Source organism: Anomaloglossus baeobatrachus, chromosome 6 (assembly GCF_048569485.1).
Source record: "Anomaloglossus baeobatrachus isolate aAnoBae1 chromosome 6, aAnoBae1.hap1, whole genome shotgun sequence".
Classification (NCBI taxonomy): domain Eukaryota; kingdom Metazoa; phylum Chordata; class Amphibia; order Anura; family Aromobatidae; genus Anomaloglossus; species Anomaloglossus baeobatrachus.
The window spans coordinates 512,346,216-512,418,304 of NC_134358.1; the positions used below are offsets into that span (position 1 = coordinate 512,346,216).

The following is a 72,089-nucleotide window of genomic DNA, read 5'->3' on the forward strand; positions in this document are numbered from 1 at the left end:
AGTGCTTCATGCAAAGCATCTTTTTCATCTTGAAAATGGGGGTCAACTGATGCCAGTCAAGTTGGGGTGTGTGTGGCCCACTTAGTGGAAACAAGGGAGACTGTGGTTGGAGTCCCCTTGCTGTGTTTTACATGCTTTTAGAAGGGCATGACATGGCTTAGAGCTTGACTTTCAGCATCTGCAAACTGTTGGCTACCAAAATGCTTCCTTTCCAACCTTTTTAACCGAGGATTTTCGAGACCTTATGCCCATCGCAGTGCCCCAAGAGCCGATGCCCAGGCGCCACTCCTTCTCCAACAAAGGCGTGCACGCGCTACACCAGCATGTCGCACCAAACATCACCGCTTCTTTGAGAAACTGTGTGACAGGGTGCATTTCACCACAGATCAATCCTTCCTCTGTATGTAGAAGTTAATACACTGCTTCTGCCTCCTCAACCTTGTGTGGGTCCTTCACCTCGGCCCAAACCCTGTGTGGTCAGGGCACCCTTCCTTGTAACTGCGCACAAGGAAAACCACACACCTCCTTACTATGCTGGCAGCAGAGCTCAATGCCATCATGCGGTCAAATGTTTACTTTGAAATGTATGGGAAATGTGAGTCACACCGCTGAGAAGTTGTGGACGGTTAGCTCTGGAGACCAAGTTTCATCAATGTTTGTCTCCACTCAACCAGCAGCCAGGGAAGGCCGGGTGTGACAATGATGCAAACATGGGTGCGGCCCTTCGCCGTGACAATGTGACATACGTGCCTTGTGCGGCTCACGTGTTGAATCTAATTCTCCAGCAATTTTTAAAACACCATCCCGGCCTACATGGCCTTGTGCAGCGGGTACGCTCGCTATGTGCTCACTTCCATCGTTCGCACACAGCAGCTCAACAACTTTCGTCGCTCCAGAAGTCTTTAGGTCTGGTGGTTAAACGCCTGAAATGTGATGTGCCGACACGCAGGAATTTGAATCTGCACATGTTGCAGCGTTTGTGGCAGCACCGCCGAACCCTGCTGCAATACGTTATGACATATAGCCTGGCCTAACTTGATCCAGAGGTGGTGCAGATCACGCTGCTGGAGTGGTGTCAGATCAAGGACCTATGCACCCTTCTACACAGTTTACAAATGTCAACGAAGATGTTTAGCACTGGCAATGCCATTCTCAGCGTGACAATTCTGGTCATCTACATGATGGAGCACACTGTAAGCATTATTCGGAGTCAGGTGTTGGGACAAGAGGAAGGGGAGGAAGTACAGGAGGAGTCATATGCGGAAGGGATAACAAGATCTACGAGGTCCAGATGGTCAGCGGCACCTAGGCGGCAGTCATGGTGGGGGAGAGGGATTAACAAGGGCGCATAGTATCAGCAAAAAGTGTTGAGGAAGGTGCAGGAGCCCATGAAGAAATGGAGGATGAACTGGCGATGGGCATGGAAGACTCAGCAGATGAGTGAGAGCTTGCTCACATTTCGGTTGTGCGAGGTTGGGGGGAGAGGGCAGAGGAAGGAGGCACGATTCTCACCTCTCTGCCACCAACACACCAAGGACTTGGTCCTCCTGGATGCACAAGACACATGAGAACCTTCTTGCTGCACTACCTACAACATGACCCTCGGATTGTACGAATTCGAAGTAATGCTAACTACTGGGTTGCCACACTGTTAGATCCCCGGTACAAGACAAAATTTGGCGAAATAATTCCTGCCATAGAAAGGGATGCACGTATACAGGAGTATCTGCAGAAGGTGGTACGCAATCTTAGATCTGCTTTTCCACTAAACACCAGTGCTGCACAGAGTGAATCTCAACGCTTTGTCATGGATACAAAGTGAGTCGAAAAAGGACAGATGCTGGTGGAAAGGGGAACAGGTGTGTTGGAAAGGGGAAAAAAGTATTTGTCCGTGGGTTTGGTGGTTAAGCAAAAGTAACATTTGCTGAAGAAACACCATCTGTTACGGTGGGACTGGCAGATTTGGATAAGGTGGTATATACTATGTTACCGCTATATAACGAAAATTAATAAGAAAAGGAAGAGAAAGGTATATATCCCCATCAGCAGTCAGTGTCCACCGTGCTCCCAGATGGAAAAGGAGAGGTTGGCAACTGGAAGGTTAGGTGGAGCTGCTCTAGACGGGGATCCCGAGAGCGGTGACAGGGAGCAGCTTTGTTGTTAGTTCTCCCCTCCGTGGGTAGGGGGTTGGTTGTCCCGGGGCCCGGTGATAGGGTAGGGATGGATGGCAGGCGGGTTACAGGGCCTGGTGAGGTGCAGGGTCGCGGGGGCAGCGCTGTGCCGCACGGCACGGTGGTACTCACTCAGCCAATGATGAGGACACAGTTCTCGGTAAAACACACGGCTGGATGGACGGGTCCCACAGACGGCTGCGGTGTTGTTTCTCCCGGCAGGTTGATGGTGACTGCCTTTCCCTGCACCTATGTACGGTAGATGGTTCCAATGGGTTCCCACCTGTAACCCGCTCCCCAGCTTGGATATGGGCTGGAGGATCCCCTTTTGCCCGAAGGCTCTGGCCCTGGGAAACGGTTGCCTTGGCGGTGGCGGTGTCTCCCTCTCTTGGTTGGACTGTTGCCTTCTGTCGGGACTTGGCTGTTGGGAAACCCAGGAGGTTCCCTTCACTAACGAATTCGGCAAATTCACGGCGACTCCTAGCCTTGCCGGGGTCCGTAAGCCCCTGCCAGATGGTGCTGGCTTCTCTTTGCGTACCGGTCCGGTACCGCCGGGCCACCGTCCGTCCACGGTCTTTACGGTAAGCTCTGATGGGCCACTCCTGCAGACGGTCACCACCGTCTGCCAACCTTGCTGATCCGTCCGGGCCACACACCCGGACCAACTTTTGTCTGCTCACTTGCCACTTTCCTTTCTTCCACTTTCACTTCCCTAGCTAGACTATTTACTTTTCCCGCCTCCAGGACTGTGAACTCCTCGGTGGGCGGGGCCAACCACCTGGCCCACCCCCTGGTGTGGACATCAGCCCCTGGAGGAAGGCAACAAGGGTTTTGTGTCTGACTTCGGTGTGCCTGACCGGGAGTGAGGGGTGTGTGGGTGTTGTGCTCTGTGGCCCCTGGCTTGTCCAGGGCGCCACACAAGCCATTTGGGAGTGGCCTGGCCACATCGTCAGGACACCTGATGCCCTGTGGTCTATATGGGCCCCCCACATCAGGGGCAGGGCCAAAGAGTTCATTACCGGACCTAGTCTCTGATGCAGTAAGTGCCTGAGCATGCTCAGTAGCATGAAATACAGTCTCTGAAAAAAGACTATCAGCTTTAGCATGGTGTCTAGGCACAACACAGGACTTAGACCCGGCACGGAGTGCAAGTACCTGTGCAAAGAGGCTTTTCGCACTAAGTGTGGGAGCATGCGCTGTATCCCGAAATGAAGACTTAGCCTCAGGAATGGCACAGTCAGGCTGAGCATACTCACTAGGCAAAACACTGTAGTTAGGCTGCGGCTGGGGTAAATCAGCACACGCATGCGCACTAGCTGCCTCTCCACACTTAGACGTGGAGGAGAAATTGCTCTTCGGGTGTGGACTTCGAGATGCTGTCTATGAACAGAAGGAAAAGTTAAAGGTGTGTGTTACAGCAAGGAGCCACCGCGGAAACACTTCGTTCAATTGTGAGGGGAGTCATTTTGGAGTTTGGTGAGGAGTACCGTAACGCCAATGAGCAGCATCCTGTGCCACAGACCAACATTCTTACGGTGCTGTCTATACTGCTTACCGTGAGAGAAGCGTAAAGTCTGTATTTCTGGCAACTGGACATCACAGTACCCGGGTACGGTAGGCTGTGCCCAGACAATAATGCAGGCACATAACACATATCTGTTCTGGGTAGGCCGACTATTTATAGACAATAAGACTTGCTGCCTCTGCACTGTCAAATTGTCACGTACAGTTTAAATCATAGAGGGACAGCGACACATGTTTGCATTGACTGTTGCTTTTCAAGATTTCCATGACTGTGTTGCAGAGCTGTGTGGTTTGCATTCACACTGTTATCATCTGCCTTATCTGTGAGGCTTCAGCTAACAAGGGTATTCAGGGGGGGTAATGTGTTTTGTCTATGTTTAGGTAGATAACTGGGAAGCTCTTGAGATGCGCCACTGGTAAGTCGTGTTCGCACACACACACACACACACACGCACAAACACACAATTACTGCTACGCAGAGGGATTAGCAGGTAGTAGGCAACAGAATAGATTGTTCAATTATTTAAATTGTATGCATGGTTCTTATTGTTTGTTTTGGAAAAGTTAAACAATCATTTATCAACCCAACTGACTAGAGTCCTTTTCCTGTTGCCTGGTTTTGCTGCATACTGGGGAGCCCACCCTGTACACGACTTAAAATGAAGCATAATTCGCAATGTGAATTTCACTGTGCTACAATGCGGCCTAGCGTGCCTGTGCAACCACCGATTGCCCCATCAAGTGCATCTGCGTGCTCTTCATCCTCTGTGACTGTGGGGACAGCAGTCTCACATGGTTTTTCAAACTGAACTTCCACCCCTTTACACGCAACAGGGAGTGTGATTGGCAGGTCATCACTTGTTTTGGAAGTGGAAACAGAAGGTATTGTTGAGCTGTCAGACATCGAGAGAACCATCATTGGATGCAGGCTACATTATATCCACGCCTGCACCTTCGTCACAGATTGGCTGGACTATCTGCAGTTAATAATTGCATTCCAGAAATGGAAAGGAGTGTAGAATGCACATGTGTTGTACCTTGCTTGGCAGCAAAGGAACACTAACTTAGTATTACAGACAATTTTAGGAAGGCAGAAAAAGAGTCAGCTCTTTGGGCAAATTAAATAGCGTGGCAAAAGTGGACAGGTGGGCACAGTGGCCATGTTCTGTGGGTACCAGGACAGTAAAGGAAGCCTCACTTTCTATCCCTCCTAATGATCAAATGCAGCAAGGAATTCCCTGAGTTTGCTATAAAATTAGCATAGCAAAATGTGCATGAGGGTGTCATGCAGAGGTGCTGCAAATAGCTTTTCACCAGTGGGGCACTAATGGAAGTCCAACAGCCACATCTTGTATGCCACTAAATGGCAGCATTTTTTGCTATTATTATAGCTTATTAAAAACAGAGCAGGAGGGTGTCATGCAGAGGTGCTAGAAATAGCTTTGCACCAGTGGGACAATAATGAAGTCCAACAGCCACTTTAAGTATGCCACTAAGTTTACTCAGTGTTTGCTAGTATAATGGCTTAGTAACAATGAGTTTGAGTGTGCAATGCAGAGGTGCTGCAAATAGCTTAGCACCAGTGGGACACTAATGGAAGTCCAACAGCCACTTTTAGGATGCCACTAAGTTTACTCAGTGTCTGCTAGTATAATGGCTTAGTAACAATGAGTTTGAGTGTGCAATGCAGAGGTGCTGCACATAGGTTTGCACCAGTGGGACACTAATGGAAGTCCAACAGCCACTTTTAGGATGCCACTAAGTTTACTCAGTGTTTGCTAGTATAATGGCTTAGTAACAATGAGTTTGAGTGTGCAAAGGGCAGGAGGGTACAGTGGCAGGGTTGTGGGTCTCTGGGTAGAGGAAAGGAAGCCTCCCTTTCTATCCCTCCTAATGGGGAAATGCAGTGAGGAAATCCCTGACCTTAGCTACACAGACGCTGTCATCTTGTGTAGCTGTTAAAATCTGTTTTCACGGACCTGACTGTCACCTATGGCTCTGACCCTGCCGGTATTAGCCCTTACAAGGACTAACAGAAACTTCTATCCCTATTCTGTATAGCGCTGTGTATAGAGCGTACACAGCAGTATCGGAGACAGGAGCTATGCCAGCGGTGACTGACACCAAACCGCAGAAGGCAGATAATGGCGTGCTGGAGGAAAATGTCCGTTTTTATAATGCATGGACATGTGACATGGACATCCTATCACACATGCCGTTGCTTCTCTGGCTAAAAGTCCACTTAGCTGTGTGTGTGTCTGGGATTGGCTGACATGCTGGCCCGCCCCACTACACGCGCGCGCTTAGGGAAGGAAGACAAGGAAAAAAAAAAAATGGTGATCACCATTATCCAAACAGCAGTGATCTGAATGCGCTGTTCCCGCACACTATACACTGAAATTTCATAATAGTGTGAGTCACTTACACTATTACAGCGGAAAGCCAGCTAGGAATTAGCTTGTCTTTTTGCTGCTAGAACCGTTCTCGAACGTATCTAGAACTATCGAGCTTTAGCAAAAAGCTTGAGTTCTAGTTCGATCTAGAACAGCCCCCAAAATCACTCGAACCGCGAACTGGAGAACCACGAACCGCGCTCAACTCTACTCTGCATTAAACCTTCATGCACATTTTGCTACGCTATTTTTATAGCAAAAAGTGCTGAACATAAGTAGCATCCAAACAGTGGCTGCTATACTAATTTTGTGTCCCACCGGTGCCAAGCATTTTCCAGCACCTCTGCATTAAACCCTCATGCACATTTTGCTACGCTTTTTTTATAGCAAACAGTGCTGAACATAAGTGGCATCCAAACAGTGGCTGCTATACTAATTTTGTGTCCCACCGGTGCCAAGCAGTTTCCTGCACCTCTGCATTAAACCCTCATGCACATTTTGCTACGCTATTTTTATAGCAAACAGTGCTGAACATAAGTGGCATCCAAACAGTGGCTGCTATACTAATTTTGTGTCCCACCAGTGCCAAGCATTTTCCAGCACCTCTGCATTAAACCCTCATGCACATTTTGCTACGCTATTTTTATAGCAAACAGTGCTGAATATAAGTGAATATAAGTGGCATCCAAACAGTGGCATGAAGGCAATACCATGTCTACGCCTGCACTTTCCTCACAAACCTGCATTTTTCCAGGGTCACCCTACTCACCACCGTCTACACACAGCAGCCAGATCTCTGTCCCTCAGATGTGGACAAATAAAAGGCCATTTCCTCCGACCCATGACAAAGCTAAGAGGTTGACTTTATCCCTCTGTAAGCTCTTGGCTACCAAAATGCTGCTTTTCCGCCTGGTGGACACAGAGGATTTTCGAGACCTTATGTCCGTCGCAGTTCCCCAGTACCAGATGCCCAGTCGCCACTACTTCTCCAAGAAAAGTGTGCCTTCTGTACACCAGCATGTCGCACACAACATCACCGCTTCCTTGAGAAACTCTGTGCGTGAACGGGTGCATTTCACCACCGATACTTGGACCAGTAAGCATGGACAGGGGCGTTACATGTCGCTGACTGGGCACTGGGTAACTATGGTGATAGATGGTGAAGGGTCTGCAAGTCTTGCTGTCCACATGACTTGTGCGTCAATCCTCTGTATGTATAAGTTCCTCCAACGCTTCTGCCTCCTCAACCTCGTCTGGGTCCTCCACCTCCGCCCCAAGCCTGCCTGGTCAGGCCACCAGCGTTGTAACTGCGCACAAGGAATCACGCACCCCTCATTACTATGCTGGCAGCAGAGCGCAATGGCATCAGGCGGTCTTTAGCTTGAAATGTCTTGGAAATAAGAGTCACACAACGGCTGAGTTGTGGGCAGCTCTGCTGTCCGAGTTTCATAAATGGTTGTCTCCACTCAACCTGCAGCCAGGTAAGGTCGTGTGCGACAATGCTGCAAACCTGGGTGCGGCCCTTCGCCTGGGCAAGGTGACACACGTGCCTTGTATGGCTCACGTGTTGAACCTTCTTGTCCAGCAATTTTTAACACACTATCCTGGCCTAGATGGCCTTCTGCACAGGGGACGAGAACTGTCTGCTCACTTCCGCCGTTCAAGCGCCACAGCTGAGCGACTTGCATCGCTCCAGAAGTCTTTCGGCCTGCCGGTTCATCGCCTGAAATGCAATGTGCCGACACGCTGGAATTCGACTCTCCACATGTTCCAACGACTGTGGCAGCACCGCCGAGCACTGGTGCAATATGTCATGATGTATAGCCTCGGCCAACGAGATGCAGAGGTGGGGCAGATCACCGTGATGGAGTGGTCTCAGATCAAGGACCTATGCACCCTTCTGCACAGTTTCGACATGGCGACGATTATGTTTAGCGCTGACAATGCCATTATCAGCATGACAATTCCAGTCATTTTCATGCTGCAGCACACGCTAAACACTATTCGGAGTGAGGGGGTGGTTCAACAGGAAGGGGAGGAAGTACATGAGGATTCACATGCGCAAGGGATAACAACATCACCAAGGTCCAGACGTTCATCATCACCAAGGCGGCAGGCATGGAACGGTGGGGGAGAGAGATTAACAAGAGCGCATGGTAGCAGGCAAAATGTTGAGGAAGTTGCAGGAGAACATGAAGAAATGGAGGACGAACTGTCCATGGACATGGAAGACTCAGCAGATGAGGGAGACACATTTCAGTTGAAAAAGGTTGGGGGAAGATGTCAGAGGAAGAAAGAACGGTTAGCACCTCTATGCCACAAACACAGCAAGGACTTGGTCCGCATGGATGTGCAAGACACATGAGCCCCTTCTTGCTTCACTACCTACAACATGACCCTCGGATTGTCAAAATTAGAAGTGATGATGACTACTGGGTTGCCACACTATTAGATCCCCGGTACAAGTCCAAATTTTGTGAAATAATTCCAGTCATAGAAAGGGACGCACGTATGCAGGAGTATCAGCAGAAGCCGTTACTCAATCTTAGCTCAGCTTTTCCACCAAACCCCAGTGGTGCACGGAGTGAATCTCCCAGTTGACAAACATGGGCCGGTCTCGACATCAACAGTCTAACTGTACCAGCAGCACCGTATCTGGTGCTGGTAACAGCAATTTTATTGAATCTTTTCATAATTTTTTTTAGACCATCCAATGCAAGGCCAACAGAGACGAGAAGTCTGACACATAGTCAACGGCTAGAGAGGATGATACAGGAGTATCTCCAAATGAGCATTGATGCCATGACTTTGCAAATGGAGCCTTGCTCCTTTTGGGCTTCAAATCTTGAAAAATGGCCTGAGCTCGCCACTTACGCCTTGGAGATTTTGTCGTGTCCAGCTGCCAGCGTTGTCTCTGAACGTGTCTTCAGTGCTGCTGGGTGTGTGCTGACAGATAAGCGCACGCGTCTGTCCAGTGACAATGTGGACAGACTGACGTTCATCAAAATGAACAAGTCATGGATCCGCAAGGACTTTACTACCCCTGTGTCATCCTGGGGAGAGTAAATGCTTGTGGATTTGGAATGTGCTTGATGCAAATGTACCTGTCAAGTTTGCAACTGGGGCACAAGTGCTGCCACTGAAGGGGTGTCTGTGGGGCCCAATTTTTGGAAAAAAGGGAGACTCTGGTTGGAGTAACCCTTGCGGTGTTTTAAAAATGAGCCAAGATGAACAGATCTGGGATCAGCAAAGACTTTGCTAGACCTTCCCCGGTGTCATCCGGGCGACAGCTAAGGCTGGTGTATTTTGGAATGTGCTTGATGCAAATCAAAACATCCTGTTTGCAACTAGGGCACAAGTCTTGCCACTGAAGTGGTGTCTGTGGAGCCCAATTTTTGGAAAAAAGGGAGACTCCGCTTGGAGTAACCCTTGCGGTGTTTTTAAAAATGAGCCAAGATGACAACTGGGGCACAAGTGCTGCCACTAAAGGGGTGTCTGTGTGGCCCAATTTTTGGAAAAAAGGGAGACTCTGCTTGGAGTAACTCTTGCGGTGTTTTTAAAAATGAGCCAAGATGAACAAGTCATGGTTCAGCAAAGACTTTGCTACCCACCCCGGTGTCATACTGGGGACAGTTAAGGCTGGCGTATTTTTGAATGTGTTTGATGCAAATCAAACTGTCCAGTTTGCAACTGGGGCACAAGTGCTGCCACTAAAGGGGTGTCTGTGGGGCCCAATTTTTGGAAAAAGGGAGAGTCTGCTTGGAGTCACCTTGCGGTGTTTTACATAATTTTAAAAGGGCATGCCATGCCTATATCTGTGTCTCCTCCTCTTTTTCCTCGTCCATCTGTTTAGTTTTCACATGAGTATTTGTCCTTCTCACTTTCCCATGTGTTTGTGTTGTCTTGGGAGTTGTTTGGCACCTTTTGGACAACTTTGAGGGTGTTTACCAGGTGTTTTTATGTGTTTGTGATTGCCTCCCATTGCTTCCTATGGGGTTCGAGAGTTCGACGAACGGTTCGTCGGGGTACCGTTCGGCGAACCGAACCGAACTCGAATTCTGAGGGGGTGGCTCATCTCTACCCAGGAGTCCACTTGCTGGATGTCTCTCCCCACACCCACCGTGACACATGTTTAGTGAAAAAAAGCTTCAGGGGAGAGCTTCATTAATAGCAGAGATGGCGCTAATATTCTCTTGTTTGGGACTCCAGCAATCAAACATGTATGATATATAGTATTTATATCCCATAAATTTCACTAATATTCAATTAAATACAAAGCAACATTAATCAATTTGATCTTTTTTTTTATTTTAGGGGCCTTCATCTTCTGCAGCTGTTTCTTGCTGGTCAGAAGCTTATTATTATGCTGATTTATATAGCAGTATGTCTTTGGAGTGTGGGAGGAAACCGGAGAACCCGGAGGAAACCCACGCAAACACGGGGAGAACATACAAACTCCTTGCAGAAGTTGTCCTTGGTGGGATTTAATTCCAGGACCCCAATACTGCAAAGCCACAGTGTTAACCACTGAGCCGCCGTGCTGCCCATATACCGCCTTGATGGCGGACTTGCTGTTCTTCATTCAGGGCACTGATTCTCTGTCTTTGAGATGTCTAAAGTGCCCCGGTGATTAAGTGAAAAAAGCCAGCTTTCTCTGATGGAGTGAGCAGCCCTAGATAATCCACGCCGGGCGGATGATATCATCCGACGGAAGATAGAACCTATAAGAAGAGATGTAAAACTAATGTAAGTAATGGACTCTACATGAGAGGATGCTGCTGTGGTGTTATTGTGGCAGGACGGTAGAGGAATCATCTACACACAGGTACAGGGATCATTGTCAGTCATTATACATGTGACAATCCCACCGCTGACATCACATCTGCTCCACATGAAATATTCTCACTGACCGGCATCAGACAACATGGAGCTTATTGTCACACTTACGTCTTCTAGGTTCTCGCTCTTCTACTGTTTCTGTTTTTTGCTTTTTTCTCAGGTTTAATGCAAATCTTCTTTTCTTCTCACCTGGAAATTCTTATCAGAAAATAAGAAACAAATATCAATAATAAACTCCTATAAGATTAAGTTTATATCTTTATATAGTAGAATTATTTTATTCTGGTACCCTATAGTCTTGGTAATCTGGCATTGCACGATAATCAAGCAGAATATGCCATATACACATAACAGTACCTGAGGGTCTTGAGCATTAGATGTACTGCAAACTGATTAATACAGACCTGTAGCTTTTCCATGTGCCACCATGTAACTATGTCCCCTTACTAATGTGGTATTAGTTGCAGCGTGCCACAGTGTTATTATATAATACATTACATAAAACCTCAGTGTAAAATTAAGGTCATAATAGGGTCAGTTTGGGGCCTGATCGAGCCATGGGCCCAGTGTTCAGGATCAGTATCGCGCACAGGACCGTATAGCCCCTTATAACTTTAATGTCAATCATGAAAGATTGAGAAGATTACACACTGAAGTGTTGGACTGTTCATCATTTTAAAGGCAGCGATATTCTGAGCCTTCATGTCCACATTCACATTACACTTTCTGATCATAGGCTATCACAAAATGTCTTATAGACCGGCACATACCTGACGATGTGGGTGAGGATGACTTGTTATCAGCAGTCAAACACTGATTGTTATCATCAGTTGCAGAAGGAGAAGATTCTTCCTGCCTGTTTAGTAGAAGAAAAAACAAAAAAAAAAAAATTACAAATCAAAATTCAAGAATCTCCGTCTATAAGACAATTAGGACATTTCGTCAACATGGAGGGGATACTTTGCACAGGACCCCCTTCAATCAGTGAGAATGAAACATCATTAGTAATATACGACTTTAATAAACTGGAAATTAATGGCTGGTCACAATGATAAGCTGTTATCACAAGCCAGACCCCCAGTGATCAGCAATCAGGGTGGTGGGTGCTGGATTTAGTCTTGTGTTGCATGAGTATTGTATTTGGTATGCTGAACACATATCAGTACTAAACCCCATAATAATAAGAAGACCGGATTCTCACAAATGATTGGCAGCGTGTCTTGGATTACGCACACCAATACAAGTCTATAGGCCCCTTTACACACTAAGACTTTCAGCGATCCCACCAGTGATCCCAACCTGGCGGGGATCGCTACAAAGTCTCTGGTGAGTCTCTGGTGAGCTGTCAAAAAGGCAAACCTGGCCAACGACGCAACAGCGATCCGGACCTGCAGAACGACCTAGCTAGTCAAACACTGGAAACGAGTGATGTGTCACAATATCTGTCAATCACTATTCTCTGTCAGTCGGTCTCTCCCTCTCGGTCTCTATTCTCTCTCTGTCCGTCCGTCACTATCTCTGTCCCTCTCTCACAGTCTGTCGGTCATTTTCCCCTCCTCTCTCATACTCACCGATCCCCGATCCCCGGCGCAGCGCTGCACGGCATTCACACTGCTCCGGCGGCTTTTACTATTTTGAAAAAGCCGGCCGCTCATTAAACAATTTCGTATTCCCTACTTTCCCTGCCCACAGGCGCCTATGATTGGTTGCAGTGAGACACGCCCCCACGCTGAGTGACAGGTGTCTCACTGCACCCAATCACAGCAGCCGGTGGGCGGGTCTATACTGTGCAGTGAAATAAATAATTAAATAATTTAAAAAAACGGCGTGCGGTCCCCCCCAATTTTAATACCAGCCAGATAAAGCCATACGGCTGAAGGCTGGTATTCTCAGGATGGGGAGCTCCACGTTATGGGGAGCCCCCCAGCCTAACAATATCAGTCAGCAGCCGCCCAGAATTGCCGCATACATTATATGCGACAGTTCTGGGACTGTACCCGGCTCTTCCCGATTTGCCCTGGTGCGTTGGCAAATCGGGGTAATAAGGAGTTATTGGCAGCCCATAGCTGCCAATAAGTCCTAGATTAATCATGTCAGGCGTCTCCCCGAGATACCTTGCATGATTAATCTGTAAATTACAGTAAATAAACACACACAACTGAAAAATCCTTTATTAGAAATAAAAAACAGAAACAAATTCCCTCATCACCAATTTAATCAGCCCCAAAAAGCCCTCCATGTCCGGCGTAATCCACGGACCTCCAGCGTCGCATCCAGCTCTGCTGCATGCAGGTGACAGGAGCAGCAGAAGACACCGCCGCTCCTGTCACCTCCACGCAGCTAATGAAGACAGCCGCGCGATCAGCTGAGCTGTCACTGAGGTTACCCGCTGTCACTGGATCCAGCGGTGGATCCAGCGGTGGATGCAGCGGTGGCCGCGGGTAACCTCAGTGACAGCTCAGCTGATCGCGCTACTCACCGCCGCTCCTGTCAGCTCCACGCAGCAACTGAGGTGAGTAGCGCGATCAGCTGAGCTGTCACTGAGGTTACCCGCGGCCACCGCTGCATCCACCGCTAGATCCAGGTAACCTCAGTGACAGCTCAGCCGATCGCGCTATTACCTTCATGGAGGTGACAGGAGCGGCGGTGTCTTCTGCTGCTCCTGTCACCTGCATGCAGCAGAGCTGGATGCGACGCTGGAGGTCCGTGGATTACGCCGGACATGGAGGGCTTTTTGGGGCTTATTAAATTGTTAATGAGGGAATTTGTTTGTGTTTTTTATTTCTAATAAAGGATTTTTCAGGTGTGTGTGTGTTTATTTACTGTAATTTACAGATTAATCATGGAAGGTTTCTCGGGGAGACGCCTCACATGATTAATCTAGGACTTATTGGCAGTTATGGGCTGCCAATAACTCCTTATTACCCCGATTTGCCAACGCACCAGGGCAAATCGGGAAGAGCCAGGTACAGTCCCAGAACTGTCGCATATAATGTATGCAGCAATTCTGGGCGGCTGCTGACTGATATTGTTAGGCTGGAGGGCTCCCCATAACGTGGAGCTCCCCATCCTTAGAATACCAGCCTTCAGCCGTATGGCTTTATCTGGCTGGTATTAAAATTGGGGGGGACCGCACGCCGGTTTTTTTAATTATTTAATTATTTATTTCACTGCACAGTATAGACCCGCCCACCGGCTGCTGTGATTGGGTGCAGTGAGACACCTGTCACTCAGCGTGGGGGCATGTCTCACTGCAACCAATCATAGGCGCCTGTGGGCGGGGAAAGTAGGGAATACAAAATTGTTTAATGAGCGGCCGGCTTTTTCAAAATAGTAAAAGCCGCCGCAGCAGTGTGAATGCCGTGCAGCGCTGCGCCGGGGATCGAGGATCGGTGAGTATGAGAGAGGAGGGGAAAATGACCGACAGACTGTGAGAGAGGGACAGAGATAGTGACGGACGGACAGAGAGAGAATAGAGACCGAGAGGGAGAGACCGACTGACAGAGAATAGTGATTGACAGATATTGTGACACATCACTCGTTTCCAGTGTTTTAAGTCCCCTTTACACACTGAGACTTTGCTGCACAGCGGGAAACAAAGGACCAAAGAATGGTCCTGAACGATTTGTAGCGATCAGCAACCTCACAGCAGGGGCCAGGTCGCTGATGTGTTTCACACACTGCAATGTCGCTGGGGAGGTCGCTATTACGTCACAAAATCGGTGACGTTACAGCGATGTCGTTTGCGATGTTGCAGTGTGTAAAGCCACCTTATGGGTGGGTGTGAAACATCAGACTGTACTTGGATGACATCTGTGTGGAGTCCAATATACGCAAAGAGGCTAATGGAGAATATGTAAAAATTACTCTCTCCTTCTCCTCACCAGTACTCCGATTCTCGCTTGGAGCACAGTGAATGACTCTCGGATCACCCTCGTAGAAGAGTCTGAGCCGAGTGTCATTAGCAAAAAACATCCAATTCTCTGATATCAGATGCTATATGCTCCTGTGACCCCCCCCCCCCATACTTATAATAATAATTTACTTACACGTCTGAGTGTTTTCTGCTGGTCTCTAGAGAACAATCTGGAGATGACTTGTAGTCTCCGTTGATCATACCTGACGGTGTGGGTGATGATGACTTGTTATCAGCAGTCAAACACTGATTGTCATCATCAGTTGCAGAAGGAGAAGATTCTTTCTGCCTGTTTGGTAGAAGAAAAACAAAAAAAAATAAATTACAAATGAAAATTCAAGAATCTTCGTCTATGAGACCAATTAGGACATTTGGTCAACATGGAGGGGATACTTTGCACAGGACCCCCTTCAATCAGTGAGAATTAAACATCATTAGTAAAATACGACTTTAATAAACTGGAAATTAATGGCTGGTCCCAGTGATAAGCTGTTATCATAAGCCAGACCCCCAGTGATCAGCAATCAGGGTGGTGGGTGCTGGATTTAGTCTTGTGTTGCATGAGTATTGTATTTGGTATGCTGAACACATATCAGTACTAAACCCCATAATAATAAGAAGACCGGATTCTCACAAATGATTGGCAGCGTGTCTTGGATTACGCACACCAATACAGGTCTATGGGTGGGTGTGAAACATCAGACTGCGCTTGGATGACATCTGTGTGGAGTCCAGTATACGCAAAGACAGCTAATGGAGAAGATGTAAAAATTAATCTCTCCTTCTCCTCACCAGTACTCCGATTCTCGCTTGGAGCACAGTGAATGACTCTCGGATCACCCTCGTAGAAGAGTCTGAGCCGAGTGTCATTAGCAAAAAACATCCAATTCTCTGATATCAGATGCTATATGCTCCTGTGATCCCCCCCCATACTTATAATAATAATTTACTTACACGTCTGAGTGTTTTCTGCTGGTCTCTAGAGTACAATCTGGAGATGACTTGTGGTCTCCGTTGATCATACCTGACGATGTGGGTGATGATGACTTGTTATCAGCAGTCAAACACTGATTGTCATCATCAGTTGCAGAAGAAGATTCTTCCTGCCTGTTTGGTAGAAGAAAAACAAAAAAAAATAAATTACAAATGAAAATTCAAGAATCTCCGTCTATAAGACCAATTAGGACATTTGGTCAACATGGAGGGGATACTTTGCACAGGACCCCCTTCATTCAGTAAGAATGAAACATCATTAGTAATACACGACTCTAATTAACTGGAAATGAATGGCTGGTCACAATGATAAGCTGTTATCACAAGCTAGACCCCCAGTGATCAGCAATCAGGGTTGGTGGGTGCTGGATTTAAGCGGGCTTTACACGCTGCAATCTCGCTAGCGAGATCGCAAGCGATCATACCCGCCCCCGTCGGTGGTGCGACACGGGCAAATAGCTGCCCGTCGCGCACAACCTCGCTTACCCCCGTCACACGGACTTACCTGTCCTGCGACGTCGCTCTGGCCGGCAAACCACCTCCTTTCTAAGGGGGCGGTACATGTGGCGTCACAGCGACATCACACGGCAGGCGTCCAATAGAAGCGGAGGGACAGAGATGAGCGGGACGTAAACATCCCGCCCACCTCCTTCCTTCCACATAGCCAGTGGAGGCAGGTAAGGAGATGTTCCTCGCTCCTGCGGTGTCATACATAGCGATGTGTGCTGCCACAGGAACGAGTAACAACATCGCTAATTAAAAGAAAACGATTTTTTGTTTTAGGACGACCCCTCCGCGGCAAAAGATTTTTGGCACTTTTGCAATCGTTTTAGGTCGGACATAAGTGTCATACACTGCAATATTGTTAATGACGCCGGATGTGCATCACAAACAACGTGACCCTGACGATAATTCATTAACGATATCGTAGCGTGTAAAGCCCGCTTTAATCTTGTCTTGCATGAGTATTGTATTTGGTATGCTGAACACATATCAGTACTAAACCCCATAATAATAAAAAGACCGGATTCTCACAAATGATTGGCAGCGTGTCTCGGATTATGCACACCAATACAAGTATATGGGTGGGTGTGAAACATCAGACTGCGCTTGGATCACATGTGTGGAGTCCAATATACGCAAAGAGGCTAATGGAGATGATGTAAAAATTAATCTCTCCTTCTCCTCACCAGTACTCCGATTCTCGCTTGGAGCACAATGAATGACTCTCGGATCACCCTCGTAGAAGAGTCTGAGCCGAGTGTCATTAGCAAAAAACATCCAATTCTCTGATATCAGATGCTATATGCTCCTGTGACCCCCCCCATACTTATAATAATAATTACTTACACGTCTGAGTGTTTTCTGCTGGTCTCTAGAGAACAATCTGGAGATAACTTGTGGTCTCCGTTGATCATACCTGACGATGTGGGTGAGGATGACTTGTTAACAGCAGTCAAACACTGATTGTCATCATCAGTTGCAGAAGGAGAAGATTCTTCCTGCCTGTTTGGTAGAAGAAAAACAAAAAAAAATAAATTACAAATGAAAATTCAAGAATCTCCGTCTATAAGACCAATTAGGACATTTGATCAACATGGAGGGGATACTTTGCACAGGACCCCCTTCAATCAGTGAGAATGAAACATCATTAGTAATATACGACTCTAATAAACTGGAAATGAATGGCTGGTCACAATGATAAGCTGTTATCACAAGCTAGACCCCCAGTGATCAGCAATCAGGGTTGGTGGGTGCTGGATTTAAGCGGGCTTTACACGCTGCCATCTCGCTAGCGAGATCGCAAGCCATCGTACCCACCCCCGTCGGTGGTGCGACACGGGCAAATCGCTGCCCGTCGCGCACAACCTCGCTTACCCCCGTCACACGGACTTACCTGTCCTGCGACGTCGCTCTGGCCGGCAAACCACCTCCTTTCTAAGGGGGCGGGTCGTGCGGCGTCACAGCGACGTTACACGGCAGGCGTCCAATAGAAGCGGAGGGACAGAGATGAGCGGGACGTAAACATCCCGCCCATCTCCTTCCTTCCACATAGCCGGTGGAGGCAGGTAAGGAGATGTTCCTCACTCCTGCGGTGTCATACATAGCGATGTGTGCTGCCACAGGAACGAGGAACAACATCGCTAATTAAAAGAAAACGATTTTTGTTTTAGGACGACCCCTCCGCGGCAAACGATTTTTGGCGCTTTTGCAATCGTTTTAGGTCGGACATAAGTGTCATACACTGCAATATAGTTAATGATGCCGGATGTGCGTCACAAACAAAGTGACCCTGACGATAATTCATTAACGATATCGTAGCGTGTAAAGCCCGCTTTAGTCTTGTCTTGCATGAGTATTGTATTTGGTATGCTGAACACATATCAGTACTAAACCCCATAATAATAAGAAGACCGGATTATCACAAATGATTGGCAGCGTGTCTTGGATTACGCACACCAATACAAGTCTATGGGTGGGTGTGAAACATCAGACTGTACTTGGATGACATGTGTGGAGTCCAATATACGCAAAGAGGCTAATGGAGAATATGTAAAAATGAATCTCTCCTTCTCCTCACCAGTACTCCGATTCTCGCTTGGAGCACAGTGAATGACTCTCGGATCACCCTCGTAGAAGAGTCTGAGCCGAGTGTCATTAGCAAAAAGCATCCAATTCTCTGATATCAGATGCTATATGCTCCTGTGACCCCCCCCCCCCATACTTATAATAATAATTACTTACACGTCTGAGTGTTTTCTGCTGGTCTCTAGAGAACAATCTGGAGATGACTTGTGGTCTCTGTTGATCATAATCCTAGTATTGATGGGATATAGCTAAACAAAAAAAAAATGAAATGTAAAATATATATATATTCCCTTTTTATTATAGGTTTTATGTATTGATAAGTCACATTCTTACCTTAGAAAGCCTTTGAGAAGATGACACAAAGTTTAGGCTTTCTGGCCAGTCAATGTCCTCACCATCGTCACTCTCTTCTGAATCCAAATGTTCGCCTGGCTTGGCGCGAACTACAAAGGAGAAATATTATTGGAGATTATTACTATAATCACAGGCATTCACCAAAATGTTGCTAATAAGGATCAGAACAGATAGTCACATAAAATGAACGACAAGACAAATATAAGCTGGATCCAAATTATGTCTCCATTCTACTTACTTTCACAGTAGTCGGTGTCCAGCTCGGACTCAAGATAAGGAATATAAGGTGACTGCTGACTATGAAGGTTCTCAAAGTCTAAGTCACTCAAGAATGGATGACTCTTGATCTCATTCGCTCCTCCTGGAAAAGGAAGATAGGAAAAAGTGATAAAAAAAAAGTCAGAATTACTTCTCCATATCTGCATAGTTTATGTTCATCTGAACTGATGACGTAGCGCTGCTGACGTGAAGGAAATATACTGAAAGTCATAGCATGAAGTATGGGGAAGAGTCAAGAAGGTGAAGAACCTCAGTGCTGATCTTCATGGACATGATCTTGTTGTCCAGTCACAGATGTGTAATAAGTCAATATTAATACTAATTTATACATTACCTGTCCCAAGTCTTTCTGCTGGATTTTTTATGAGCAATTTATTGATCATGTCCCTAGCATCGCGAGGAGGAACAGAATGATAATAATCCCAAGAAATTTCACCTGTGATAGAAAAATTATATATTACAGAAGTAAAAACTCTTCATTTACTTTGATTGAAAAAAACAAAAAAATCTGTATAAAACCAGTAACTAAACCAAATAATTGACTGAACATCCAAACCAAACATCTCCCATCACATAGCATTAGGATAATTTTACTTACTCCTTAGGATTTTGTAGATAAATTCATCTTTGGAAAATCCAGTAAATGGTTCAGTCCCTACAAGAAATTTATGCAGGATGATCCCTACTGCCCACCAGTCAATAGGCCTTCCATAGCCTTTCTGTAAAATGACTTCCGGGGCTATATAACAAGGGGTGCCATAGACCTGGAAACCAACAGGACAATGAGAATAATGATCAAAGAATATAGTTTTAACAAATAATATCAGTGGAAATGTTTTCTAGATGAGAAAACATCATAGAAATAGATATCTGTAAAGTACAAGTTTCTGTAAGTAGAACTGACCTCAACATCTCTGAACTCTTGGGTGATGTCCTCAATCGGAGCCTTGTAGATGTCGGACGTTGGCCTCATAAGGCCGAGTTTTGAAAGCCCAAAATCGGTCACTTTAATATGACCAGTTGGTGATATCAGGAGGCTGTAAAAGAAAAGATGGTGTCAGTCCCAAGTAATAATCCACAGACTGTATAACTAACTATACATTTCCTTCCCTTAATTATACTACAGGGGTCACTTACTTTTCAGGCTTCAAGTCTCTGTGCACAACACCAAAGCTATGCAGATATTCAACAGCAAGAACTGTTTCTGCAAGGTATACACGGGCCACGGGAAGAGGTAAAGGACCATTGTACTTTATCAAGTTGCCACAGTCTCCTCCTAAATTAAAAAGCAATTATAATAGGTGAGGTTTTGTTACAATGTGAATCACAGATGATGAGTGTGAATAAGAAATAGGCTGAGACATTGGGTAGGATGTCATACATAGAGGTATAGTGTGTAATGTAGAGCATATACTGTATATGACCATATATTAAAAGACAAAGCTGAGCTCTGCCCCTGGTAACCGCTTAGATCCCATTGTGAGTTTCTAAGAGTAATAGTGGCATTTGCATAGCATGAGTCCCTTAAAGAGGACCAACCACCAGGATTTTCCTATAGAAACTAAGCCCAGTGCTATACTGGCACTACCATGCTGATTCTAAACATACCTTTAATTGTGAGATCGGGTGTATAGTTTCTGAAATACAGGGAAGTAAAGTTTGTGAAATTCACTGTTGCTTGATTGATAGGTGCTGCAGAATATCTAATAGGTGGTTCAGGTTTGGCTAGTTATTCCTGCCCCTGTCTTCTGCCTGTCCTTCCTCCCCTTGTAATAACAGAGACAGGGGAGGAAGGACAAGCAGGCAGACAGGGGCAGCAATAACTAGCAAAACATGACCCACCTATAAGATATTCTGCAGCACCTATCAATTAAGTAACACTGAATTTCACAAACTTTACTTGCCTGTATTTCAGAAACTATACATCCGATCTCACAACTAAAGGTATATATAGAATCAGCTTCATAGCCCCTGCATTGTCCTGGCTTTAGTTTATATAGGAAAATCCTGGTGGCTGATACTCTTTAACTTGCCCAGTGCACCTGGAAGAAGAACAAGGAATGCAATTTGCACATCTAGGTATACAGCGTGGATGTGTAGCACATGTGCAGTGAAATGGTGAAGCCAGTGCCATTAGTAGGGCACCGTAGTATGCAGGAGCAAGGACAGTGGTGATCTACATAGGCACTCCAGTTTCTTTTTGGTGCATGACATCACAGATATTTTTCATTTTCACTCAAACGTGGGACACTAAGCATAAAAATACCTTCAGGGGCAAAGTTTCATATAATGTGAAAATTTGATGAGCGTGATAAAGCTCTTAACATCTCCTTTGCCTGTTTCAAAAATTAGGGCTTTCTCTAGATTCAGGCAAATCAGAGTGAAGAGTGGGTTAATGCCGCGCATCAGCCAAAATGAAGATGTAGCACGTTGATGTTATAAACGTATTCTTTTATTCCATCGGTCTACGCGTTTCGAGGATATACCTCTTCTTCAGGACCAGTGCATCAACATATACTATGTTGATGCACTGGTCCTGAAGAGGTATATCCTCGAAACGCATAGACCGATGGAATAAAAGAATACGTTTATAACATCAACGTGCTACATTTTCATTTTGGCTGATGTACGGCATTAACCCCCTCTTCACTCTGATTTGTATGCACATCCACGTGGGGCTGCAGCAGACGCCATCATCCTATGCTTTATCAGTGGTTGTGACTATCACAACCTTTTCAGGTGAGTGTATTTTTCCTGATCTACCTCACTGATCTGTTGGTATTACACTATCAGCGCTCCTTATTTTTCAGTTTCTAGATTCAGGCAACATATAGTTAATAAATTTACCACGGCATTTATCTTTCACTGACCTACATGCTGATATGAATGCTTTAGGGTGGCAGATTCCCTTTACGCGGAACATGGGCTGGATATAGATACAATGGATATGTCGTACCTGCTGCAAACTCCATGACCATACACAGATGATGATTGGTGGCAAAGGAGCAGAACATGGAGATCACAAAGGGACAATCTGAGAATATTGAGATGTCCCTTTCTAGATAGGTCAGTTGTAAACTTTGGTCATCAAGATCTCTCCTGGCCAGTTTCTTCATAGCGAATATCTTTTCTGTGTCTTTATGGCGAACTAATTCAACAGTCCTGGTGAGAAGAAAAATCTAAGTTATAATGAATTCTTACTAACAGTCTGTCTATAGAGGTCATCAAATGATCTTCTGTACTGAAAGCTAATACTATATGTATGGTCATCAGTAGAAATCCTTGTCATCAAGTAACACTACATAAATGACCAGTTATGGAAGCTTCTCATCCATGTCAGATCCTAACTGACCTAAATAGTGACAATTATACTGGTAGGGGCAGGACTCCTAGATGGAGACATCATAAGCCAGCACAAAGTCCAAAGTTTACCATTTCCAGTAGATTGGCTGTAAAGGTCCTCGGCACAGAAAGTAAACGTTACTACTTGGCTTGAAATTCAGAAAATGCAAACAAAGGAATCTGACTGTTTGATATAAGATTTCCTCAATTTATTAGTGGAGCTTTAAAGGGAACCTGTCAGGTGCAATATACCACGAGCAGTTCTGGGTGCATATTGCTAATCCCTGCCTAACCGTCCCTGTATACACAAGTATAGATAAAGAGATCTTTAAAAAAAATATTTCTAAAGATCTTTTATCGTATGCTAATGAATGAGGGCACTAGTCTCCTGGGCGATACTTACCTGGCCAGTCGCCCCCATTAGTATGTTATTACACCCTTGTGGGCGTGATATCATGATAATGAATACGCAGCGTCAGAGGATGATCTCACTTACCTCTCACTTACCTCTCCGCTACCATCGCGCCTGACGGGGGATTTCACAAACACTAACCTCTCATTGTCACACCCGGTCAGCGTAGGGGAAATTATACAAACACTATTTGCCCAACGGGGTCTTTAGGTCTTTAGTTAGGGTACCTCTTGTTTCCCGTTGGGCAAATAGTGTTTGATGGGGGATTTCGGCTCAGTGCGCATGACCCTGGAGTTTCGGTCATGCGCACTATGAAGCCGGGTGTACGCGTCATGGCTTCAAACTGAAGTAGTGCACATGACTGAAACGCCAGGGTCATGCGCACTGAGCCGAAATCCCCCATCGGACGCAATGGTGGTGGGAGATGACTGAGATCTCCTTTGACGCTGTACATTCATTAGCATGATAGCACACCCACAGGGGCGAACTAACATGCAAATAAGAGCGACTGGCCGGGAAATTAATGCCCACAGGGCTAGTGCCTCACTCATTAGCATACGGTAAAAGATCTTTAAAAATACTTTTCTAAAGATCTCTTTATCTGTGCTAGTGTATACAGGGACAGTTAGGCAAGAATTAGCATTATGCACCCAGAACTGCTCGTGGTTCTGGGTGCATATTGCCCCTGAAAGGTTCCCTTTAAACCTTCCAGATTAAATAAAAATATTGCATGAAGACAAATACTAAGACATCTGGGGCAGGGAACTTACTAAGGATTGTTCTATGTCTGAAACGTGTTGGTTTTGCCTTGCTGCTGCACTAATGAATTGCTAAAGTTCTTATATCCAAACAGCTGGATAACTTTGCTTTTTCACCATCATAAGCAACATTGGAAAAATATATTATGCCAAAATAAAACTTACCCAAAAGATCCACTGCTGATCGGTTTAATCAGGTTAAAGTCAGTCTTACATGGCTTTATCATTGGGTTAAATGATCCAATTACAACCTAAAAAAATAAGAAATTACAAAAGGTTTTATTCACACATCAGCATTTTTGTTCAGTGTTTTATCTTTATTTGTATTCCAAAACCCAGGAGTGTCTCCAAAACACATAACAAGTGCCAATCTTATGATTACCATTTTTTTCTGTAAGTTCCCCTTCTGGTCTTGGTAAATAAACACTAATGCACAATACTGACCAAATACTGAGGTGTAAGTGACCCTCAGGCATAAAAGCTGCAGGAAGATAAAAGCTCCAGATGCAGGAACTTTTTCCCTTCTATATTATGTCACAACCACTGATTACACTTCAGCAGATATAGAGGACATAGCACAAACAAAAAAGAGAGAACCTGAGCAAAATGCTAGAATGCATCAAATATTTCTTGAAAAAATTGCAAGTGCACAGTGCAAGGACATAAACACAGTTAAAAAGCATAAGATGGTAATACAAGAGTAAAATGGGAGTGATGAAAAATTATTATCGGGTACAGACCATTGGTAATGCAGATGTAGATGAAACTCACATATATAGCCTCTCAAAAAAAAAAAGAATAACTAATCAAAGATCCCAAAATATTGCCAAATGGCAGTAAGGAAATTGCCCATGAAGTCAATGGTCATATAACATTCAGTGTTGCACAGTGTAACGAGATCAAAGAGACAGTGATCAATTGTCAAACCTTTCTAGGCATAGGAGAAACATTATACCTGGAGTACGGGAGGCATTAACAAGGTCCGAAGGTGGAAGAAAGACCCCCAACGTACATTTCGCGGGCCTTAGCACATTGCCGGCTACTTTATCATGGGGGAAAGTAGAAGCTGCAAGAAGATAAAAGCTACAGATACAGGAACTTTTCCCTTCTATTGTATATTGTGTCATAACCACTGATTACACTTCAGCAGATATAGAGGACATAATACAAGCAGGGAATGCCAGAGACACTATTATATTATAAGGGAAATCCTCCATATATCATTACGCTGCAGGGGATAATCAGGGACATCACACGGAGGATACAGGCATAATAATGCTATCATCACATATACCAGGTCTGATCTACATATTAAGAACAGAGATATCCCGTTGTCATATTGGATATATCATTCATACCCCATTATCTGATGCTATAGAGATGTCTCCATCTGATACTTACACTGGTAGCTTTGTGGATCTCTGGTGTCTCACATATTCCACCATCGGCATTTGCCGGCTCAGTCGTCTCTAACATAATGATAAAATAATGAAGAAACATCACGTATTAGATGGCATTAGTACTTAAATTGGACCTATCACTAAAAATCTAGTTGTATTAAAAAATAATAATTAGAATTATATGTGTTTATTTATTTTAGATAAATACTGACTTTCAAACAGTCAGTATCTAAAATCCATTGTTTTACAGTATATAACTATTTTTCAATACAATCATAATGTCATTTTGTGGATGGCGTGGCTTCTCACTGATCTCTCTGCACCACGAATGCTTCTAATGCGCATGCGCAGGCAGAGACACTGGAAACGTGCTGCTCCTGGATCCATATTGCTACTTTATTAGAATATTCTTATCTTGCTTGTCTGCAGCTTTACAATCTACCATTGTCACACTGGTCTGTGCTCTGATTGGAGAGAAAATGTTCCAATCTGACAAATAACCAGTGTGATAGTGACAGAGAAACTGCTGACAGGCAAGCACAATTATAATGTTTTTATTGCTGGTGAAGGGCAGGTGGGTGGCAGAGAGAAGTCTTCTAACTGTGCTTATGGGAACATTTCCTGGTCTCTGTAACCTCACTTAACAGTGCGATCCCGTGATAACTTGCGAAAACTTTATTAGAAGACCATTTACCTGAACTTCACCAGTGATAACTATTAGTGATGAGCGGCACTACCACGCTCGGGTGCTCAGTACTCGTAACTAGTGATGAGCGGGCACTGCCATGCTCGGGTGCTCAGTGATAGTAACTAGTGATGAGCGGGCACTACCATGCTCGGGTACTTGGTACTAGTAACTAGTAATGAGTTAGCACTACCATGCCGGATGCTCTGTACTAGTAACTAGTGATGAGCGAGCACTATCATGCTTGGGTGCTCAGTACTCGTTACTAGTGATGAGCGGGCACTACCATGCTCGGGTACTTGGTACTAGTAACTAGTAATGAGTTAGCACTACCATGCCGGATGCTCTGTACTAGTAACTAGTGATGAGCGAGCACTATCATGCTTGGGTGCTCAGTACTCGTTACTAGTGATGAGCGGGCACTACCATGCTTGGGTGCTCGGTGCTCGTAACTAGTGATGAGTGAGCACTACCATGTTCAGGTGCTCGTATTCGTAACTAGTGATGAGCGACCACTACCATGCTCGGGTGCTCAGTACTCGTTACTAATGATGAGCGACCACTACCATGCTCGGGTTGCTCAGTACTCGTAACTAGTGATGAGTGAGCACTACCATGCCAGATGCTCAGTACTAGTAACTAGTGATGAGCGAGCACTATCATGCTTGGGTGCTCAGGACTCATAACTAGTGATGAGCGGGCACTACCATGCTCGGGTCCTTGGTACTCATAACTAGTAAAGAGCAGGCACTACCATGCTCGGGTGCTCGGTACTAGTATCTAGTGATGAGCAAGCACTACCATGCTCAGCTACTCAGTACTAGGAACTAGTGATGAGTGAGCACTACCATGCTTGGGTGCTTGGTATATGTAACAAGCAGTTGGATGCTCAGAGAGGCTCGACTCGTGTACCGAGTATAATGGAAGTCAGTGGGGAACTCGAGAAATTTTCTGTAAGATCTTCTTGTGCATTTTTGGGCTGAGAAGAGCACAGAAAAGAGAATCAAAATTACATGATCCCTTTCCATTAGTGATGAGCGAGGTTGTTTGCCCCTGGTCGTTACTTGATCAAGCATTTGGGTTCTCCAACACGACTCGAGTACCAGGCATAACTGAAGTCAATGGGAAACTTGAGCATTTTAAAACTCAGATGCTTGAAGCTCAATCTAGAAATGACCTGTGGCGAGCACGATCGCCCATCACTACTTTCCAATATACTCTACAGGAGGTTCAGAAGCCGTCACCCGCCTAATACAGAGGATGAAGTGTAAGTCTACATATTATCTAGTGTCGCCATAATATTAATGTGTTTGGAAGAAAACTAAATGAATGATTTACCTTTAATCGGATCATTTTTTAATCCTAGCTGACTGATATTCGGGTCAGCGATATCTAGGCTTTGCCCAACTTTGGAGTCATCTTCTGGTGTTTCCTGATGGATATAATATTATATATACAATTACGATAACATTAAACAAATACTAAATTACAATATACATAAAACAGAAAGGGCTAAATCTGGAATTACTGGATAATTTCAGTATTGTGTGGATTATACACAACCGCTCATTCCAGTAAATCTATCTAATCAGTAGCGTAGCTAGCAGGGGGGCAAAGGGTGCGGCCGCCCCGGGCCCCGTGCTCAGAGGGGGCCCACCTGGAGCTGCGATACCACTAACTATATCAGCGTGCACAGCGCGCGCCGATATAGTTAACTTCTGCGGCAGGGCCACCATCAGGGCATTACTAGTGGACTCCTGTAGCGGGCCCGGTGAGCAGCAGGCAGGAGGGGGGGCCCGGACACGCTGACAGGCCCCTCCCCTTTCATTCCTTTACTCCCCGGGCCCCAGCGCAGGGGGCATTAACAGTACACTTCGCAGGGCGGGCTGATCGTGCAGTGAGCAGGAGGCGGGGCCTGGACATGCTGACAGCCCGGGCCCCTCCCCTTTCATTTTTTTGCTCACCGGGCCCCATGGGCAGGGGGTGGGGACGTTGCACTGACAGCACCTGCAGTCACACAGGGGCCCCAAGCGGGAGCGGGCCACTAGAGCCTGAAAACGTACTGGGTACGTCATAGCTCCCTGGTACTTAAGGACCCATGACGTACCCAGTACGTCATGGCGAGATCGTGGCCCCGGTGGCTGCGATCGCTGCAAATACCTTAGATTCGGGGAGGAGGGGCCCGCTGACTGACCTCAGGAGGGGTGGTGTCTCCTCCCCGGACCTAAGGAGGCTGTGATTAGCTGAGCAGCGTTCGTCAGCCAATCACAGCCACTGTAATGTTCCAACCATTGAAAATGGTTGAAACATTGAAATGCAGCCCTGATCAGTGCAGCTGTAGCACCGATCATTGGCTGGAGCTGGGTGACCTCTGTTTCACCTGTCCCCAGCTCTGATTGGAGAGATCGGCCTTGTGACCGATCTCTCCAATCACTGTGGATCTGGGGCCGCAGACCACTCCCCTCAGCTTCACTTCAGCGTCTGTGGAGGGTGAGGGGAGCGATCAGTAAGTTTAAAGACACTGTCTCCTTTCAGCCCCAGCCCCCACCCTTCAGCTGCCGGCTGCAGCAGTCACTGCCCCCTGATCCAGCAGCACTGAACCCATCTGCTGCGTCCCCTCCATCTGCCACTGCCTCCCCCATAAGCCACTGCCCCGCTCCCTCATCTGCTGCGTCCCCCCCATCAGCCGCTGCCCCCCTCCCTCATCTGCTGCCCCTCACCTTCCTCCATCTGCTGTGATCTCCCCACCTGCTGTGACCCCACCTCCACCTGCTGTGACCCCACCCCCACCTGCTGTGACCCCACCCCCACCTGCTGTGACCTCACTCACTTTGACCCCACCCCCACCTGCTGTGATCCCCCCACCACCTGCTGTGACACCCCCACCACCTGCTGTGACCCCCCACCACCTGCTGTGAGACCCCCCACCTGCTGTGAGACCCCCCCACCAGCTGTGAGACCCCCCACCAGCTGTGAGACCCCCCCACCTGCTGTGAGACCCCCCACCTGTTGTGAGACCCCCCACCTCCTGTGAGACCCCCCCACCGTCCATCCATCCCTCTGTCCATCCGTCCCTCTGTCCATCCATCCCTCTGTGCATCCGTCCCTCCGTCACGTCCATTGTGACCGTCACAGGAACACTGAGGGCTGTATTACTTTCTAGGAGCAATATGTGGGCACTTTTCTAGGGCACTTACACAGGGCATTAATATTTTCTAGGGGGCAATTTTACCTTCTAGAGAACAGAAAGGAGGCATTTTACTGTGTAAAGGGCACAATACTGGCATTAATATGTGGTGGGCACAGTGGTGGTATTATTATGTGAGGGTCACAGTAGTGGCATTAATATGTGGGGGGCACAGTGGTGGCATTATGTGAGGGCACAGTGGTGGCATTATTATGTGGAGGCACTGTGGTGGCATTATTATGTGAGGGCACAGTGGTGGCATTATTATGTGGGGGCACAGTGGTGGCATTATTATGTGAGGGCACAGTGGTGGCATTATTATGTGGAGGCACTGTGGTGGCATTATTATGTGAGGGCACAGTGGTGGCATTACTATGTGAGTGCACAGTGGTGGCATTACTATGTGGGGACACAGTGGTGGCATTATGTGGGGGCACAGTGGTTACATTACTATGTGGGGGCACAGTGGTGGCATTACTATGTGGGGGCAGAGTGGTGGCATTACTATGTGGGGGCACAGTGGTGGCATTACTATACAGGGGGCACAGTGGTGGCATTATTATGTGGAGGCACAGTGGTTGCATTACTATGTGGGGCCACAGTGGTGGCATTACTATGTGGGGGCACAGTGGTTGCATTACTATGTGGGGGGCACAGTGGTGGCATTACTATATGGGGGCACAGTGGTGGCATTATTATGTGGGGGGCACAGTGGTGGCATTACTATGTAGGGCGCACAGTGGTGACATTATTATGTGGAGGCACAGTGGTGGCATTATTATGTGGAGGCACAGTGGTGGCATTACTATGTGGGGGCACAGTGGTGGCATTATTATGTGGGGGGCACAGTGGTGGCATTATTATGTGGGGACACAGTGGTGGCATTTCTATGTGGGGGCACAGTGGTGGCATTATTATGTGGGGGCACAGTGGTGGCATTACTATGTGGGGGTATAGTGGTGGCATTATTATGTGGAGGCACAGTGGTGGCATTATTATGTGGAGGCACAGTGGTGGCATTACTATGTGGGGATACAGTGGTGGCATTATTATGTGGAGGCACAGTGGTGGCATTATTATGTGGGGGCACAGTGGTGGCATTATTATGTGGGGGCACAGTGGTGGCATTATTATGTGGAGGCACAGTGGTGGCATTACTATGTGGGGACACAGTGGTGGCATTATTATGTGGAGGCACAGTGGTGGCATTATTATGTGGGGGCACAGTGGTGGCGTTATGTGGGGGCACAGTGGTGGCATTATTATGTGGGGGCATAGTGGTGGCATTATTATGTGGGGGGCACAGTGGTGGCATTATTATGTGGGGACACAGTGGTGGCATTTCTATGTGGGGGCACAGTGGTGGCATTATTATGTGGGGGCACAGTGGTGGCATTACTATGTGGGGGTATAGTGGTGGCATTATTATGTGGAGGCACAGTGGTGGCATTATTATGTGGAGGCACAGTGGTGGCATTACTATGTGGGGATACAGTGGTGGCATTATTATGTGGAGGCACAGTGGTGGCATTATTATGTGGGGGCACAGTGGTGGCATTATTATGTGGGGGCACAGTGGTGGCATTATTATGTGGAGGCACAGTGGTGGCATTACTATGTGGGGACACAGTGGTGGCATTATTATGTGGAGGCACAGTGGTGGCATTATTATGTGGGGGCACAGTGGTGGCGTTATGTGGGGGCACAGTGGTGGCATTATTATGTGGGGGCATAGTGGTGGCATTATTATGTGAGGGCACAGTGGTGGCATTATTATGTGGGGGCACAGTGATGGCATTATGTGGGGGCACAGTGGTGGCATTACTATGTGGGGGCACAGTGGTGGCATTATTATGTGGGGGCACAGTAGTGGCATTTTTATGTGGGGGCACAGTGGTGGCATTATTATGTGGGGGCACAGTGGTGGCATTATTATGTGGGGGCACAGTGGTGGCATTATTATGTGGGGGCATAGTGGTGGCATTATGTGGAGGCACAGTGGTAGCATTATGTGGGGGCACAGTGGTGGCATTATTATGTGGGGGCATAGTGGTGGCATTATTATGTGGGGGCACAGTGGTGGCATTATTATGTGGGGGCACAGTGGTGGCATTATGTGGGGGCACAGTGGTGGCATTATTATGTGGGGGCATAGTGGTGGCATTATTATGTGGGGGCACAGTGGTGGCATTATTATGTGGGGGCACAGTGGTGGCATTATGTGGGGGCACAGTGGTGGCATTATTATGTGGGGGCACAGTGGTGGCATTATTACCATGTTGGGGGCACAGTGGTGGCATTACTATGTGTGGCAGTAAGAGGAGTCGGTTTTTGTGCCACACAGCAGGTGCAGTAATAGGGACACACACGGCAGCAGTGGCTCAGTATTGGGGTGACGGCAGGATGAGGAGTTTGTGCAGGTTGGGATTAGATTGGGTTCGGTGTCGGAAGTGTGAGGAGTAAAATGTGTCTTTGTTGTAATCTCTGTAGACGAGTTGTGGCTGGAAGAAGTTGTAATGTCGGTCTGGACCAGATGGAAAACACAGAAAAAGTTAACAACTCCATCCGAAAGAACGTCAGCTGTAAGTCACCATCTATAACTGCATTATGATCTTTTGTATGTGCTGCAGCACCGATATCTACCTCTATATAGTCACCATATAGCGGTAATATCAGTGTCATCTGCCTAGGTTCACTATACCCACGATTAATCTGCGCCACCGTATTTATCATGGTTACCTGGTAAGGGGCCCACTCAGATGTTTTGCCCCCCCTGAGCTGAAACCCTAGCTACGCCACTGCATCTAATATATAAAGCTGAGTGTCTGTATGTGTGTATGTCCACTAAGGGAATTTGCACCGTCGTATGTACAATCACGAAATTGTGCACACACACTCCATTTGACTCAGGGAGTGTTATAGACTATGTTTTTAGGGGAAATTTAACCCCGCGCTTTACAGTTATTTTCCAAAAAAACTTCCTCCATTAAAGTCAATGGAGCTGGGAGCCACAGTGCAGTCAGAGCTTCAGAAGAATGTTCAGCCACGCCCTTAAATGGAATGTTGGCGTATCACAATGCAGCCAGGGAAAGAGACAGACAGGCAGGGAAATAGACAGACAGGGAAAGAAACAGACACAGGGAAAGAGACAGGGAAAGAGACAGGGAAAGAGACAGAGAAAGAGACAGAGAGACAGACACAGGGAAAGAGACAGAAAGGGAGACAGATAAAGACTGGGACAGAAACAGAGAGACAGTTACTATCCCGGGCAACGCCAAGTTCTACAGCTAGTACAGTAGTAATATATAAAAGACTTGTATGTATACACAACAGTTCTCCAATAATGTCTATTATCAGAGCGTTTAGAATAAGATTATGATTGATGATAGCGTGAGACGGAGGTAGAAATATAAACTCCGCAATACTGAGTACAGACTGTCCTCAGAGATGGTGGAGCTGCAGAGACAGGTTGTGTCTGCCTGGAGTGGACAGTGAGGCCTCTGAAATCATAAATCTGAAATTCTGATATATGACTGGTAATCTGGACAAGATCAGACAACAAGGACATGAGTTATAGAAGATGATTATATACTTACCAGGTGCTCCGGTGAGTGGGCCAGATACTCGAGTACATACAGGACATTTTGGGCCAATTGTTTAAAAAAGGCCAAATCTCCACTTTGGGATCGTTCTTCAGCCTTTAAAGATAAAAATAAATAAAAATGAAAAATCATAAGAGAAAGTGGAGACTGTAGGACGCCATTTATGTCTCCATTTTATTGCTATTTGATATAAGTCATAAATTATATTGATGTTGGCCTAAAGAAATATTGTATGTAAATAGACTTGTATTCTATCATTATATTCCATTATTTCTATATGATTTTTGCAGATTGTCTGCTACTTACCTGTTGTACTAATATCATGATGTTCTTCTTTAAATGCTCAAGATATTCTGAGCTAATACGACCTTGGTTGTATTTGGTCAGGCAGTCCTTCACGAGCTCCATAACCAGCCGGTAAGTGAAGCTGAGGACACCATCGGGTAGTGGTAGCACATAGTCAGGGGTATAGGTGGTAAGGATCCCCTGGAGTAGTGCCAGCACATGAAGTCTATCTGGAGAAATGTCAGACATTTCAAGCAAAGTCAAACAAATCCAAACAAATTCAAGCAAATTCAAGCGCAGTCAGTAAATCACCAGCTCTGTAGCAAATCACTAACAAGAATGACACCGGGGCTGCAAACACTTGACTAAGTAGAATCGGTGCATTGTGATGTCATAATAATGGAATTCTGTGATGTGCTCGATGATGTCATGAGTGATGTCATGATGCAATCCTGTGATGGATTCTTAAAGTGGCAGATGACTATAAGGCCCCCTTCACACGTCAGTGATTCTGGTACGTATGTTACTGTTTTTTCAAGTATCAGAATCACGGACATACGCAGACTTATAAACATTAGTAGGTCTGCACACACACCAGTGATTTCTCACTGATGTGTTACTGTGCGGCGTACACGGGTGTCCGTGTGCTCCGCACAAAGACAAGTCAGTGTTTTCTGGCATCACTGATGTCCCACGGATCATACAATGGCGTGGTCCGTGAAACACATACCAGAAAAATCTGGTATATTTAAAATAAAAACCCGCTTCTGCTGGAGGATGATTAACAAAATATAACTGAAAAGACAAGGGTATAAATGACCCTTGTCCGTACAAAGAGAGGAAAAACCAGGAGCCGGCTGCTATCCCTACGCATTTCGCCCTTCCAAGGTGCTGGGCTTCCTCAGGGGTGTCCTGTGATTCTGGGATGATCCACTATTATTCTGTGTTATTATTCATGTATTTTTCTTGTCTGCTTACATTATGCTGACAGGTGCCATATATACCATCTATTGTACTGAGCATGTTCCATATATATAAAAAAATCTTTTTGCGCATGTTCAGGAGAGGTAAGGCCTCTTTCACAGATCAGTTTTGTGCATCAGTCACAATCCGTTTTGAGACTGATGTGACGGATCCGTCGAAGATTGTGGTAAAACTGATGTGACGAATACTGTAAAATACGGATCCGTTGTGCCGAGAGAGAGAGAGAAAAATTTTCCTGACCAGCAGTGAATTTACAACATTTCTGGGCATGCTCGTTTACAAAAAAGGAATCCACACTTCCATTATAGCAAAAGACGGATGACGACGGATCCTGTGCCCATACACTTCCATTATAGCAAAAGACGGATGGCGACGGATCCTGCACCCATACACTTCCATTATAGCAAAGGACGGATGACGACGGATCCTGTGCCCATACACTTCCATTATAGCAAAAGATGGATGGCGACGGATCCTGCACCCATACACTTCCATTATAGCAAAGGACGGATGACGATGGATCCTGTGCCCATACACTTCCATTATAGCAAAAGACGGATGGCGACGGATCCTGCGCCCATACTGTCCATTATAGCAAAGGACGGATGACGATGGATCCTGTGCCCATACACTTCCATTATAGCAAAAGACGGATGGCGACGGATCCTGCACCCATACATTTCCATTATAGCAAAGGACGGATGACGATGGATCCTGTGCCCATACACTTCCATTATAGCAAAAGACGGATGGCGACGGATCCTGCACCCATACACTTCCATTATAGCAAAAGACGGATGGTGACGTATCCTGCGCCCATTCACTTCCATTATAGCAAAAGACGGATGATGACGTATCCTGCGCCCATACACTTCCATTATAGCAAAAGACGGATGGCGACGGATCCTGCACCCATACACTTCCATTATAGCAAAGGACGGATGACGATGGATCCTGTGCCCATACACTTCCATTATAGCAAAAGACGGATGGCGACGGATCCTGCACCCATACACTTCCATTATAGCAAAAGACGGATGATGACGTATCCTGCGCCCATACACTTCCATTATAGCAAAAGACGGATGGCGACGGATCCTGCACCCATACACTTCCATTATAGCAAAAGACGGATGGTGACGTATCCTGCGCCCATACACTTCCATTATAGCAAAAGACGGATGGTGACGCATCCTGCACCCATACACTTCCATTATAGCAAAAGACGGATGACGACGCATCCTGCGCCCAAACACTTCCATTATAGCAAAAGACGGATGGCGACGGATCCTGCACCCATACACTTCCATTATAGCAAAAGACGGATGGTGACGTATCCTGCACCCATACACTTCCATTATAGCAACTATAAGAGAAATATAAACAAGCATAACTGCTTTATAATACATTAGGAATGGAAAATACAATTAGCCACATGAAAAATTGAAAAAATTGAAATGTGACATTGCATGACTGCTGAGGATTATTTGAAAAAAGAGTTATTTAGCTAATGTATTGATCAATTCATTACTGCCCCATAACCAACTTCATGGTAATCTCATATTTATGGGGTCCCTAACCAAATGTTACCTCTATATGTGGTTAAAACCTGCTTGTGTGTATGGGTCTCTATCCAAATCTTACCTCTATGTGCGGTTGAAACCTGCTTGTGTATATAGAGGTAACATTTGGTTAGGGACCTCATAAATAAGAGATTACTGTGAAGTGGTTATGGGGCAGTAATGAATTGATCAATATATTAGCTAAATATCTTTTTTCAAATAATCCTCAGCAGTCATGCAATGTCACATTTCAATGTTTTCAACTTTTCATATGGCTAATTGTATTTTTCATTCCTTATGTATTATAAAGCAGTTATGCTTGTTCATATTTCTCTGAATTTGGTGTGCAGCTTTCACTTCATATAGATTGTGTATATTTTAGCTAGCACCCTGTTCACACTTACAATGGTGTTCCAGGAGAAATTTTGTTACACTTTATAGGGCCATTTGTACCTACAGTATTTCCCTTCTGAAAATTGGAAATCTAGGGTTAACACAATATTTTAGTTGTAAAAATTTAATTATTTTTTCTTCACTGCCCAATAGTATAAAATTGATTAGTGTCAATCTGCTCAAGGCACTACTAGATGAATTCATTGTGACAAAGCAACCATTCCAACCAAATCCAAACTCAAATATTGGGCTCAAACCCTTCTACATTTTGCACTGTGCCTCAAAAGTAGTTGAACCACATAGGAGGTATTTTCAAACTCAGGAGAAAGTTGTCCAAGAGCCAAGGACCACCTGTAGAGAGCTACAAAAAGACCTGCAATCAGCAGGAACAATTGTTTCAAATAAAACAAATAATTAATGCACTCACCCTCCATGGCCTGTAGGCACGCTCACCATGCAAGACTCTATTGCTGAACAAGAAACATCTTCAAACGCCTAGCCTAAATTCAATAGAAATTTATGGAAGGAACTAAAGCTCAGCGTTCATAGAAGGAGCCCACGGAACCTTCAGGATTTGAAGTGTTTGTGTGGAAGAAAGGACCAAAATCACACATGAGCAATGCATGGGACTAGTTTCTCCATACAGGAGGCTTCTTGGAGGTGTCATCACTAACAAAGGCTTTTGTACAAAGTAGTAAATACATTTCAGTAACTGTGTTCAATACTTTTTCCCTATGCCATTTTTTATTACCCATCAATAAATTTATGAACATTCATGGTTTGATTCTTTGCCTGTGTGGATTGGATGGGTTGTTACTAACATCTGGTAAGAAATTTATGTCAATACCACCTTTATAAATATATTTACTTGGAAAATAGGGAGAATGAGTATATGGCTGGACTCACACGAGCGTATGGCATCTGATGCGAGAGCATCGGATGCGATATGCTAATGACCTCCGTCTCATGCTCTGCTGCGAGTGTGAGCCGAGTGTCATGCGACTGTGACCCGATCTTGCTGTGAAGCTGAGGACGGGCGCTGCGGAGGAGAGGGAGGGGTTAATCCCCCCCATCCCCTCCATTGTCAGCCTGTGCGTATATCGCACTGCACTGGGATAACATCCGAGTGCAGTCCGATGTATCTCTCGCATACATTCACTTGAATTGGTGCGAGTGATACGGCTGTAGCAGAAATTGCAGCATGCTGCCGCTTTTTTGGCATCCAGAATCTGGATGCAAGAATAGCTGACCAACTACTCTCCTTCATTGCCTAACATTGGTCAGAGTGCGATGCGAGATTTTCTCGCATTGTACTCATCCGATTTTCACGCTCGTGTGAGTGTGCCCTAAGGCTCAGTAACTTGTGAGAATGTCTCCTGAATTGTATGGAGGCAGAAAATGGTTTTGTGTGGTTTAAGAATGTGGATAGAGTATTTAAGCTGTTCATGGGAGAGGGGAGGAGAGAGGGAGTGATATGAATGGAGTGCTAAATATATGTGAAAGAGTGGTAGATTTGAAAGAAAGCAACTGCTAGAACATAGATGAAGAAAATACATATGTTAAATACATATTGGAGCACACGTGAAAAAGAAACATATTTGTTGGAGTACCTCGCCTAGGTTACCTGTCTCAAGCCTTTTCTAACTGCCATATTTAACTGCCTTGTATGTTAACAAATATGGTACTTGCACAAGTGTCTCTCCTACCCTCTGAAATATTGACTTCCCATTTGCTAGGTATAAATTTATATGGAGATTTGTGCTTAGATCTTAGACTAATTTAATTTGGTAAACAATCAATTGACTTAGTACTGGGAAGGCTATAATATGCAAAAATAAATAGACTTGCAGGCTAGCTTGGGCCATAGAACTTGTGAACTAGGTAAGCTTACATTATTTGAGAACATACACAATAAAATTAACATTTACCATAAAGGAAATTTTGCATGTGGTAGGAGAAATTAATATACAGTATATGTATGAAGAGAAGAAAAATGAATATTGTTTGTATGCCATGTTTAACTGCTTTGCACTTTGATAAATATGGCACCTAAATAAATTCTAGACAGGTGCAACTCCTACCCCCTGCAGGTAAAGCCTGCACTTGCAATAGGCTGCCTTATTAGTGTGGCGTGCACAAATGTAAATTTGACTGAAAAACAAGCTAAGGATTAAAAATTGATTTTGACACGTGCACTTTGTAATGCAGACAGTCGCAGTTAAATGTCCGAATTTTGGTGAATTTTCCTTATGCAGGTAAAAACACATCCAAAAAGTCTTCACTTCCAATAGGCAGCTTTTTTAGTGTGGCATGTACAGATGTAATATTTGACTAGTAAAATAGCTATGGAAAAAAATGGATTGTGACATGCACTCTGTAACATCCTAGACAGTCGCAGTTAAATGTCTGAAGTATTGTGAATTTTCTTTAGTATGTTTAAAAATAGTTATTCCCCCCTTACAAAAATGATTGCTCAAGAAGTGCAAAAACTTAGGGGTACTTTGCACGCTGCGATATCGCTAGCCGATGCTAGCGATGCCGAGTGCGATTGTCCCCCCCCGCCCCCGTCGCACATGTGATATCTTGTGATAGCTGCCGTAGCGAACATTATCGCTACGGCAGCTTCACACGCACTTACCTGCCCTGAACATCACTCTGGCCGGCGATCCGCCTCCTTCCTAAGGGGGCGGGTCGTGCGGCGTCAACGCGACGTCACTAAGCAGCCGGCCAATAGAAGCGAGGGGCGGAGATGAGCGGAATGTAAACATCCCGCCCACCTTCTCCCTTCCGCATTGCCGGTGGACAGCGGGCGTAGGAAATGAGATGTTTGTCGGTCCTGCGGCTTCACACACTGCGATGTGTGGAGCTGCGGGAACGACAAACAACATCGTACCTGCGGACACACCGACATTATGAAAATGAACGACGTGACACAGATCAGCGATTTTTGACTGTTTCACACTCGTTCATCTTCTCTCCTAGGCTTTACACATTTCGACGTCGTTACCGGCACCGGATGTGCGTCACTTTCGATTTGACCCCGACGATATCGCAGTAGCGATGTCGCAACGTGCAAAGTACCCCTTAGTTACAGTCACTTGTGTCACACTGACCTTGACTGTCAATAACGTCAAATTTATTTTTTGGAAAAAAATATTGTTTTGACTTGTTACTGCTTTATAGTGAATTATGCATGAAGAAAAAAGTGTAATGGTAATTCAGATGTAGCAGGGCAGATGCCACGACCCCAGCTGGCATGGGCTTAGGTCTTGAGCCCTCTCAATATACCAGTACTAGATTTTGTGTATGGGTTAAATAACTTTTTGACTGTTTACACCAAATACTGGAGGAAGCTTAGGGACATCATGTAAATTGTTTTATTAATATTAAGTTTACCAGCATGCAGCATACATAAATAAGCCCTACAATGATAAATCACTTGTAAAAATGTCTAGAGTTATGTTATGGTTGCTGGGAAATGAGTGTCACATGTAGATCCAAGGTTAACTTACTGTGTTGTGAGTCAGACATCTGATGCTCTCCAACAATTAGAGCACATAATATTAAACCCCTAGGACATGTATCTGCATGACATCTTGCTGCCTTAACTGCACAGAGCAAAAGTCGTGTCTTCTTTTTCAAGCTGTTCAAGGAAAATGATAAAGATTTCCGTGTTACTATTTCACCTATGTTTGTATGCTGCATTAAAAATAAAACATGGATGGTATCTTTATTTGTGCAGCTCATGAAGTCTGACCCCAATATACTACACATGTAATATGTATTCTATGTATGATATCTGTTATGGATGTTAACATATAAATAGTAAAGTCACGTATACTTATGTGCAAAAGGGTAACAATGTTTTGAACTTTTGAGTTTCAGGCTCCATATCTTACCATCCACCACAGCTTTGAATGTGAGACTACCTTCATTTTATAAACAATAATCTCGGCTATCTCATGCATAAATTTGACTTGCAGCTATTTAGCATATGATTAGTTACGCAGATTCTTCTAATTTTTCTGCATTGTTACTGCTTTGTTCCTAAATATCAAAATTATATTTTTTTTATTTTGTTAGTATTTTGTAAATCCACCTTTGGTTTTCAACACTGCCTCAATCCTCCTGGACATGCTCTGGATCAGATTCAAGCATGTCTCAACCGAAATTTGATCCCAGGTCTCTTCTACACATTGCCAATGTTGGTGCATACTGGTCGGCTATCTGAGGGGGGCATATACTCGTATAGCAGTGGTGAGCACAGACATAACTGAGGGCACCAACATCACTGGGGGGCACATACAGCACTGTGAGGCATGTACAACACTGCGGACCGTGAGACTCTTCCTCTTTGGGACAAGAGTGTATCGCAGGAAAATCCCGCCCACAAAGTATGTCCTCATGCTGTTACTGGCCATCGTGAGGACCTAAACCTTCAGTGTATATGTGACGCCCTGGCAAAGCCAGGTTATCACAGAAAGAGTTAATCCTCCTTGGTAATCTGATCCCGCACCGGTGCAGCAAGACAAACCACAGCCCCCAGTGTAAGAGAAAAGCAGAGCAGAGGGGAGGGGCTGGAGCAGAGTGTAAGGAGAGGCAGACAGAAGAGGAGTCTGGAGTTGTAGCTCCCAGGCTGATGGTGAAGCGTGCTCCAAGAGGGCCGGGACAGGCTGTGAGTGAGGAAGGGGCCAGAGGTAGCCGGGCAGGGTAGTGGCCCCCCGGTACCTGGGTGACCCGGATCACTGCAGGGGAGTGTATTCCCCGTTCCCGGCTGAGGAGAAGGAGGAAGAGAGTGGAGAGAAAGGCACCTGGTTGCAGGGAAAGAACAACAGGAGCTGCTGCACCGTGTGTGGGACACTAACACCCCGTACCGAAGGCTGCGGACACTGGCAATTCCTAGTTTACCAGTGACTCTGTGTGGAATACTTGTGAGTACGCCTGTGCCCTCGGGCACCGCACCGCAGCACTGCGCCCTGCTCCCTGCTTACCCCATCACCGGGCCCCGGGACAGCCAACCCCCTACCCATGGAGGGAGAAATAACATCTAGCTGCTCCATACCATCGCTCCCGGGATCCCCGTCCAGAGCAGCGGTGGTGTTCCAACCTCACCACAACCGTGGGTGGCGTTACAGACAATCTCCCTTACCAAATCCCCTTTTACTGTGGAGCCTGGGATCACAGACCAGGTCACGCTACCGTGATACCCACAGAAGTGACTCTGTGGCCCGGATCTGAGTACCCCTGGTCCCCGGGCGACACATATATGCACACAGTCTTCAGTAGTGATTGCTGTTCGGGCATGCTCGCATACGTGGGGGCTTAAAGGGCAGGCAGCCAGTAAGACGTGGCTGCCACCCAAGCACTGCAGTCCCCTGGAATCTGGCCAGGGGCCGCAAAAAAAGTAATCACCCCTGCTGTATCCTGTGAAGATAGATTTTTCCATAACTGAGATAGATGACAATTGGTGTTTATAAAATTCAATGGAGAAAGGGGGAAAGGGAGGAGCTAGAGGAAAACTGACATTCAGCTACAAGTTTTGCTGAATTGACAGTTATAGTTCTCCATAAAACTTTATAAGCACAAACTGTCATTTCCTATTTCAGGAATAAGAAAATGTATATGGTGAAAACAGATTTTACCTCAGAATTGAGAATTTTCTGAAGGAATGATCAGTGTAGGAGGAGATAGAAGATGATTTCTCCAATAAGATACAGTATATCACAAAAGTGAATAGACCCCTTACATTTTTGTAAATATTATATTATATCTTTTCATGAGACAACACTAAAGATCTGACACTTTGATGGAATGTAAAGTAATCAGTGTACAGCTTGTACAACAGTGTAAATTTGGTGTCCTCTAAATACCTCAACCCACATCCATTAATGTCTAAGCCACTGGCAACAATAATCAGTGCACCCCTAAGGGACAATGGTCAAATTGTGCCCAAAGTATCAATATTTTGTGTGGCCACTAATTTCAATCACTGCCTTAACTCTCTTGGGCATGGAGTTGACTAGAGCTTCACAGGAGACACTGGATCCTCCTCCATCCTCCATGACGACATCATGGAGCTGGTGGATGTTAGAGATCTTGTGCTCCTTCACCTTCCATTTGAGGATGCCCCACAGATGCTCAATAGGATTTAGGTCGGAAGACATGCTTGGCCAGTCCAGCACCTTTACCTTCATTTTCTTTAGCAAGGCAGTGGTCATCTTGGAGGTGTGCTTGGAGTCGTTAAGTTGGAACACTGCCCTGTAGCCCAGTTTTCAAAGGGAAGGGATCATACTCTGCTCCAGTATGTCACAGTACATGTTGGCATTCATGGTTCCCATAATGAACTGTAGCTCCCCACAGCTGGCAGCACTCATGCAGCAGCAAAGCACGACACTCCACCACCATGCTTGACTGAAGGCAGGACATACTTGTCTTTGTACTCCTCACTTGGTTGCCACTATCTGAACCAAAAAACTTTATCTTGGTCTCATAAGACCACAAGACATGGTTCCAGTAACCCATGTCCTTAGTCTGCTTGTTTTCAGCAAACTGCAGGCTTTTATGTGCATCCTCTTTAGAAGAGGTTTCCCTCTAGGATCACAGCTATGCAGACCAATTTGATGCTGTGTGCAGCTTATGGTCTGAGCACTGACAGGCAGACCACCTCACCCCTTTAACCTTTGCAGCAATGCTGGCAGCACCGATACTTCTATTTTTCTTTATTCTGGGTAAGACGCTGTGCATGTGCACTCGACGTCTTTGTTCAACCATGGTGAGGCCTGTTCTGAGTGGAACCTGCCTTGCTAAACCACTGTATGTTCTTAGCCATTGTCCTACTGCTTGGTTTCAGGGTGTTGGCAATCTTCTTATTACCTAGGCCATACTTATGTACAGCAACAAATCTTTTTTTCAGATCAACAGAGAAATATTTGCCATAAGGTGGCATGTTGATCTTCCATGATCAGTATGACAAAGTGTAAGAGTGAAAATGCCAAATTTAACATACTGCTCCCCATTCACACCTAAGACCTTGTATTACTCATGAGTTACATGACAGGAAGAGAAAATGGCCCAATTTGGCCATTTTCGCTTAGGAGTGTACTTACCTTTTTGAAAGGTGTTTAGACTTTATTAGCTGTGTGTTAAGTTATATAGACGACACCAAAATTACACTATTATACAAGCTGTACACTGACTACTTTACATTGTATCAAAGTGTCATATTTTCAATGTTGTCCCATGAAAAGATGTAATAAAATATTTACAAAAGCTTGAGGATTGTACTCACTTTTGTGATATGCTGTATATTACAAAGTTTCTCACTTTTACTTGTACTATTGATTTAAGGAAAAAATGATTGTTACTCTTTAAAGCAGTGTTCCCCAACTCCAGTTTTCAAGAGTAGAGAAGAGCGGACCCGTGGAAGTTCGTTTCGTCAGGTTCAGCCGAACTTTAGATAAAGTTCGGTTTGGACTCGGGTTTTTCCATTTCTTTGTTTGGTGCACACAACATCCGATCACACTATTGTTACCCCCAGTGCGAGCTGTTCAAACACAACAAGCAGCTTGCACTGGGCTGAGCACCGAGCGTACCCGAGCACAGCATTGCTCGCATGAGTGATTTGTGTAAAACACCCGACCTCCAAACCTAATGTGCTGTTTTTGGTAAAGTCTGTGTTTGGTATGAATACCGAACTGCGGGATCGCTCCTCTCTAGTCAAAATATATCTTGAGCAGAAATTAGATACATATATATATATATATATATATATATATATATTTATATATATACATTATATCTTGACTAGAGAGGAGCGATCCGGAAGTTTGGGACATGCCTTTCTAGTTTGATTTACCAGCCTTGTGTGATGCAATTTATGGGACATGTAGTGCACACGTGATAGCTTGCCAGTTCAGCTCCTTATTCTCCAGCCCTAAGACACCAGAGGGTAAGGAAATACGTGTGGCTTCTTTCAATGGCCAGAGAGCATTAACTCAAACAGTGGACAGGGGTTGCACGCAGTGATTAGCCACCTCACCATTTCTTCTGCCCTGGAGAAAATGAAGTTGAACTCCTGTTACTTCTTTACACACTGTGTTACCATGATAACCTTTTGCTCATCTTTGATATCTTGCTGCTAGGTCTTATAGGATGGCTCAGGTGGCTGCACATTGCTTGAGTATTCAGGTTGCTGGCATCCATGCCACTAGAGTGGACTGTTTACATGTATCAGCTTTGCTTGGATCATCTTACAAAGTCAACTCTCCTACATTGTATGAACTTGCTACATTGCCACTTTTGTGCTTCTTAACAAAACCTGAGTTTGAATTGAACTTTTTTAAATTTGTCTTTTTACGCAAGTCCAAACATTTTAACAGTTTGTGAAAAAAAACTGGCAAGGCACCATTTTCCACAGCTTTTCCTGGTGGTGCCGCTAGCCAGAACAATTCCGATTCAGAGCTGCATAGCACAGCTGTATAGTGGCCGTGGCCAGGTACTGCATATCTGCTCCCGTTTGATATGAATAGGGGGTGATTTTACAGTATCCAGCCATGGCTACTATACAGTTGACGGAGCTGAGCTATGCAGCTCTGAAACCAGGTGTTGCACCCTCACCGATTAAACATTGATGACCTAGGTCATCAATATTAAACTCTCGGATAAACCATTTAAAATCAGCAGGATCCTCTCACGAAAAGATCCACTCACCTTTAAACATCAACTGTCTGTGCAGCTTTGCATCTGCTCTTCTGGAACAATGGTTTTGAGGATCCACCAGGTGAGACATCAGATAACACCTCCATTCTGGACCTGATTCTGATTTCATCTCACTCATTGTGGTTCTGTCACCTTGGTTTACCTTGTTCTCTAGTTTACCTTACGCCTACATCCCTCCCTTCATCTTTGTTAGTGCTCATTCAGACGTTCATGAATTTTGGTTCATTTTTGGATCGCAATGCATAGACTGTCCGACGGTCTCCCAACTGGAGCATGACAGTTTCATAGAAATATGAGAAGCTGTCACGCTCGGGTTGGGAGAGCCATGGCCAGTCCATGCTTTAGCAGTCGGTGCTCTCAACCCTTATGAATATGGTTCTGTTTTTAGTTTCTGTTCTACTTGCAATAATATATTTACCTGCTCCTTCTACTGTCATGCTACCCCATTCTTTGTGTCCTTTTAACTATTTGATTTATTTGATGTTATGGCTCAGTTTCTACTTGAATAATTAATTTATGACAAAGAGTGTCCATAATGCAGGACTGAAAAAGCATATATGAAATTCACACTTATTTAGTAGCTTCATATAGCAATTTAATAGACCATGGTTGCTCTGAATTTTAATGCCATAGTAGTATCACACTGCAGATATATTATGTACTATTAGTATTGTTTTTATAAGCTTTACTTAAATCTAAGCATAAACCTTATTCATCAATTAATCCTGATAAACATTTTACAATTAGAAAATGTGACATTCTATGAAACCTGTAGACCTCTCCATTAACTTTACCCAGAAGGGCAACTTATTTAATTCTTCTGTCTTGTTCACATCGTCAACACTTTCAAAAATTGCATTGAAAAATCAATGGAAGGTTAAGGTTTGTTCTGTCCTTTGCCACTTAATTTTGCTGCACGGCTAAAATCTAGAGGAAAACAAAAGCTGAACAGAACATCAAATCCTATAAAGTTTTATCGAAGATGTAGACAAATGGATAGAACAAGCAGTGAAACAAGTTATCCAGATTCTTTAAGTCCAACCATTTTTTAAGACGTACACGCGAACTGATTTTTTTTTTTGGTCTGGTTTACTGAAAGCTATCGTGTCATAAATACTATAACTTAATTTTTCCATTGCTATTGGTTTTTTTTGGTTTTTTTTGTGAAGGGAGGGCAATAAGGAATTTGTTCTATTTATTTATTTATATATATATATATATATATATATTTTTTTAATTTTTTTTTTTAAAAAAGCAATTCTGGTTATATTTTGGGTTTTTATTTCAGTTTCTACTACATGCAGTTTAAATAAAATGCTAACTTTATTCTATGTTTGTCATATTGTGAGATGAACCATATATTTTCTCTCATGGATGGAAACAGTGATAACTTTTTTTTTTGTTAAATGAGATGATTTTTTGAAGTGGTATAATTTTGGTGGATATACAGCTTTTTGGTTGGCATTGCCTATGAAGTGACATGAACAAAAAAAATAGCAATTTACCTGTTTTGTTTTGGGTTTTTTTCACCATAATGTGACCTACCCCTACCACGGGTGCCAGTGCTAGCCCCTACCCCAGAATGCTACCTCTCTCTAACTTAAACCTAAAATACTACCCAGAAAGAAACACAAACAAATGCATAGAAATATATAAATTTTATTATTTTTTAAAAAATGTTATTGTCTTTAAAAGGTAGTACAGCAGAAGAGAGTATAAAAAAAGTGTCAACAATAGACACCATTAATTGATTACAAAAGGAGTCTGTCAATTCATAGTAGTAATCATGATAACATTAATTCATGACAGAATATCATATATTCCCATAAAGAGTTCTTTACACAAAGGAGGATACAGGTTATAAGATGTGTTTAGCAACCGTGGTTAGATGGTATTGATTAAGCAGGGATGTTAAAAGTAACTTAAATAGTACAGAAAAGGGCTTAAAATAGAGCCCAAAGCAATCAAAAGACAATAACATCTAAGGACATGCCTGCTAAAAAAGATATCATACACAGTGCTAAATTAGATTATAGCCTCACCATTCACACCCTGACGCGTTTCGCCGTGGCTTTCTCCAAGGGCGCACTTGGACCCTTGGAGAAAGCCACGGCGAAACACGTCAGGGTGTGAATGGTGAGGCTATAATCTAATTTAGCACTGTGTATGATATCTTTTTTATGCATTTCTATGCATTTGTTTGTGTTTCTTTCTGGGTAGTATTTTAGGTTTAAATTCTGCCACTGTGTTACTACCTGGTTATACTGGCATGTAAACTGGCTTGTTATGGTTGGTGGCCAAATTGTAGGTTAATACTCTCTCTTCTTTGATGGTATGATCACTGTTGGCCACAGCATCTAAGAGATTAAATGGTCAGGAGGACCAATTTACAATAAACCTGTCAGGGGCAAAAGCACCCAGAAGCACAAGCAGATCTGGGTGCATACTTCTAATCCCTGCCTAACTGTCACAGTCTTTAGTGACACAGATAAAGAGATCTTTAGAAAAAGTACTTCTAAAGACTGTTTATAATATGCTAATGAGGCCAGGACTAGTTGCAAGGGCGTTATTTCCCCCGACTAGTCCACCCTCTTAGCATGGCAGCACGCCCACAGGGGCATGCTAACATGCTTTTTAATGCAGCACCATCAGCGCTGATACACGTACCTGTGTCCGCTGCCTCCGCTGTTCAGAAGTCCCTGGCATTTTCAGTCATGCGCAGTATAAATTTGGGTGTACGCGTCCCAGTCTTGTGCGCATGACGGAAGTGCCGGGGACTTCTGAACAGCAGAGACAGCGGACACAGGTACGCGCATCACCGCTGATGATGCTGCATTGAAAAGCATGTTAGCACGTCCCTGTGGGCTTACTACCAAGCTAAGAAGGCAGACTAGTCGGGGGAAGTAACACCCTTGTGACTAGTCACTGGTCTCATTAGAATATAATAAAAGATCTTTAAAAATACTTTTTCTAAAGATCCCTTGATCTATGCTATTAGATACAGGGACAGTTAGGCAGGGATTAGCAATATGCACCTAGAACTGCTCATGATTCTGGGTGCATATTTCACCTGACAGATTCCCTTTAAAGACCTATTCAAAACCATTAGGAAAACTCTTCCTGTTAATTTAAATGGCAAATCCACTTTGCTGCTCATATGAAGGGTTTCTTGAGCATATTTTTTTAAAAAATGTTGGGAAAAAAAGCCCATTTCACTTGATTGAAGTTGCCCCAAATTAGGCACTATCAGAAAAAAACTCTGGAAAAACACTACAGGAAAAATTTCTTCCAAAACTCTTCCAAATCCAAAGGGCTTTTAGATTGAATAACTCAGTTTTTAATACCTTAAAAAACTTTATATGCATGTATCCTTACACAGCTCTTATTCAAAATATTGCTCAGTGACCTATAGCAAGAGCCGTCCTTAGTTCTGGCGATTAAATAGGGATTATCAAAGGAGACGTATCAGATCCAGAAATTAAAATTACCTTCGGGGTAATCTAGTGATGAATTGCATATAAATCATGTATTACAGCCTTACTGGACCAGCTAAAGGGAGAAAATAAGTTATATTCTCCCTGCAGCCAGTCACTTCCATTCACCTGGGTGGTGCAGGGAGCTGTTGCAGTCCCCGCTCAGTGAGTGCAAAAATGCTGTCATCATACCACTGCACTTTCACATGTAAAACGCGTTGCTGTGGCCATCAGGCATATGGGTGTGTGCTGTCTGCAACACATTTTTAAAGAATAAAGTAGTAGGAAGTTTGTAGAGCCGGTGTCATGACACAGACTTAGGGAAAGTCCAGTGTGAGGTAAAACACACAACAGACAGTGATTTTATCAAGACAGGTTTGTCACCTGTCGCCGAACAGGAACCTGAGGGACCCTGCAGTAAGCCCTGGCTAGTGAGTGGGAAGGTAAGGATTCCTAGTCCCACCCCTGCACTCAAACAACCTACCAAGGGAAGGTAAGACGGGGGGAAACAACAACAGAGTAACTTTAACAACTAGGCTGCAGTCAGGCACCAGTACTTCAGCCTACACCAAAACCAACAGCAAAGACTCCAGAAGCGCTTTCCACCTCCAGTTTCATTAAGCTCAACCCCATAAGGAATAGCGGCCATTATTTTAGGAATATAAAACAAGTAAATATTGAAGGCAAATGTATTTTCTATATATACAACAAGAATCAGTCCGATATTGTTATTCCAGTTCTCTGCTGTTTCCATAGACAAGATAATGCAGGAGTATCTGCACTACAGTGTTGTGATCCCATCTGGCTTTTTTCCTCCTGACCTCAGCAGATCTCTGCTCTTATTGACCCAAAGCCCAGAGAGATTAGAGGAGCATATTAGTTCCCTGTTCGGCCCTCTCACCTCGCGCGGCAACCATTTCCTGCGCAGACACAAACCTCATATGAAAGGCTTTCCTTGACTTTCATCAAATCTGTGTTGCAGGCCTATTTCGTAACATTAATTCTCTCCCTCGCCGACTGCCACATCAATTCAGTATTTTATAAACTATTTCAGGGATCCGATTTATCAGAGCTGACAGAGCTTCACACCGAAATAAACAGCGCTGCTTCAGCTCAGCTCACTCAGTGCTTTCTATTTATCATTATTTAATTCAAGGGCCTAAAATTCTCTGACATTATTAATAGTAAGATGAATCGTTGGAAAACTGCAGAATCTGTGACCAACCAAGTTGAAATAATCCATTTTGGTAAAAAGTGTCTGCGTGGAATTGCATTCCCTGATGGGTGCACTCTCTGTCATTAGCTCCTCTGTATGCATGGGTGGTAAAGTACCGAAGCATTAAGTCCCCAATGAGTAGAAAAACTTCAATTGCAATTCCCCTTCCAACAGTTAACTCACCAAGTCATAGGAAAAAAAAAAATGGACCACCGCTGTCATCGGAATTTAAATGTGCTAATTTAAACCTTTTGTACATGATTAACTTTAAGTTGTCTGGGGTTGAAATTTTGTGTTATGGAGACAGGAAAATCTATTAGTTCATTTCTAAGGGCAGTATTACTTAGCTGCATTAATGGAATATAATCAGCTGCCTAGTATGGATATGAACACATAATGGCAGGCCTGCTGACCTCATTAGTTTCATTCTCTAAATGCCGAGCATTGGGGAGCATTAGAAGCTTCCAGTGTGGGGATTGTCATCACGGGAAATGTAATGTAAGCCTGGTACTGGGAAGTTTTGCAAAATACCAGAAATGTCCTACAGCTTTTTGTTTTTTTTATAATGTTTTTGCCTTTCGGCAGTCTTTTCAAATTTTTGTTATTTTATATACTTACTAGAAGGTGGCCCGATTCTAATGTATCGGGTAGTCTAGAATGTGTATGTAAGTTAGCAGATTGAATAATAATGTAATGAATGGACTGGATGGGTTAGGTTTAATTTAGGGGTACTTTGCACACTACGACATTGCAAGCCGATGCTGCGATGCCGAGCACGATAGTCCCCGCCCCCGTCGCAGCTGCGATATTATGGTGATAGCTGGCGTAGCAAACATTATCGCTACGCCAGCTTCACATGCACTCACCTGCCCTGCGACGTCGCTCTGGCCGGCGACCCGCCTCCTTATTAAGGGGGCGGGTCGTGCGGCGTCATAGCGACGTCACGCGTCAGGCGGCCAATAGAAGCGGAGGGGCGGAGATGAGCGGGACGTAAACATCCCGCCCACCTCCTTCCTTCCGCATAGCCGGCCGGGACGCAGGTAGGAGATGTTCCTCGCTCCTGTGGCTTCACACACAGCAATGTGTGCTGCCGCAGGAACGAGGAACAACATCGTAACATCGGTCATTCCCAATTCATGGAAATGACCGGCGCTACACCGATGATACGATTACGACGCATTTGCGCTCGTTAATCATATAAAAAATGCTTTACACACTACGATGTCGACAGCGACGCCGGATGTGCGTCACTTTCGATTTGACCCCACCGACATCGCACCTGCGATGTCGTAGTGTGCAAAGTGCCCCTTAGTATTCTTATAATTGTTTATTGGTTTTAAAATGACAAACAACAGAAGGAACAGTTTTAATAGATGAGTCTAATGTTTAATGATGTCCATGGCTTGTAATGAAAGAAGGCCATGAACAGTCTAAAGTTAAGTAAAAATATGCTGATGCTGTGATGTGGCCCCATGCTGGTATGTGCCCCCATCGTGGTGCAGCCACCATCCTGACATGTGTCCCAATCCTACAGGGTAATGTGTGCGGGGGGCAGAGTGTGTGGGGGGGGTCGAGCCGAGCTGGGCATGGCACTGTGGACGTCAGTGCCGGAGACTGCATGGCTGGGAACAGGTGACTATCCAGGTGTGTGTGTGTGTGTGTTCAGTGTATACATGCGGAGGGCGGAATGTGGGGGGGCAGAGCCGAGCAGGGTAATGTGTGTGGGGGGGTGGAGTGTAGGGGGGTGGAGCCGAGCAGGGCCATGGCGCTGAGGACGTCAGTGCTGGGGACTGCATGGCTGGGAACAGGTGACTGTGTGTGTGTGTGTGTTCAGTGTATACATGCGGAGGGTGGAGTGCGGGGGGGTGGAGCTGAGTGGGGTAATGTGTGCGGGGGGCGGAAGCGAGCGGTGGGTATGTGTCGGCTGGGTTGCCGTTGTGGGCTCCCGGGGGTGCAGCACTCACCGGGGAGTCGGGGCTCCATGTGGGTGCGGGGAAAAGTGTCTGGCGTCTTCCTGTCGGCCCATAGTTCGATCTGTTCAGTTAGCTGAGCCGTTGGTTGCAGGCTCTTTAGCGCGCGCGGTGTGGCGACGGTTGTCACTGTAATGACGTCATTTTGGAGCAAGACAGACAGACAGAATAAGGCAGTTATATATATATAGATATGCAACTTTGTTCTTTGTGGGTCTATTCGTTCTTTCTTTTGGCACAATGGTCGCCATTTTCTGAACCATAAAAGACCATCAAAATATTAAATAAAAATTAGGGATGATCGAATACCTCAAATATTCGGCTTCGCGAATATTTGCCGAATAGGTCGCAACTGTTCGCAAATATTCAATGCGCAATGTAAGTGTATGGGAAACCAAAATTACAACTATTCAGAACTATTCGAGCTTCCCATAGACTTACATTGCGCATCGAATATTTGCATAGCGGCGACCTATTCGTCGGATATTCGCGAAGCTGAATATTTGAGGTATTCGATCATCCCTAATGAAACTCCTTAAACTCACCTCCGTGACCTCCCTGTGTCACCCATTTAGTACTTCTGCCTTTGAGAATTCTGTGTAATTGTATGAAAGGTAAAGGTGTAATGACGTCATGGCGTGCAACGTAACCTTGTACGCGCATGCGCTGAACCATCCCAGGCTCCATTAAAGCTGAAAGTTCAGATCCAGAATGACAGCCCTAAGGATTTCAGCACGAGCTGAAAATCAGTAAGTATCAAATGGGTGAGTGATGAGGTCAGCATAAAGGGTTTTTTTTGTTTGTTTTTTTACATACTGCATTTATTTTGTTCTAGGGCTGGGGTTGGGAACCTATGGCTTGTGAGCCAGATGTGGCTCTTTTGATGGCTACATCTGGCTCGCAGACAAATCTTTAATAAAAAAATACCATATTTCCTGCCAGCGGACTGAGGGCTGCTTTGAATCTCCCATAGCTGATGAGATCGACCTGAAGAAAATGGCTGCGGAGGCGACGCATGCGCAGATAGGACTCCGCTGCCATTTTCTTGAAGTCAATCTCATAAACTGCGGGAGATTCAAAGCAGCCCGCCGACAGATCAATGGCCCTCGCCGACACCCCACGAGCCTGCAGAATCACCAACCCTCCGCTGCCCGCACACTGAACCACGACACCCCCTCTTTCGAGTCCGCTAGCAGATCAATGGCGCCCGCCGCCGTGACACCCCAAGAGCCAGCAGCACTATCGCCAACCCTCCGCACACTGACCCTCTTGAGCCGCGACATCCCCTTCTCCGTGTCCGCAGCATTGCCTATCCTGCCTCCTGGATCCTTCTGAGCTGCTCCACCACCGTCGCTCCCCCTGGTGAGGCACATTAATGGTAAAAAGTACTTTATTCATCATTGGTTGGCAACAGTGTAACAAGGTTATTTAAAAGAATTCAGAGACTTACTGTACTTTAAAAGTCTTACATAAAATGCACACAATTACTTGTATTTAGTTTTAAACATATTATATGGCTCTCACGGAATTACATTTTAAAATATGTGGCGTTCATGGCTCTCTCAGCCAAAAAGATTTCCGACCCCGGTTCTAGGGTCTGGAAAGATTTTCTATTTTTTTTTATTTAAAAAAAATCATACCCCTAAAGGCCGCTTTACACGCAGCGACATCGCTAGCGATATTACTACCGATCACACCTGCCCCCGTCGTTTGTGCGTCACGGGCAAATCGCTGCCTGTGGCTAACAATATCGGCGGTACGCGTAACACGAACTTACCTTCCTAACGACGTCGCTGTGGCCGGCGAACAACCTCTTTTTTAAGGGGTCGGTTCGTGCGGCGTCACAGCGACGTCACACAGTGGCCCACCAATAGAAGCGGAGGGGCGGAGAGCAGCCACATGAACGTCACTCCCACCTCGTTGTCAAAGGAAGCAGGAACGCTGTTGTTCGTCATTCCCGGGGTGTCACACGTAGTGATGTGTTCTGCCTCAGAAACGACGAACAACCTGCGTCCAGAACAAGCAACAATATTTGGAAAATGAAAGACGTGTCAACAATCAACAATTTTGTGAGTATTTGGGATCATTAGCGGTCTCTCGTAAGTGTCACACGCAACGACGTCGCTATCGAGGCCGGATGTGCGTCACGAATTCCATGACCCCAGCGATAGGGCCTTTATTGTACTTTAAAAGTGTTGATCTTCCATAAAATACACACATATACTTGTGTTTAGTTTTAAACATATTGTATGGCTCTCAATTACATTTTAAAATATGTGGCGTTCATGGCTCTCTCAGCCAAAAAGATTTCCGACCCCGGTTCTAGGGTCTGGAAAGATTTTCTATTTTTTTTTTTACTTAAAAAAATCATACCCTTAAGGGACTTGAATCTGTGATCACTTATTTATTTATTTATTATTTTTTTCATTCAAATCAGCCCCTTTTCCAATTACATAAAATATAAAAAATAAGTGAAAACATGGTATTGGTATGTCTATATAGAAATAGTGTCTAAAATGTATTGGTTTTACTTATTTATAAAGCAACATTAATTACACAGCCCTTTACGAACATCATAATCATCATATATACGGTGTAGTGTGTTCTCTTGTGTACAATGGAGAGAGCACTCATGCTGGACAGACTCGCTCCACCCTTTAACCCAATAGTCAAAGATGGGAGACAAATATACTGCTATGGTGTATGGATCATTCATTGCCAACAATGCACAGTTTGGACAGCACTTCTACATAAATGTTCTGCATGAAGAAGGCTAAATCTTATACTTGTTTTTGAAAATCACAATGGCTGTGTAATACTTTTTGAAAATGTATACTCAATCTCTGCCCACCTAGCCTGATTGACAGCTCAACACTACTGTTCCTTTCTGCTGTTGCTGCTGAGATCTCGCACTGCTCAGTATAAGCTGCACCTGTTAGACAGGCTTCTTGGGCAGAGACTGAATACATTTAGATGGATGAGCTCTTTTACTCTTTAGCTAGACTCATAAAATGCTCATTTAATGTTAGGATTAAACTGTGCATGCATTCTTACATAAATTTCCAAACTAAGTATCTCAAACTCACAAGGTCTTAAGCAGGTGTCGCGGGCGGAGGAGGGGACGCTGCGCTCTCCCACTGCTCGGGTCCGGCTGCCGCTGCTGCGGCCTGCTGCTGCTCGGTGGCTCGAGCGATGGGCCGGATCCCGGGGACTCGAGCGGCGCTCCTCGCCCGTGAGTGAAAGGGGATTGGTTGTTGGGATAGTTTATTGTCCGTGACGCCACCCACGGTTGTGGTGATTAAGTGGACACCACCGCTGCTCTGTCTGGGGAGCCCGGGAGTGATGGTATGGAGCAGCCAGTTGTTGATTTGCCTCTTCGTGGGTAGGGGGTTTGGTGGTCCCGGGCCCAGTGATGGGGTTGGTATGGTGGACAGGCGGGTATGGGGCCTGTGGAGGTGCAGGGACGCAGGGGCAGCGCTGTGCCGCACGGCACGAAGGTACTCACTCAGCCAGTAAACACGCCACAGTTCTCGGTAAACAAACGGCTGGTTGGACGGGTCCCTCGGACGGTTACGGTGCTGATGTTCCCTGCAGTTAGCGGTGACGGTCTCTTCCCTGCACTTATGTATAGTCTTTTTGGTAGCGATGGATTCCCACCGGTTACCCGCTCCCCGACCTGGATATGAGCCGGAGGAGCCCCTCTCTTGCCCGCAGGCACTGGCCCTCGGAAACTGGTGCCTTGGCGGTGACGGTGTCTCCCCTTAACGGTCGGACTGTTGCCTTCAATCAGGACTTGGTTGTTAGGAGACAGAGGTCCCCTTCACTGACGGATTTGGCAAATTATGGCGACTCCTAGCCTTGCCGGGATCCGAAAGGCCCCTGTGCTGACTGTTTTTTGTATACTGCTCCGGTACCGCCGGGTCACCACCCGTCCACGGTCCTTTCGGCAACCTCCGAGCAATCTCTCCTGCAGACGGTCACCGCCGTCTGCCAACCTTGCTGTCTCAGTCCGGGGCACACACCCGGACCAACTTCAGGCTTCTTGCTGTCACTTTTCTCTGTCACTTCTTCTTTCTCTCACTACAACTCCACTGTTTACTCCTCCACGTCCCTACCGTGTTTCCCCGAAAGTAGGACCCCCCCGAAAGTAAGGCAGGGTGGGGGTTTCGGGGGGGTCCGCCAATGTAGGGCACCCCCCGATTGTAAGGCAGGGTAGCGGGGGGGCCGGGGAATGTAAGGCCGCCTATGGGTGGTGGTCGCGGCGTAATGTAAGGCCGCATATGGGTGGGGGTCCCTGGGGAAAGTACAGGAACTTACCGCTGCCGCTGTTCCCTCGCTCCATCCAGGCCTTCTCCAGTCTCGTGCCACCTGTGGTCCGCCTCCGGTGAATGGCCCCCGCAAGGCTCCCTGCTGGCCATCAGCTCGAGCTGTGATTGGCCAGTCAGCCGGCTCGCAGCTGATTGGCCCTCAGCTCGAGCTGCGATTGGCCAGTCAGCCGGCTCGCAGCTGATTGGCCGAATCAGCCGGCTCGCAGCTGATTGGCCGAAATCAGCCGCGACGTCACCGCCTGCAGGCTCGCTCCGATTGGTCCAGCGTCCCCGGCATCCGAATCGTCAGCCCGGCACCGAAGAGGAGATCGAAACAGAAGGAAAGTAACGGTAAGTTCCGAAACTCTCTCTGTGTGTGTGTGTGTGTGTGTGTACGGTATGTGTATGGGTGCCGTATGGGGCTGTATGTGTCAGTGTGTGTGTGTGTGTGTGTACGGTACCGGTACGATATGTGTGTGGGTGCCGTGTGGGGCTGTACCGGTACCGTATGTGTCAGTGTGTGTGGTGGCAGAGTGGGGGGCAGAACCACTGTATGGGGAGGCTGCAGGGGGGAGGATGGGGTGGATGCCGGATCTCAAACAATGGGGAGGCTGCAGGGGGGAGGAAGGGGTGGATGCCGGATCTCAAACAATGGGGAGGCTGCAGGGGGGAGGAAGGGGTGGATGCCGGATCTCAAACAATGGGGAGGCTGCAGGGGGGAGGAAGGGGTGGATGCCGGATCTCAAACAATGGGGAGGCTGCAGGGGGGAGGATTGTCATTTTTTTTCCAATGTAAGGCCTCCCCCGAAAGTAAGGCAGGGTGGGACTTTTGGGGGTAAAATTAATGTAAGACAGGGCCTTACTTTCGGGGAAACACGGTAGCTTAACTGCCTGGTTTTCCCGCCTCCAGGGCTGTGAACTCCTCGGTGGGCGGAGCCAACCGCCTGGCCCACCCCCTGGTGTGGACATCAGCCCCTGGAGGAAGGCAACAAGGATTTAAGTTTTGACCTAGGTGTACCTGCCGGGAATGTGGAGTGCATGTGGTGTTGTGACCTGTGACCCCTGGCTTGCCCAGGGCGTCACATTCCCCCTTAGCAAAACGCAGACCGTCCTCGGGCTGCCCGTCCAACACCGGTTTTATTCTCCTTTTGTTTTTCTGCAAAGATAAAAACGGTAACATATATACAAGTAGAAAAACATCATCCCACATCGGGAGGCACATTTCTTAAACGTTACGGTTTTAAACGGTTAACGGTTATGGTCTCCGCTCTCTCCCACCCAAGTAACCTGGCCCTGATGCTGCCCCTAGAAAACAGGCAGCACCCCTTGACCCCAGTCCTGAACCAGTTACCCGAGCGGGATCTGTCCTTCCCCTCCAGAGGGTAGCCACCGGTTCCTGTGGTGGCTGGGCCCCAGCCTGCTCTGCTGCGGGCCCTCCCTCCAATCTGCCTCTCCGGAGGCGGCAATTGCGGAAACGGTAACACAACTTATTTACAAGCCACTAGCGTCTGTGGTTGCCCTGCAAGTTCATGGGCTTGTCCATAGAAAGTTCTCTATGCAAACAACTTTTCAAGTGGTCCCCACGGGGACAACGGTGCCGGCAACGGCCGGTTGCAATCACGGTTCTAATCAGGTGACTTTTCACGGTTATAATTGACTTATCATTCTCATCTTTAAACACTGGTGGTCCCAATGGGGACAACTTTTAGGCGGAGGACCGCCGGCTTAGCAGTCCATCCTCAATCGCGGGGCTCTAGTGCCACCTTCACATGGTGCACCGCTCTGGACCCCGATGGTAGCTCGCTGCAGGCGATCTTCCTCCCTATACATGCGGGCATGCACATCCGCTCTACACCCCTCTCGGGCATCGATCTCTCTGCGCAGCTGCCGTTGCCGCCGCTCCCAGTCTGGAGCACTTTCTGCTTGCTCCGGTTCAGCGTGTGCGGGGGACGGACCCAGCCAGAGTCCCTCCATGTCAGCTACGACCGGCACCTTCAGTAATGAGGGACCCCGCTGTGACATGGCCTGCTCTGCCTCCTGGCAGCTGCATCCCCGCTGCGCCTCCGGTGCATCTTTGCTGACGGCCTCAGCCTTCGGCTTCTTCCATTGAAGCGGATCAGGGCGGTCACGAGCTTCTGCTGTAAGTCGGTCCGCCGGGGCGGATTGGCAGGGTACCGCTACCGGTGGTGGTGGTAGCGGGCCTAGTGGCGGGGCAGCAGCAGCCAAAATGGGTAGCGGGGGAGGTAGCAGGGCGAGCGGGTATGGACTGGGTCCCTCAGCCGCTATGACCGACCCACTAGGGGCACAGGGCGTGGGTCACTTACCCTCCCTTCCAAGACTCCCTCCACCTCGCGTCTCCATATGGCCGCCACCACTTCCGCCATGTCGGCCTCCCACTCCTCCAGGAGGAGCTGCATGCGGACCTGCAGACGGCTGCTTAGCTGGACGGTCCGGACTTCCACCCACGCTGCGGGGCCAGGCGCGGGGACCACGGTGTTGTCGGTCGGACTCAGCATCTTTAGCAGCGGCCTCTTCCAGGAACCAGTCAATGGCCGCAGGGTCCTGGCGTCCCTGCTTCTATAGCCGCGGCTACAAGCGACCAGTTGCCATTTCGTCCCCCTTAGCCTCTTTCCGGCCCCTCCTCTATCGGGGCGGGGTTCTGGCCTTCGCGCCTCTGCTACTCGAGAAGACGCTTGAGCGGGAACTCTTCGCGCCAAAGATGGCGGCTTTTGAAATTTTTCTGCCTGACACCTCCGGCGGTCACAAGGCGCACCTCTACCCAACGGCAGAGCGGTAAGATCCTGTTCGTGACGCCAAGTTGTCGCGGGCGGAGGAGGGATCGCTGCGCTCTCTCACTGCTCAGGTCCGGCTGCCGCTGCTGCTGCGGCCTGCTGCTGCTCGGTGGCTCGAGTGATGGGCCGGATCCCGGGGACTCGAGCGGCGCTCCTCGCCCGTGAGTGAAAGGGGATTGGTTGTTGGGATCGTTTATTGTCCGTGATGCCACCCACGGTTGTGGTGATTAAGTGGACACCACCGCTGCTCTGTCTGGGGAGCCCGGGAGTGATGGTATGGAGCAGCCAGTTGTTGATTTGCCCCTTCGTGGGTAGGGGGTTTGGTGGTCCCGGGGCCCAGTGATGTGGTTGGTATGGTGGGCAGGCGGGTATGGGGCCTGTGGAGGTGCAGGGGCACAGGGGCAGCGCTGTGCCGCACGGCACGAAGGTACTCACTCAGCCAGTAAACACGCCACAGTTCTCAGTAAACAAACGGCTGGTTGGACGGGTCCCTCGGACGGTTACGGTGCTGATGTTCCCTGCAGTTAGCGGTGACGGTCTCTTCCCTGCACCTATGTATAGTCTTTTTGGTAGCGATGGATTCCCACCGGTTACCCGCTCCCCGACCTGGATATGAGCCGGAGGAGCCCCTCTCTTGCCCGCAGGCGCTGGCCCTGGGAAACTGGTGCCTTGGCGGTGGCGGTGTCTCCCCTTAACGGTCGGACTGTTGCCTTCAATCAGGACTTGGTTGTTAGGAGACAGAGGTCCCCTTCACTGACGGATTTGGCAAATTATGGCGACTCCTAGCCTTGCCGGGATCCGAAAGGCCCCTGCCCTGGTGCTGACTGTTCTTTGTATACCGCTCCGGTACCGCCGGGTCACCACCCGTCCACGGTCCTTTCGGCAACCTCCGAGCAATCTCTCCTGCACACGGTCACCGCCGTCTGCCAACCTTGCTGTCTCAGTCCGGGGCACACACCCGGACCAACTTCATGCTTCTTGCTGTCACTTTTCTCTGTCACTTCTTCTTTCTCTCACTACAACTCCACTGTTTACTCCTCCACGTCCCTAGCTTAACTGCCTGGTTTTCCCGCCTCCAGGGCTGTGAACTCCTCGATGGGCGGAGCCAACCGCCTGGCTCACCCCCTGGTGTGGACATCAGCCCCTGGAGGAAGGCAACAAGGATTTAAGTTTTGACCTAGGTGTACCTGCCGGGAATGTGGGGTGCATGTGGTGTTGTGACCTGTGACCCCTGGCTTGCCCAGGGCGTCACACAGGCTTTACACGCTGCGATCTCGCTAGCGAGATCACAAGCGATCGTACCTGCCCCCGTCGGTTGTGCGTCACGGGCAAATTGCTGCCCATTGCGCACAACCTTGCTTACCCCCGTCACACGGACTTACCTGTCCTGCGACGACACTCTGGCCGGCAATCCGCCTCCTTTCTAAGGGGACAGGTCATGCGGCGTCACAGTGATGTCACACGGCAGCCGTCCAATAGAAGCGGAGGGGCGGAGATGAGCGGGACATAAACATCCCGCCCACTTCCTTCCTTCCGCATTGGCGGTGGAGGAAGGTAAGGAGATGTTCCTCGCTCCTGCGGTGTCACACATAGCGATGTGTGCTGCCGCAGATACGACGAAGAACATAGCTAATTAGAAGAGAACGATTTTTTGTTTTAGGACGACCCCTCCGCGGCAAACGATTTTGGCCGCTTTTGCAATCGTTTTAGGTCGCACATAAGTGTCACACACTGCAATATCGTTAATGACGCCGGATGTGCGTCACAAACAACATGACCCCGACGATAAATCATTAACGATATCGGAGCGTGTAAAGCCCGCTTTAGAGATCTAAATAATAATTTGTGCTGATTGTTTTGTTAAAATCTGATGACAGGTGTGCTTTAAAAAAGACCTGTCCCTTGCTCAAAAGAATTGAGTTTTCCATTTCATACTGCATCATTCAAATGCAGAGACATTCAGATTTGTTGCAACTGGGCACTTAATCAGAGCCTTATCTTACGGCGTGTGTTTTCATCCCTACCTTCCAGACATTCCCAATTGCCAGTGTCTGAGACTTCTAGATCAACTGCCGAGTAGTGCTTGGCAGCATATGGGAGGAAGTGGTAAAAGCACATGCTACCAGCAAAAAAAAATAAGGATCACACAGTTGCACCACAAGAAGAGATTTCAAATATTGAGCTGCAAAAGCAATAAATTTGAATATCTCTGGAATTGAGTAATGCAGTGCAAAATGGAAAAAAGCTGCAAAATCAGGGGAGCTCAGGGATGTTTACAAGATATTTAACTAAATTTTTGAGCAAGTGACAGGTTCTCCTGAAAGTTGACAATCTCAATAAAGGAGTGGTCCGAAGGCTGAAGAAATTTCAATCTAAATTCCTATCTTTTGATTGCCCCAATCTAAACTAATTTCTAATATGATTGTATTAAAAATTATAATAGATTGTATGTAATATTGTATTAAATTACAATGGTTGCTTTATTAAGAACATGAAAACTAATATCTTTGTAGGCAAGGGAAGAAGCGTACATAAGGAATAATTGCAAGTTAAATGATATACAGTGATTTAAAGGGGTGGTCCGAAGGCTGAAGAAATGTAAATCCCTATCTATGTATTGCCCCAATCTAAACTAATTTCTACTATGGCAATATTAGAAATGCCCTACACTTCCATGAGTTCACTAACTATTATTGATTTTTCCCCCCAACTTCATGCCTGATGATACATTGCTTAATAATGCCATATCAGGGTGTCATGCCTCAGATTTGATCCTGAAGTCTTCTGTGATGTAGTCTGCTACCCTCTCTACTGAGCCATAATCAGGCTCGGTCACTGTCCTTGTTCTGAACACTTTGTCTCTTTCTGGAGAGTTTGTGTGTTCATTGCCTTTCTGCCAGTAAATGTTTCCAATGCTGTAATTCAATCTGCCCTATCACCCGGCTGGTGTAACTATTTAAAGCTTCCCTGGGCTTCCATTTCCCGCTGGTGATATTTCTGAACTTAGCCTGCTTGGAACTATGGCCTTTTTGCCTAGTGTTTCCTCTGGCACATTATTAATTTTGAATTTCCTTATTCTTACCCTACAATTTCTCCCCAGATTCTTAAGGAGGTAATTGGAACCCTTGATGACCGCTTTGGAAGCAAAGGTACGAGTGGTCATCTAATTCATTTAGTTAGGGTTGTTTCAGTCTGCGTCAGGGGCTTTAGCGACTGGAATGTCTAGTCTGTACAAGAACTGGGTGGATCAGTTGTAGTAGTTTTAAGTTAGACCTTACAGTTATTTACTTTATATTCCACTTGCGCAGGTCAGTGCGCATAACATTATCACCAGCCCATTTTTTCGTGTGCCTTGAGATATCTCTATGAACGCTCTGAATGCCTTGGCCATGTGATTGCAATCCCTAATGTTGGAAGTGGTTGGGATTAAAAAACAACAACAATGTGTACTTCCCACCGCTGCAGAGGTTTCATCCCATCCAAAGGTTGTCTCCGAACCGAATGAAAAATTGCCAGACAGGTTGATGGGGACCGAATAAGTTTTCTATTTTTCCTTCTTCGTGAAAACTGTATTTTTGCCTGTCTAGTATCTTCTGGAGGTGAGGATCAGCGTGAGGGCAATGTTGTGTCTTTGCTTCCATGGGATCCTCATGCTTTGGAATTTTTTTTGCCTGAGGATTCTCTAACATTTAGCTTTTCTTAATGCTTTCTTTTGTGCACTGGGTCTCATTTACGATGGCCCAGATATGGTTACAGTGGCAGCGATTCGCAGGTTGGTTCAGCCTAATCATAAAGTGGAGGATTATTGCTCCCAGTTTAGACATTGGGCAATGAAAACCTGGAAAGACCCAGCTCTACACAGTTTTGTCAGGGACTTTCTAGTAAGCTCAAAGACATGATGACTTCTAGTCACTCCTCGTTGTCACTGGAAGAGGCAATGTCACTGGCTATTTGTTCAGACCGATGTCTTAGGGATAAGGACATATTTAAAGGTGTGTCAGTGACTTATGCCTCTCATTCAGTAGACTCGAGCAATCCTTTGCAAATTGGGGCCTGCAAAGTAAAGAGACCATTTGAAAGGTGGAGACATTAGTTAGAAGGGACTAAACATAGGGTGACAGTATTTCCCGATTAAATACCTGCTGTCTGTTGATGCCGTCAAAAGTCTAAGCACAAGACAGGCCCTGAGGGCACTTTTTTTGCCGATTTGACATTTCTGTAACTTATATCCCTAGATGTAACAATGTTAAGGCTGTTGCTTTGTCATGTGGCTTTCTTCTGGAGAAGAGGGACAAAAATTTGGTTAAGATTCTTAGTGAAAGGGTGGTAGGTACTCTGGGGATTGATCTTAGACAGTGCATTCAGGAGGCTCAGGACAGCACACCAGAGGGATTGCCTGTGAATAAAATTTTTTGTACCACCTTTACGCTCAGATCTTCTTAATGAAGTGCATGATTCCGTGTTGGCTTGTCACTCGCATTCTTCTACCACTTGACGAGCTTTCTTGAGGGCATTTTGATGGCAGAAGGTTAGTAAAGATGTTAATAAATATGTCCGTAAATGCAGAGTTTGTGCTAGGACTAAGGCTTCTCCCAGTCCACGGCAGCTTTTCTTTTGCCTAACGAGGTCCCATCTCAGCCCTCGATGCAGTGGAAATGGACTTCATTACTGATCTACCTAATTCTGGTGATAATAATGTAATGTGGGTGGTGCTGATGGACAGTTTCAGCAAGATGGTTCATTTGGATCCTCTTCAAAGATTGCCTACAGCTAAGAGGCTAGGTACATTATTCATCTTGCATATTGTAAAGTTACATGGAGTGTCAAAGGAAATTATTTCCGATAGAGGGATTCAGTTTTTAGCTAGCTTTTGACGTAGTTTTTGCTACAGATTGGGTATTAAACATTCATTCTACTCAGGTTTTCATCCCGACACTAAGGGGTACTTTGCACGCTGCGACATCACAAGCCGATGCTGCGATGCCGAGCGCGATAGTCCCCGCCCCTGTCGCAGCTGCGATATCATTGTGATAGCTGGTTTAGCGAATATTATCGCTACGGCTGCTTCACATGCACTCACCTGCCGTGCAACGTCGCTCTGGCCAGCGAACCGCCTCCTTATTAAGGGGGCGGGTCATGGGGCGTCACTGTGACGTCACACGGCAGGCGGCCAATAGTAGCGAAGGGGCGGAGATGAGCGGAATGTAAACATCCCGCCCACCTCCTTCCTTCCACATAACTGACGGGAGCCGCGGTGACGCAGGTAGATGTTCCTCGCTCCTGCGATTTCACACACAGCGATGTGTGCTGCCGCAGGAGCGAGGAATAACATCGGACCATTGCGTAATTATGGAATTCGCCGACGCTACACCGATGATACGATTACGACGCTTTTGCGCTCGTTAATCGTATCATCTAGGATTTACACACTACGATGTCGAGAGCGATGCAGGAAGTGCGTCACTTTCGACATGACCCCACCGACATCGCACCTGCGATGTCATAGTGTGCAAAGTACCCCTTAGAGACAGACAAAAAAAATGAACCAAGAGGTAGAAGAGTATTTAATATGTTTTGTTTCATCTAATCAGGAGGACTGGTTGTATTTTCTGCTTGTTGCAGAGTTCTCTCTCAATAATCACACCTCTACAGCTACCAGTACCTTGCAGGGGTTTTTCATCCTGATTTTGGAAATGTTTCCAATTTGTAGTCCTCTGTACCAGGTGAAGAGAGATTTTCTTCACGTTTGATTAAGGCATAGAGAGGTTGAAAAAAATCTTATGAACAAACCTAAAGAACTGCAAACAACATACGTAGGAGAGCTCCTGTCTTTAAGGTGAGAGAATTTGTTTAGTTATCCTCAAAATATTTACACCTTAACCTTTCTCAGGCTGCATAATTTTGCCAAAATTTCTCGACCCCTTATCTCGGAAGGGGGTGGAAATATTTTATTGAAATTTGGCCAATATATTCTGGACCAAAACTGCTGAGATGTCACGAAATTTCAGCCCTCTACGGCTTTTCAAAAAAAAATTATTGCAATTTAAAAAGGGAATAGTTACAATTGTACCTATTCAGCCGGACGAAGGTTAAAGTACCGTCTAAGAAATTTGCTCCCAAATTTGCTGGTACATATAGGGTAATTAAAATACTGAATCCTGTGGTGGTCAAACGCCAACTGCCGGTGCCATGGAGGATCAATTGTTTGTTATTTTACTCAATCCTTAAAAGGTTTGAGTAGATGGCTAGTCCACAGTACATAATTGAGGTAGATTTGGAGAAGGATCAAGAGTATGAGGTGGAGCGAGTAATACTGCCGGTTGCAGAATCTTGATAAAAGGAAGGGTTACTGTCTGGAGGATAACTCTTGGGTTAATGCAGAAGATCTGCATGCTGATCAACTGGTTAAAGACTTTTATCAGGGACATCAGAGGATAAATATTTTGGGATGTCTGGTGGCCCCTCACGGAATGGGGTACTGACATGATTGAATTTGATCAGGCAACATCCAGTGCTGTGGCCTGTTTCCCTCTCCATGGAGCCACAGTCAGATTTGGTTGCTGCCTTAGTTCTGAACACTTTGTGTGCTCATTGCCTTTCTGCTAATAAGTGTTTCCAATGCTGGAAATCAGTCTGCCTTATCACCCAGCAGGTGGAACTATTTAAAGCTTCCCTGGGCTTTCATTTCCCACTGGTGATATTTCTTGGAACCACAGCTTGTCTGCCAAGTATTTCTCCTCGTAGATTGTTACTTTTGGATTTCCTTATTTTTACTCTGCACCTTTCCCCGGAATCTTAAGGAGGTATGTTTAGCAGTTGATAGCCACTTAGGAAGCAAAGGTCCAAGTAGTCATCTGAGTCACCAGTTAGGGTTGTTTCTGTCTGAGAAGGGTCCTTTGCGGACTGTGCAGCTGGGACATCTAGTCTCACAACTGGGTGAGTCAGGTGTAGTAGCTTTAAGTTAGACGTTATTTTATGTTATATTCCCCAAGTGCAAGTCAGTGCACATAACACAGAGCAGCCCCTGAAATGAGCATAACTGATGAAGCTTAGTTTCTGGCAGAAGGTAGAGGCTGTGACAGTGACCGTACCATCTGCCAGCTGCTCTGATGACGTTTTGTTTGAGTATCACAGCATTCACTGGAATTTTCAAACAGAGTGTCATCAGACAGGAAGTAGGGACAAAAATCAAGTAGTTAGATACTATAGTCAGGGAACGGTAGGACATTTTGAATACAGCCATATCAGAAATTAGTTTAGATTGGGGCAAAAAATAGATAGGGATTTAGATTAAAATTTCTTAAGTCTTCGGACCGCCCCTTTAAGTTCCTGTATATCATTTCAACTTGCATTTATTCCTAATGTATACTTCTTCCTAGCATAAAAAGATATCTGTTTTCACGTTATTAATAACAGCTGTCCTTTAATGTGGCATAATAAATAATTTATTTATACTGTAGATAATAAGTCAACATTCTACAACTAATCAATTTACATATTTCTAATAATGTTCATTAAAAATCATAAGGGTAAGGGAACGAACACACTGACGATGATTCTATCATGCCAGGGAATTGGATGGATTATGCAAATGGCATTCAGCTCAAAATGTGTTCTGAGTATCATTCACTGTGCTCTGATTCTCTCACATGTGAGAATCGAGGAAAAGATGGAGAATGTAATTTTTGCTATTTTCTCCTTTGTCTGTGTCGGCGTATATCAGACCAAACTCAAATTATATCAATGCACGCCTAGACTTGTATGAGTTTGTGCAGTCCGATATACATTGTCAATCGCAGAATGCAGCAATTTTATTATTTTTTTTCTCATGCCAACTCATGCCCCATAGTATAACATTGAAGCGAGGCCTATACAATAATACATCGGATAGCTCTTGGCTGTGTTATATGCCAGTGTGAGCGAACAATAAATGAGTGGGCACACAGTTTTAAACCTTATAGACACATTACTGATAGTCAGTAAAAGTTTTATCTAAATTTTATGGCTTTTCTTTGAGATTTGTATTTGTAGCACATCTGAAGAAATCTTAAACTTCTACTGTCTGTGACATTTCCTTCTATATTTCTGTACCAAAAATAGACTTGGACTTCTTTTGGACATAAGACATTAGGAGCTCTATTATTAAGCGTGAGTACTACTCGACTAGAGCAATAATAAAGAAAGACAAGGTAAAAATGTGTTTTCTAAAAATGTGAAAAAAAAACCCTACAGCTTTTCTCTTAAACTAAAGTGAAACTTTGTTGTAATAATCATAGTATTAAAGATAACGTGTCCTGTCCTCAAATGTTGTTTGACTTCAGATATAGGTTTAATCTGCAGGTTAGTAGCATTCTAAAGCCTCTTAACTGCTGCACTTAAAGCCCAGCTACCAAGAGGAAATTAACTTTTTTGCTCCCTTCAGCCGCCAGCTTTCAGTCATAGAGTCGCGGCCATCATGGCTTCATACACTACTCAACACATAGTGATTGGCAGCTCTAACCACTGACTGGTAGCCGGATCAGCACTGATGCAACGTTGACAGACGCTGGTGGGAGGAATAAAGATCTTTTCTACCTGCTAGCCGGGCTTTCAGTGTAATGGTCGGGCAACTTTAGAATGCTATTAACTTGCGGATTAACTTGATAACTACAGGTTAATGGTATTTGTGGATGTGACAGGTTGCCTGACGAGAGTTGGGGCGTCTGGTGCAAAGTCATTTTTCCCACCCCTTCTAATCAAAAAAAGGAACAAGGAATGCTGAGAGATAAAGAGATTCACAGTCCAGAAAGTTACGTCTTTAAAGGTGTTGACGAGAGATGGGACATCTGGTGCGATGTCATCATTGCCACCTCTTCTAATCAAAAAGTAACCAGGAATGTTGGGAGATAAAGAGATTTGCAGGTGTCCCATCCATCAGTAACTGATTACTGATCTCACCACTGAACCAGAGTCTTGTGAACTGATATATTACTATGGAACAGAGAAGCGCAATAGGGTCTTACCTGATATAGGAATTAATAGAAAAAACTGTTAGCCGCACTCACCTGTCAGGTTGTGACAGTCACAACCCCTGTATGCACGTGCCGTGATGGTATCAGCTGCAGCCCCGAGGTATAAGACGTCCTATTGAATCTTCTTCCATCATGATGACCCACATTCCCTTTTGCCTTACTATAGTGTGAAGCCCCGCCGGTGCTGTATCGGTGCATACCTTCAGGGACTCCACGTAGCTGGTGCTGGTCACAGGTAGGGAATCTTCGGTTTTGATCGTGACGCCACTCTCAGATTTGCGGTCAGAGGGGACCGCCACTGCAGATTAGGAGGCACCTGGGGCTGATGGTGGGTGCAGTCGGGTGTAGTAGCCTCCTGAGAGTGAGGCAAGCCCCAGGGCCCTTTGTAAAGCTGTAGTACCACAAGTCGCAGAATGACCACACACAGGCAGAGTGTCTTTCAGGGTTTTTACTCACTTCAGGTGGCAGGGTGAGTAACCCGGGCGTAGCTGGGATGAACCAGGTGGGAACCAGGTATCCTTCCGGCTGACTGTATGAGGGTGACTACAAACTCGCCTTCCTTAGCCCTTGGTGGTTTGGGGTGACCCCGACTTTGAGTCCCTATGGGGGTCACCCAGGGAAGATGCTCCAAGCCTCTCTCCCCTTCTTGTTTTGCCGTGTGCTTGTTCCCCGGGCCAGGCCACTCCAGCCTCTTGCCTCCTGTGACCTATGGGCCCTACTTGCGGTTACGTGGCTGCGGCTTTTGGTTGTTGTGGTGTGGGCTGTAAGAGCCCCACACCGGCAGGTTTAGCAGGGAAAGGTGAATCTATCCTCGCTTCGGGATCTGCCGCCCGGTTGGGCCTGGTGCTCTCTAGAAGTCTCCTTACTTCCCACTCCGTGCACTCTCTAGCTGAAGCTGGCTTTCAGGCAGCACTTCTAGTTGACCGTTCTCCCCCGTCTGTAGCCACTGCGCGGGCGCTGTTAGACAGCATCAGCCCCACAGGTCTGCTCCTCACTGAGCCCTCTGGAGTTCTCCTTCTAACTGACTCACTGCTCCTCCTCTCCTGTTCTTGCCTACGCCACCTAGCAACCAGACTCTCCACCACACCCCTTGAGAGGAGATGGAGGCTTTTAACCCCCTGCCACTATTCCAGTGGAGGTATAGGCTTTGCCCCCTCCTGGGATCCCCAGGGGTCCTCTCATGGGTACATGTGTGAGACCTGATCACTATGCGCCTGTGTTCCACACCCCTGTCAGCCTTCTGGATTACCTGTATTGTACTGTCCCCAGCATGGGTGCAGTACTCAGTGGTGCCTGACCAGGTCAGGGGCGCCACATTCCCCCTTAGTTATCACCAGCACGTCCTCGGGCTGCAAGACAACATTTTAAAATGCATAAAAACATTAAAACATGTAAAACATTTTTAAAACCACCAGGTATCAGACATCACCACCCTCCACCCACAAGTCCGCTAACCCACCCAAAACCCTCTCAGGAGGCAGGTCACCGGTCCTTTTGGTAACCAGGTCTGGGCCATCCGTTTCTCCAGACCTTTCCTCCAATCTCCCTCTCCCGTTGGCCGCGACTTCAGCCACTTCTGGCAGGATGTAGAGGCGGCTTTCATGGGCTGGTGGTTTCAGGGTATACCTGGCCTGGTGGATCCGCGCCGTCAGCCTCTTCTGGCAGGATTCAGAGGCGGCCTCCACAGTTGGTGCTGACCAGGTACCCTCTTTGTGGTGGTGAGCCAAGGCCCCATAAACAGGCGTGCTCTCTGGTCGCAGGTGAGCCAAGGCCCTTTTCTACGGACGGGCCCCCCTGGTTGCAGACGAGCCAAGCCCCTAAACAGGCTGGCCCTGGTGGTGGTGCCACTGGTGTAACTATTTACACTGCGAGAGTTTGTGGCTATAGCAAGTTCATAGCCTTAAGTTTATTTCTCACAATAGTTTTTGTGGGCACATTCTTGAACTTTAAAACGTTGCAAACAAAACTTTCAAAACTTTAACTTCTGTACTTCTTTTCTGTACTTTACTTTACTCCTCTTTTTCACTAGGGCGAGGGCACGTTGGGCACTGGCACCTGTGACTTTCTTGCTCTTTGTCTCTTTCTTCATCTGTAGGATCTTTATCTTTCCTTTCTTGGTCTTCATCTGTTTCTACATCTGGTTCTTTATCTCTATCTTGTCTTTCTTGTCTTTCTTGTCTTTCTTGTCTTTCTTGTCTTTCTTGTCTTTCTTGTCTTTCTTGTCTTTCTTGTCTTTCTTGTGGCATGGGATGGCTGTAGGGTTTGCTGGTACGTAAGGCTACATCAAGTGCGTACAATCCCCTTTCACCTTGGTGCATGGTAAACTGTACCGAATCTCCCATTTTCAGATTTCTGCCAGGGTGTCCTCTAGGCAGGTGTGCGCTGACATCTCTCCTGTTAACAAATATTCCCTCTTTGATGCCAGGTGCTACAATAAAGCCATAACCACTTTTCAAGTTGAAATCTTCCACTACGCCATAACACAGGGGTCCTCTAGCCTGGGCTTTGGACTCTCTCAACAAACGCTTCTCCTTTAGGTCTCTGGCGGTGACTGCTCTCTGTTCAGGAGACTGTGGTGCTGGAGCAAACTGTGTTCTTCTGCGCCGTGTCTTGCGGGCTGGATCCATGCCTGTGGGCTCCCAGGTGAAGCTCTTAGGCAGCTCTTCTTCTGCAGAGGGGGTCAGGTCCTCCTCGTCCCAGCGGGAGTATGGCAGCATTTCCGGCTCTGAATACACATCTTCCGCGGGTGGCACTGGAGTCGGAGTCAACCCTTCTGCTTCCTGGCCTCCTCTCCCCCTTAGTTCTTCCTGGCACTCCAGCTGTGGCAGTGCCGGGGATGGATGCTCTTCAGCCGGCCCAGGTGAGGGACTCCTTGGTGTAGCTGCTGCAGGAGTTAGCAGGAGACTCTTTGGGGTATGCGGAGGGGGTATGTATTGGCTCACCAACCATTGTGGAAATTTGGCCTCCAGGTCAGCCTTCATCTGCCAATATGCAGGGTCTTCACCCACCGTGGGCTGCCTATCAGGAACCTCTGTGGACCGGGGAGCGGTGTCTGCTCTGGCCTTACAGGCCGGGGTAAATGCTGAGGTAGTCTTTCCTTGGCGGGCCGCGCCTGGCATGGCGGCGGCCTGGTCTTGGCGGGCCGCGCCCTGTATGGCGGCGGCCTGGTCTTGGCGGGCCGCGCCCGGGATGGCGGCGGCCTGGTCTTGGCGGGCCGCGCCTGGCATGGCGGCGGCCTGGATCAGTGTCGCTGTTGCAGGGGGCTCGGTGCAGGCTGGGCTGGACGTCGCTGCAGCAGTCTGGGCTTGGCGGGCCGCGCCCTGTATGGCGGCGGCCTGGTCTTGGCGGGCCGCGCCCAGGATGGCGGCGGCCTGGTCCTGGCGGGCCGGGCAAGGCATCGCTGCAGGGACTGGGTCTTGGTGGGCCGAGCAGGGCATCGCTGCAGCCGCTGGGGCTTGGAGGGCCGCACCTGGCGTGGCTGCGGCCTGCTTCAGCGTCGCCGCACCGGACGCCTCTTCAGGGACCGCGGACGTGGCAGCAGGGGTCGGGGCACTTGCGCGGGCCGGGGCATCATTCGACTCACCCGTTGTTGGTAGCACTGGGGTCTGCGTCGTCGCCGTCCTGTCTGACACTCGGCATGCAGCTCTCCCTTCATAGGCCCGAACCGCCGCGGTCAGCTCCTGCAGTTCCATCCGTTCCTCCCGAATCTGCTCCACGACCCGGGTCTCCAGCCGGTTGCAAAACTGGGCCAGCTCTCGGTACCACCAGGCAGCGGAGCCTGGTTCTGGGTTCCTGCGGTCAGACGCCATTTCTTCTGCGCCGTCTTCTGCACGGTCTCCCAGCAGTGGACTCTTCGCTGCCTCCTGTAACAAGCTGTCCAGTTTCTGCTCTGCCTCTTTCAGCAGCTCCTCTCCCAGCAGCAGGCTTGTGGCTTCCTTTCCTTCCCGCCGTCTCTCGACGCTTCCACTCTCATAGCTGGCAAGGTCAGAACTCTGCAGGGGATCTCTGGGTAGCCACACCTCTTCGTGGGCGGTAACTTCTTCCAGCGCGGGCTGCTGTTGTTTTTCAGCGCGCTTTTCATGGTGGCAATATGGCGGCGCTTCCAATTTTTCAAGCGGACCGCCCAGGCACATGGTCACCTGTCTGAACAGGTCTAGTCCTTATCCTGTTCGTGACGCCAGATGTGAAGCCCCGCCGGTGCTGTATCGGTGCATACCTTCAGGGACTCCACGTAGCTGGTGCTGGTCACAGGTAGGGAATCTTCGGTTTTGATCGTGACGCCACTCTCAGATTTGCGGTCAGAGGGGACCGCCACTGCAGATTAGGAGGCACCTGGGGCTGATGGTGGGTGCAGTCGGGTGTAGTAGCCTCCTGAGAGTGAGGCAAGCCCCAGGGCCCTTTGTAAAGCTGTAGTACCACAAGTCGCAGAATGACCACACACAGGCAGAGTGTCTTTCAGGGTTTTTACTCACTTCAGGTGGCAGGGTGAGTAACCCGGGCGTAGCTGGGATGAACCAGGTGGGAACCAGGTATCCTTCCGGCTGACTGTATGAGGGTGACTACAAACTCGCCTTCCTTAGCCCTTGGTGGTTTGGGGTGACCCCGACTTTGAGTCCCTATGGGGGTCACCCAGGGAAGATGCTCCAAGCCTCTCTCCCCTTCTTGTTTTGCCGTGTGCTTGTTCCCCGGGCCAGGCCACTCCAGCCTCTTGCCTCCTGTGACCTATGGGCCCTACTTGCGGTTACGTGGCTGCGGCTTTTGGTTGTTGTGGTGTGGGCTGTAAGAGCCCCACACCGGCAGGTTTAGCAGGGAAAGGTGAATCTATCCTCGCTTCGGGATCTGCCGCCCGGTTGGGCCTGGTGCTCTCTAGAAGTCTCCTTACTTCCCACTCCGTGCACTCTCTAGCTGAAGCTGGCTTTCAGGCAGCACTTCTA

At 46.6% G+C, this 72,089-nt stretch overlaps 1 protein-coding gene across 2 annotated transcripts; it reads right to left on the reverse strand.

The window, feature by feature from the left end:
* Window positions 1-10,522: 10,522 nt before the first annotated feature.
* Window positions 10,523-33,041, reverse strand: LOC142244521 (microtubule-associated serine/threonine-protein kinase 3-like). Of its 2 annotated transcripts, XM_075316760.1 has the most exons (19): window positions 32,751-33,041; window positions 32,439-32,540; window positions 26,994-27,087; window positions 24,972-25,039; window positions 23,736-23,821; window positions 22,015-22,220; window positions 20,196-20,334; window positions 19,963-20,095; window positions 19,657-19,822; window positions 19,393-19,494; window positions 19,018-19,140; window positions 18,759-18,868; window positions 18,582-18,673; window positions 17,187-17,342; window positions 15,798-15,950; window positions 14,977-15,132; window positions 11,698-11,783; window positions 11,036-11,125; window positions 10,523-10,809 (listed from the first exon to the last, which is right to left on the reverse strand). In XM_075316760.1, exons 1-19 carry the CDS (start codon window positions 32,976-32,978, stop codon window positions 10,667-10,669), a joined length of 2,433 nt encoding a protein of 810 aa, XP_075172875.1. In that variant the 5' UTR covers window positions 32,979-33,041; the 3' UTR covers window positions 10,523-10,666. The 2 variants fall into 2 exon arrangements, with proteins under 2 accessions (XP_075172875.1, XP_075172876.1); XM_075316761.1 differs by lacking the exons at window positions 24,972-25,039; window positions 26,994-27,087; window positions 32,439-32,540; window positions 32,751-33,041 and adding an exon at window positions 24,526-24,593.
* Between the last annotated feature and the right edge of the window lie 39,048 nt (window positions 33,042-72,089).

Bases quoted from the DNA above. Each gene is read 5' to 3' on its own strand.
- LOC142244521 (XM_075316760.1), bottom strand. From the start codon at position 32,978: ATGTCTGACATTTCTCCAGATAGACTTCATGTGCTGGCACTACTCCAG. The intron at 32,541-32,750 runs GTAAGTAGCAGA...TTATCTTTAAAG, and splicing joins TCATGATATTAGTACAACAG to GCTGAAGAACGATCCCAAAG. The intron at 10,810-11,035 runs GTAAGTGTGACA...CTCTTCTTATAG, and splicing joins AGAGCGAGAACCTAGAAGAC to GTTCTATCTTCCGTCGGATG.